At 46.9% G+C, this 72,089-nt stretch overlaps 3 long non-coding RNA genes across 4 annotated transcripts; all 3 read right to left on the bottom strand.

The window, feature by feature from the left end:
• Positions 1-18,011: 18,011 nt before the first annotated feature.
• LOC142244526 (uncharacterized) lies at positions 18,012-20,725 on the bottom strand. The gene is made up of 4 exons (XR_012724571.1): positions 20,659-20,725; positions 19,752-19,793; positions 19,421-19,481; positions 18,012-18,241 (listed from the first exon to the last, which is right to left on the bottom strand). It is a non-coding gene; the product is annotated as an uncharacterized LOC142244526 (long non-coding RNA).
• Positions 20,726-25,880: 5,155 nt separating this feature from the next.
• Positions 25,881-40,144, bottom strand: LOC142244525 (uncharacterized). Its single transcript, XR_012724570.1, has 5 exons — positions 40,103-40,144; positions 39,307-39,351; positions 39,121-39,159; positions 28,180-28,236; positions 25,881-25,905 (listed from the first exon to the last, which is right to left on the bottom strand). It is a non-coding gene; the product is annotated as an uncharacterized LOC142244525 (long non-coding RNA).
• An 8,072-nt stretch (positions 40,145-48,216) lies between these two features.
• Positions 48,217-52,564, bottom strand: LOC142244524 (uncharacterized). 2 transcript variants are annotated; one of them, XR_012724568.1, is made up of 4 exons: positions 52,412-52,564; positions 51,077-51,503; positions 49,647-49,776; positions 48,217-48,632 (listed from the first exon to the last, which is right to left on the bottom strand). It is a non-coding gene; the product is annotated as an uncharacterized LOC142244524 (long non-coding RNA). The 2 variants fall into 2 exon arrangements; XR_012724569.1 differs by having other exon boundaries at positions 51,441-51,503.
• Positions 52,565-72,089: the final 19,525 nt, after the last annotated feature.

Raw genomic sequence — 72,089 nt, 5'->3', positions numbered from 1 at the left:
GGAGCAGCAGAGTTGTTAGTTCTCCCCTCCGTGGGTAGGGGTTGGTTGTCCCGGGGCCCAGTGATGGGGTAAAGGATGAGGGATGGCAGGCCAGGTGCGGGGCCTGGTGAGGTGCAGGGTCGCGGGGGCAGCGCTGTGCCGCACGGCACGGTGGTACTCACTCAGCCTGAGACGTTGACACAGTTCTCGGTAAAACACACGGCTGGAAAGACGGTTCCCACGGACGGCTGCTGTTGCTGTTCCCCGGTAGTTGGCGGTGACGGTCTCTGTCCCTGCACCTAGTGTAATGTTGGTAGCGATGGGTTCCCACCGGTAACCCGCTCCCCGACTTGGATATGGGCCGGAGGAGCCCCTCTTTGCCCGCAGGCGCTGGTTCTGAGAAACTGGTGCCTTGGCGGTGGCGGTGTCTCTCTCCTACGGTTGGACTATTGCCTTCAATCGGGACTTGGTTGTTTGGAGACCCGGAGGTCCCCTTCACTGACGGATTTGGCAAATTATCGGCGACTCCTAGCCTTGCCGGGATCCGAAAGGCCCCTGCCAATGGTGCTGGCTTCTCCTTGTATACCGGTCCGGTACCGCCGGGCCACCACCCGTCCACGGTCCTTTCGGCAACCTCCGATCAGCCTCTCCTGCAGATGGTCACCACCGTCTGCTAACCTTGCTGTCTCAGTCCGGGGCACACACCCGGACCAACTTCAGGCTTTCCAAACTGTCACTTTCTCCTTCACTTCAACTCCTCTCTCTTGCTCCTCTACCACTTCAAACTCTCTCCCTCAACTTCCACCACTAATCTGCCTGGTTTTCCCGCCTCCAGGACTGTGAACTCCTCGGTGGGCGGAGCCAACCGCCTGGCCCACCCCCTGGTGTGGACATCAGCCCCTGGAGGAAGGCAACAAGGATTTCTGGTGTAGCTTTGGTGTACCTATCCGGGGTGTAGGGTGTGGTGATGTCATTACCTGTGACCCCTGGCTTGCCCAGGGCGTCACATTCCCCCTTAGCAAATTGCAGACCGTCCGCGGGCTTCCCGTCCAACACCGGTTTTATTTTTCTGAAAAAGATAAAAACACAATACAAGTATAATAACATCATCCCACAACGGGAGGCACTTTTCTTAAACGTTACGGTAACGGTTGCGGCTGCCGCTCTCTCCCACCCAAGTAACCTGGCCCTGATGCTGCCTCTAAGAAACAGGCAGCACCCCTTGACCCCAGTCCTGAACTAAGTCACCCGAGCGGGATCTGTCCTTCCCCTCCAGAGGGTAGCCACCGGTTCCTGTGGTGGCTGGGCCCCAGCCTGCTCCTCTGCGGGCCCTCCCTCCAACCTGCCTTTCCGGAGGCGGTAACGGTAAGCTGCAACAAAACATTTTTATTTACAAGCCACTAACGTTTGTGGTTGCCCTGCAAGTTCACGGGCTTGTCCGTAAGGAGTCCCTTACGCAACTTTAAGCGGTCCCCACGGGGACAACGGTGCCGGCAACGGCCGGTTCAAATCACAGTAGCAGGTTAATCAGATGAGGCTTCGGTAATCATTTTCATCACTTTTCAAACTTTCAAAACTTTTTAAACACACAGGTGGTCCCAACGGGGACAGTGCAACGGTGCTCCGCTGCCATCACTCAGAGTCCTCGGCATCACCTGAGGGAGGGGGTGCGGTGCTCACACTGGCTTCCTGGCTGCCCCTCAACTTTGCATCCAGCGCAAACCACCCCCTCTCCCCGCAGTGCCGGGTGTATTGTACCAGGTCCCCTGGCATCAGGTTGCGGCCTGGGTGCTCTTCTGGCAGGTGAGCATTCACATCCCGCCGGGCTATGAACACTTCGGCCTCCAGGCCCAGTTCATAAATGAATCCATAGCCCCGGCGGACATCAAACCGCCTCACCTGCCCCTCATACAGCGGGCCCCGGACACGAAAAGTTGCCTGTCTCAGGCTCTCTTTCTCCCGTATCGTACGGGCCACCATCTCCGCCTTCCTTCTTTCTCTCTCCTCGATTTCCAGGCCCAGCGGTACCGGCTCCCTGTCCCAGTACGGCGCTGCTGTGAGCTCCGGTGCACGGGTCGGGCCCCGCGAGACCTCTCGGACGCTGCCCACTACTGTTGATCTGGGCGGCAGGTCCCGCGGTGACTTGGCCTTGGACGCCACCTTGCAGCGGCAACCCGGCGCAACCTCAGCCGAGGTGTGGGGGATGGGCACAGGGGCTTTCCTCTGCTGGGCCTTCGGCACGGAGCGGGCTATCGGCTCCGGCTCGGTGATTTTCCCGGGAGACGCCTCCGGTTCAGACTTCGGGGCTTTCCACGGCAGCACCTCCGGTCGGCTACTGGCTCCGGCTACAGGTCAGCCCGTCGGGGCGGGCATGCTGGGTATCGCTACCGGTTGCGGTGGTAGCGGGCCTAGTGGCGGGGTCACGGCTTCCGGGACGGGTAGCGAGGGAGGTAGCAGGGTGAGAGGGTTTAGACCGGGTCCCGCAGCCGCGATGACCGGCCCTTCAAGGGCATCGGGGCGTGGGTCACTCACCCTCCCTTCCGCAGCTTCCTCCTCGCGTCTCCGCACGGTCGCTATGACATCCGCCATGTCGGTCTCCCACTCCTCCATGAGGAGCTGCATTTTGACCTGCAGCCTCTGATAGAGCTGCGCGGTCCGGATTTCCACCCACGCTGCGGTTCCAGGCGCGGGGGCTACGGTGCTTCGGGACGGCATCCACATGTTGCTGGCGGCTTCTCCCAGGAACAAGATGGCTGCAGAGTCCTGGCGTCCCTGCCTTTATAGCCGCGGCTACATGCGACCAGTCGCCATTTCGTCCCCCTTAGCCTCTTTCCGGCCCCTCCTCTATCGGGGCGGGGTTTTGGCCTTCGCGCCTCCACTACTCGAAGGAGACGCTCGAGCGGGATTTCTTCGCGCCAAAGATGGCGGCTTCTGAAATTTTCCGGCCGGACACCTCCGGCGGTAACAAGGCGCACCTCTACCAGACGGCAGAGTGGTAAGATCCTGTTCGTGACGCCAAGTTGTCGCGGGCGGAGGAGGGGACGCTGCGCTCTCCCGTGAGTGAAAAGGGGATCGGTATTGGGGATTTATTGTCCGTGACGCCACCCACGGTTGTGGTGATTGTGTGGACACCACCGCTGCTCTGTATGGGGATCCCGGGAGCGGTGACAGGGAGCAGCAGAGTTGTTAGTTCTCCCCTCCGTGGGTCGGGGTTGGTTGTCCCGGGGCCCAGTGATGGGGTGAAGGATGAGGGATGGCAGGCCAGGTGCGGGGCCTGGTGAGGTGCAGGGTCGCGGGGGCAGCGCTGTGCCGCATGGCACGGTGGTACTCACTCAGCCTGAGACGTTGACACAGTTCTCGGTAAAACACACGGCTGGAAAGACGGTTCCCACGGACGGCTGCTGTTGCTTTTCCCCGGTAGTTGGCGGTAACGGTCTCTGTCCCTGCACCTAGTGTAATGTTGGTAGCGATGGGTTCCCACCGGTAACCCGCTCCCCGACTTGGATATGGGACGGAGGAGCCCCTCTTTGCCTGCAGGCGCTGGCCCTGAGAAACTGGTGCCTTGGCGGTGGCGGTGTCTCTCTCCTACGGTTGGACTATTGCCTTCAATAGGGACTTGGTTGTTTGGAGACCCGGAGGTCCCCTTCACTGACGGATTTGGCAAATTAACGGCGACTCCTAGCCTTGCCGGGATCCGAAAGGCCCCTGCCAATGGTGCTGGCTTCTCCTTGTATACCGGTCCGGTACCGCCGGGCCACCACCCGTCCACAGTCCTTTCGGCAACCTCCGATGAGCCTCTCCTGCAGATGGTCACCACCGTCTGCTAACCTTGCTGTCTCAGTCCGGGGCACACACCCGGACCAACTTCAGGCTTTTCAAACTGTCACTTTCTCCTTCACTTCAACTCCTCTCTCTTGCTCCTCTACCACTTCAAACTCTCTCCCTCAACTTCCACCACTAATCTGCCTGGTTTTCCCGCCTCCAGGACTGTGAACTCCTCGATGGGCGGAGCCTACCGCCTGCCCACCCCCTGGTGTGGACATCAGCCCCTGGAGGAAGGCAACAAGGATTTCTGGTGTAGCTTTGGTGTACCTATCCGGGGTATAGGGTGTGGTGATGTCATTACCTGTGACCCCTGGCTTGCCCAGGGCGTCACACATGGAGGGGGATCTCTATGAGACAGGGGCAGCAGCCATAGGGGGCGCTCTATATTGGAAAGGGGGTGCATGGAGGGGGATCTCTATGGGGCAGGGGGCAGCAGCAATAGGGGGCGCTCTATATAGGAAAGGGGGTGCATGGAGGGGGATTTCTAGGGGGCAGGGCAGCAGCCATAGGGGGCGCTATATATAGGAAAGGGGGTGCATGGAGGGGGATCTCTATGGGGCAGGGGGCAGCAGCCATAGGGGACGCTCTATATAGGAAAGGGGGTGCATGGAGGGGGATCTTTATGGGGCAGGGGGCAGCATCAATAGGGGGCGCTCTATATAGGAAAGGGGGTGCATGGAGGGGGATTTCTAGGGGGCAGGGCAGCAGCCATAGGGGGCGCTATATATATGAAAGGGGGTGCATGGAGGGGGATCTCTATGGGGCAGGGGGCAGCAGCCATAGGGGGCGCTCTATATAGGAAAGGGGGTGCATGAAGGGGGATCTCTATGGAGCAGGGGGCAGCAGCAATAGGGGGCGCTCTATATAGGAAAGGGGGTGCATGGATGGGGATCTCTAGGGGGCAGGGCAGCAGCCATAGGGGCGCTCTATATAGGAAAGGGGGTGCATGGAGGGGGATCTCTAGGGGGCAGGGGCAGCAGCCATAGGGGGCGCTCTATATAGGAAAGGGGGTGCATGGAGGGGGATCTCTAGGGGGCAGGGGCAGCAGCCATAGGGGGCGCTCTATATAGGAAAGGGGGTGCATGGAGAGGGATCTCTATGGGGCAGGGGCAGCAGCCATAGGGGGCGCTCTATATAGGAAAGGGGGTGCATGGAGGGGGATCTCTAGGGGGCAGGGGCAGCAGCCATAGGGGGCGCTCTATATAGGAAAGGGGGTGCATGGAGAGGGATCTCTATGGGGCAGGGGCAGCAGCCATAGGGGGCGCTCTATATAAGAAAGGGGGTGCATGGAGGGGGATCTCTATGGGGCAGGGGCAGCAGCCATAGGGGGCACGCTGTATAGGAAAGGGGGTGAATGGAGGGGGATCTCCATGGAACAGGGTCAGCAGCCATAGGGGGCGCGCTGTGTAGGAAAGGGGGTGCATGGAGGGGGATCTCTATGGAATAGGGTAAGCAGCCATAGGGGGCGTGCTGTATAGGAAAGGGGGTGCATGGAGGGGGATCTCTATGGGGCAGCAGCCATGGGGCGCGCTGTATAGGAAAGGGGGTGCATGGAGGGGGATCTCTATGGTGCAAGGGGCAGCAGCCATAGGGGGCGCACTGTATAGGAAAGGGGGTGCATGGAGGGGGATCTCTATGAGGCAGGGGGCAGCAGCCATAGGGGCGCGCTGTATTGGAAAGGGGGTGCATGGAGGGAGATCTCTATGGGGCAGGGGCAGTAGCCATAGGGGACACGCTGTATAGGAAAGGGGGTGCATGGAGTGCGATCTCTATGGGGCAGGGGGCAGTAGCAGAGGGAGCGCTCTGTATGATAAAGGGGGTGCATGTAGTTGACTTTGTGTGGGCTCACTACACGGGGTGTGATCTGTATAGGGCAGGGGGCAGCCTGCGGGGTGGAATCACTGTGGAAAAGGGGGCAGCATGGGGTGGGCTCAGTATGGAAAAGGGGGCAGCGTGGGGTAGGCTCAGTATGGAAAGGGGGGCAGCGTGGGGTGAGCTCAGTATGGAGAAAGGGCAACATGGCTCAGTATGTAGAAGTCTAATGTGTGGGAGACAGTTCGAATAGGGGGCAGCATGTTATTTATTTTGGGGGCTTATTTAGGGAACAGCATGGTTGATTATTTTTATAAGGACATGTTATTTTTAAGGGCACTGTGTCGTGATGTGCTGCAGAAGAGCAGAGAAGATGGAGGTCTGCAGAGACGAGCTGTGGATGTGAAGTCATCATGGCACCAGGACCTGTGAGGTACCGAGGTTTGAGGCTGGATAAAGGCAGGTGATGGCTAAACACATTGCTAAATGCAGGTTTTAAGTGATCGCTGATCTATATCCAGCAGATGGTCAGTGGTTTTATAGCTGCTGAGCCTGTGACCGCACTTTCATGTGCACAGTACGATCTTTACCATGATCGTCCTGTGCACATAGAATAGCATTGTTCTTGGCAGCATGTGTTCACAGGACAATGTGCGGCCAAGGAAGATATTTAAAGGCGTCTGTCACCCCCCCAAATGCCAATTAAACTGTACAAACATTTTTTAGGGAACACAGCCCATATAAAAATCATGCCAGGTAGAAACAGTGTAAGGGGTACTTCACACACAGCGAGATCGCTACTGAGATCGCTGCTGAGTCACGTTTTTTGTGACCTCATTAGCGATCTCGCTGTGTGTGACACTGAGCAGCGATCTGGCCCCTGCTGTGAGATCGCTGCTCGTTACACACAGCCCTGGTTCGTTTTTTTATTGTTGCTCTCCTGCTGATAAGCACACATCGCTGTGTGTGACAGCGAGAGAGCAACAATCCTGAATGTGCAGGGAGCATGAGCCGGCGTCTGACAGCCTGCGGTAAGCTGTAACTAAGGTAAACATCGGGTAACCAAGGTGGTTACCCGATATTTACCTTCGTTACCAGCCTCCGCAGCTCTCACGCTGCCAGTGCCGGATCCTGCTCCCTGCACACGCTAAGTTAAGCGGTGTGAGCTGGTAACTAAGGTAAACATCGGGTAACCATACCCGATGTTTACCTTAGGTACCAGTGTCCGCAGCTTCCAGACGCCGGCTCCGTGCAAGCGCAGCGTCGCTTGCACGTCGCTGCTGGCTGGGGGCTGGTCACTGGTCGCTGGTGAGATCTGCCTGTTTGACAGCTCACCAGCAACCATGTAGCGATGCAGCAGCGATCCTGACCAGGTCAGATCGCTGGTCGGATCGCTGCTGCATCGCTAAAGTGTGAAGGTACCCTAACCGAACAAAAAAATCTTCTAATTTATTTATTTATTTTGCAGTGAGGGGGCATTGTGCACTTTTGGAGTGGCCTATGCCATAAACAAAAGTGAATCTTTTATCAAATGTTAAGTTGAGCTGTATACACCTGGTGTGATTTCTGTATGGGTTGTATACACCTGGTATGATTTCTGTATGGGCTGTATACACCTGGTATGATTTCTGTATGGGCTGTATACACCTGGTATGATTTCTGTATGGGCTGTATACACCTGGTATGATTTCTGTATGGGTTGTATACACCTGGTGTGATTTCTGTATGAGCTATATACACATGGTATGATTTCTGTATGGGCTGTATACACCTGGTGTCATCTCTGTATGGGCTGTATACACCCGGTATGATTTCTATATGGGCTGTATACACCCGGTATGATTTCTGCATAGGCTGTATACATCTGGTATGATTTCTGTATTCAGCTGTATACACCTGGTGGGATTTCTGTATGGGCTGTATACACCTGGTATGATTTCTGTATACACCTGGTGTTATTTCTGTATGGTCTGTATACATCTGGTGTGATTTCTGTATGGGCTGTATACACCTGGTGTGATTTCTGTATGGGCTGTATACACCTGGTATGATTTCTGTATGGGCTGTATACACCTGGTATGATTTCTGTATGGGCTGTATACACCTGGTGTGATTTCTGTATGGGCTGTATACACCTGGTATGATTTCTGTATGGGCTGTATACACCTGGTATGATTTCTGTATGGGCTGTATACACCTGGTGTGATTTCTGTATGGGCTGTATACACCTGGTGTGATTTCTGTATGGGCTGTATACACCTGGTATGATTTCTGCATGGGCTGTATACACCTGGTATGATTTCTGTATGGGCTGTATACACCTGGTATGATTTCTGTATAGGCTGTATACACCTGGTATGATTTCTGTATGGGCTGTATACACCTGGTGTGATTTCTCTATGGGCTGTATACACCTGGTATGATTTCTGTATGGGCTGTATACATCTGGTATGATTTTTCTATGGGCGACGTTCCCTATTATGAATATTTGTGCCGGGTGATCGGCATTTTGTGGGTGACAGATATTTTGCTCCTGCATCAGGTGATTGACAGTTTGTTGAGGTAGACCGATAATCCGCAGCAGTGTAAACACACCTTAAAGAGCGACTTAATGTTTCAGAAATTATTTTATATGTTTTAGGCTACTTTCACACATCAGTTTTCTGCATTTAGGCACAATCCTTTTTTTTCCTGATCCAACGGATCCGGCAAAAAATGTAAAAACCGTATCCAGCGGATCTGTTTTTTAACGGATCCGTTATGCCGGATGCGTAAAAACACGGATCCGTTGGATCCGTTTTGCATCCATTTTTGCATCAGTTTTGTCCGTTTTTTTTGCTGGATCCGTTTTTTCTAAACATTGGAGCATGCTCAGTTTACAAAACGGATCTGGCGTCCATAGGCTTCCATTGTAAAACACGTCGTATCGCGCCGGATCCGGTGCGATGCGGTTTTTTTTTTGCCGGACAAAAAAACTTTACAAGATACGTTGCCTCCGGCCGCCGCTTTAATTAATTTTGCCGCATCCGGAAAAAAGCGGATGCAACGCAAAGCCATCAGGCACAATCCGGTAACAATGCAAATCTATGGGGATAAAACGGATGCGGTACCGGATCCGTTTTACCCGTTTTTTTCCGGATTGTGCCTGATGGAAAAAACATGTGTGAAAGTAGCCTTAGGGTAATTCATTTTGAACAGATCTGAGGGGAACCCGCTCCCGAGTCCCCCACAATTGGTCCAAAGACCTATTAGGAAAGTGCAGGAGAGCAGACAGAGCAGCGCGGCTTCAGTAGAAAGTCAGAGTCCTGTCTCCTGAGCCATGCACTACACCTATGGGGGTCTCAGGACACATTACTGCACCAGTCTAAGAATTAATGGACCTTTTTGATGACCCTTCTTTTGAGAATCCTAGAGCATGGTGCATGCTGGGATACTCGAAAGAAGCGTTATCATGGGGCGGAGGCTGCAGTCACTGCCACAGCCTCTGCCCCTCCCTGGAATGAAGCGTCATCAAGGGACAGGATAGGAAATTGTTAATGCAAGTATATTAAAAAAAATATATATATTTTTGCACTAAATAGATAGGGATTTAGAATGAAAATTACTTTTCCTTCAGATCAAACCTTTAAGTTACTATTTAAATGTTTACTAGTGCAGCTACTAGCAACTAATCAGTACTGTGGTACCTAGTTTGATGATAGTTGGTAACAACAATTTCAATCATCTCCTTACCATTGTTAAGGTATACAAGTTTATATGATAGGGGCTGACCTGACATTGAAAGTGATCGCTGTATAACGGTGATGTGTCATGTATTGACGGTTGTTCTCAGGCTGTATTTCTGTACTGACAATTGGTCTGGTGATGCAGTGATGTACTGACAGTTGTTCTGGGGCTGTATTTCTGTGCTGATGATTGTTCTGGTGATGTAGCCATGTACTGACTGTGGTTCTGGTGATGTATTTATGTACTGATGGTTGTTCTTGTGAAGTTATGTACGAACGTAGGAGCGCAGCATGTAGTGTTTTTTGAGCGTCAGAATCCTTTTTTTTTTTTTTCTACTGCGCATGCTCAGCTCTTGTGTTTAATAATTGAAATCAATGTTTCTTTCTCTCTCTCGGCAGCCGAACAATCAGCTGATTGCCTGGCGGCTGGATTTTGAGATCGATCAGCTGGCTTTTGAGAACGATCATCTGATCGCTTGGCTACTGTGAACAATCAGGTGATCGCCCAGCGGCTGGCCGCCGGGTGATCAGCTGATCGTTCACAATAGCCAGCCGCTGGTAAAACAGTAAAAAAAAACAAAAACAACGGATTGTTGTTTTGCAGCATCAGTCACATCAGTTGTGCCACTATCTGCAACGCATCCGTTGCATAAGTCACACAACTGATTGTGACGGATGCAAAACAACGCAAGTGTGAAAGCAGCCTGACCAGTAGGGGGCGTTACAACTTAAAGTGCCTAGGGCAGCATGAATGCCAAATACGGCCCTGGGGACAAGTACAATAACCATAAACAATACAAGGCACAGACTGGTACAGGAGGAGAGAGGTCCCTGCCCGCGAGGGCTCACAGTCTTCAAGGGATAGGTGAGGATACAGTAGGTGAGCGTAGGGTAGTCATGTGATGACTCTTGTAGCTCTCATGAGTCACTTCCTCTTACACCCGGCAGTGTGCCATGTGTAAGAAGAGAGCTGCATTTCAGCAGATCTCAGCTGTGCAGCACTGATCTACAGAAGTGAACAAGCTGGGAGGACTAGTAAAATGAAAAAAAAGTTAAAAAAAGTTTTAAAAAATTAAAATAAAAAAAAACTAAAAGTTTACATCACCCCCCCCATTTGCCCCATTGAAAATTAAAGGGTTAAAAAATAAAAAAATATACATATATTTAACATTGCCGCCTTCAGAAATGCCCGATCTATCAAGATATAAAATCAATTATTCTGATTGGTAAACGGCGTAGCGGCAAAAAATTCCAAACGCTAAAATTACATTTTTTGGTCGCCGCTAATTTTTTGCAAAATGCAATAACAGGTGATCAAAAGATAGCATCTACGCAAAAATGGTACCATTAAAAACGTCATCTCGACATGCAAAAAAAAAAGAACGCTATACAGGTTTCGGAAAATGGCGCAAAAAATGACGCCACTTTTTTTGGAGAAACTTGTGAATTTTTTTTAACCCCTTAGATAGAAGTAAACCTATACATGTTTGCTGTCTTCAAACTCAAACCACCTGAGGTATCACACCCACACATCAGTTTTACCATATAGTGAACACGGTGAATAAAATATCCCAAAAACAATTGTGCGATCATATTTTTTTTGCAATTTTACTCACTTGGATTTTTTTTGTCGTTTTCCAGTACACTAGATGGTAAAACTCATGGTTTTGTTTAAAAGTACAACTCATCCTGCAAAAAATAAGCCCTTACATGGCAAAATTGACTGAAAAATAAAAACGTTACGGCTCTTGGAAGAAGGAGAGCAAAAAAAAAAAAAACAAAACGGAAGGGGTGAAGGGCTTAAAGAGCATTTGGCATATTATTCTATAATGGAATTTTATGCAGGTCTTTAATTTTATTTTTTTTTGTCATTAAATTAATAATAAAATGCTACAAGAAAGGGAATAATTGTCCTGGCAGGAGAGGTCCAATCTTGCCTTCTTTAGTTAAGTTTATCTATATATATAATTGCCTTATTCTGTCTGTCTGTCTGTCTGTCTGTCTGTCATGCTCTGAAATTGTGTCCTTACGGTGACACAAAGCTGATTGGCCGCTGGGCTCGCCATGGCCCCGCCCCCCCACACGGATTGGCCGCTTGCCCAGGCTGCGCCCCCACACGGATTGGCCAGCCGCTCGCCCAGGCTCCGCCCCCCCACAGATTGGCCTCTCGCCCCGGCACCCTGCAGGCATTGGCAATTCGCCCACGCCACGCCCCGCCCCCCTCACGCAATGCACGCTAGCTCTGGCCCCGCCCCCTCCCTCGCGCATTTCCCGAACTGACACGGCTGTCACGGAGGTGAGTACTGTACTCCCTCCCCCCCCCCCCCGGCCCCCGCTCGCACGGGAGTGGTGTGGATACGTTGGTAACCATGCTCGCATGGTTACAAGCGCTGTCACGGAGGTGAGTACTGTACTCCCTCCCCCACCCCCCCCCACCCCCGGCCCCCGCTCGCACGGGAGTGGTGTGGATACGTTGGTAACCATGCTCGCATGGTTACAAGCGCTGTCACGGAGGTGAGTACTGTACTCCCTCCGTCCCCCCCCCCTCCCCACCCGGCCCCCGCTCGCACGGGAGTGGTGTGGATACGTTGGTAACCATGCTCGCATGGTTACAAGCGCATCAAGGTCCTGCTGCCTGCTGCGGGGAAGATCCACACGCACACACACAAACATACACACACATCAGATCACACTCACTCTCACACACACCTCACACACACCTCACATCGCATCCACATACTCACAACATCCTGGGATATCGCTTGCTTCTCAGCCTCGATACTGTGCTGTTGTGACCTTCCAGGACCTGACGGAGGATCATATGGCCAGAGGCATGTGATATCTCCGGATGTTGTGAGTATAAGCGCGTAAGTGCGATATCGTCAGTGTCTGTGTGTGTGAGTGGATGCGATCGGGTGTGTGTGAGTGGATGCGATCGGGTGTGTGTGAGTGGATGCGATCGGGTGTGTGTGAGTGGATGCGATCGTGTGTGTGTGAGTGGATGCGATCGGGTGTGTGTGAGTGGATGCGATCGTGTGTGTGTGAGTGGATGCGATCGGGTGTGTGTGAGTGGATGCGATCGGGTGTGTGAGTGTCGGCAGAGGAGCACGGCGTGCTGGAGGAGGCTGGGAGCAGAGAGGCTGATCATGGGGAAGAGGGGAAGGCTGATGCTGAAGGAGGCTGGGATGGGGAGGCTGGGAGGAAGGAGGCTGGGAGGAGAGAGGCTGATCCTGGGGAAGGCTGGGAAGGGGAGGCTGATGCTGAGGGAGGCTGGAAGGAGAGAGGCTGATGCTGGGGGAGGCTGGAAGGAGAGAGGCTGAGGCTGGGAGGAGAGAGGCTGATGCTGGGGAAGGCTGATGCTGAGGGAGGCTGGGAGGGGAAAGCTGATGCTGGGGAAGGCTGGGAGGACGGAGGCTGGGAGGAGAGAGGCTGATCCTGGGGAAGGCTGGGAGAGGGAGGCTGATGCTGGGGGAGGCTGGAAGGAGAGAGGCTGATGCTGGGGGAGGCTGGAAGAAGAGAGGCTGATGCTGGGATGAGAGAGGCTGATGCTGGGAGGAGAGAGGCTGATGCTGGGGGAGGCTGGGAGGGGGAGGCTGATGCTGGGGGAGGCTGGGACGAGGGAGGCTGATGCTTGGGGAGGCTGATGCTGGAGGAGGCTGGAAGGAGAGAGGCTGATGCTGGTGGAGGCTGATGCTTGGGGAGGCTGATGCTGGGGGAGACTGGGAGAGGAAGGCTGATGCTGGGGGAGGCTGGGAAGGGGAGGCTGATGCTGGGGGAGGCTGGGAGGAGAGAGGCTCATCCTGGGGAAGGCTGGGAGGGGGAGGCTGATGCTGGGGGAGGCTGGGAGGAGAGAGGCTGATGCTGGAGGAGGCTGGGAGGAGAGAGGCTGAGGCTGGGAGGAGAGAGGCTGATGCTGGGAGGCGGAGGCTGATGCTGGGGGAGGCTGGGAGGCGGAGGCTGATGCTAGGGGAGGCTGGGAGGGGGAGGCTGATGCTGGGGGAGGCTGGGAGGCTGGGAGGGGGGAGGCTGAGAGAAGAGAGGCTGATGCTGGGGTAGGCTGGGAGGAGAGAGGCTGATGCTGGGAGGAGAGAGGCTGATGCTGGGAGGTTAGAGAGGCTGATGCTGGGAGGAGAGAGGCTGATGCTGGGAGGAGAGAGGCTGATGCTGGGAGGAGAGAGGCTGATGCTGGTGCTGCATGGGGGATGGAGCATGATGGGAAGTGCGCAGCATGGGGGATGGAGCACGATGGGGGGTGCGCAGCATGGGGGATGGAGCACGATGGGGGGTGCACACCTCCCCCCAAAACACACACACACACTGCCACAAATGCACTGCACAACACACCACACACACACTGGGAACCACAAACACTGCCCTACACAGACACCCACAGACAACGCCGCACACAAACAACACCCAACACACAAACACCACGGCACACACAAATATACGCACATACCGCACAACACACACATTGCACAAAACATACCTCCCCCCAAAACACACACACACCCCACACCCACAGAAACCGCGCAACACACACACACAACGATACAGACACACAGCGCTCTACAAATAACGACACACAACGCAACACACAAACAACACCGCTCTCACCCCCCGCCACACCCAGACAACACCCAGAACATGTACCGCCCCTTCACAAACACTTGGTAACTACACACAACAACATCTATATATATATATATATATATATATATATATATATATATATATAATAAAAATCATACATTAACTACACAATACGTAAATTCTAGAATACCCGATGCGTAGAATGAAAGGAAAGAGGTAAGTCCAGTTCACCACATGCTACCTTGATTGGGCCTGGAGCACGGAAATCGTCTCTGCCAAAGACGCCAATAAATGGGAGATAACAGGAAAAGATAAAGATGCATAATCATAAAAAATAATTTATTGATACAGAATAAATATTTTGATATTTTCTACAATAGGCTTATATTGTAAAACACCGAGGCGTTTCTGGACCGTCAAAGATAATTCGTGATCTTTTGCCACTGAGTGAATTCTTCTATGCAGTGACGGATGTTCATGATGTGCGATTAAGAGGGTAGGACCATGTAGGCGGGTGGTTGACAGTAACACATCCTTGGTAAGTTGCTTTCTAGTTTCCTGGGTACCAGGCTGTCGGATCAGTATCACTTATTGATTTATAGTGATTTGTGCCCCTTGATAATGTTTCAATACAGAATGGTTCTTTCACAAAATATAAAGAGTCTCGGGTTGATTGGTGATTTTCTTCACTTTCTTTCCTCGTTGGAGCTGCAACAGCCACCGGTGGGGATCCTTGGATTTCTTATCTTGTAAGGGCAGAATGGTAGATTGTCTTCCAAGCAGAATAAGCTTTACATCAGACAGGAGTTTTATGTTTGTCAATTATTTCCTTTTCTTATTTTTTTTTCCAGGTGTCAGTATATGGATTTTTGGCCATTCGTCTGTGCACTGGGCACTGAACCGAGCCTGCAAAAGATAGTACGGTGATAACCTTTCCTGGTCTCTGGATCCTTTAAGCGTCTACTGGAAGAGCTTTAGAAGACTTTGGTGAAAGAGTGCTCTTGACTCCATTCTTGAAATATGTATTCTCATTCCTGATCCAGATGATTTTATTTTTCATAGGGTTGGAAACGATGAGGGTAAGGCACCATTATATGAGTCTTCTGAATTAAGAAGCACCTTTTTCCTGGTTCAGTTGGGAAAGCCAAGATCAAATTCTAGCTTTATAGTCCATGATAACTGTGATAACATTAAAAGCAACCCCCAATTAAAGATTTTCTTTATCAGTTACAATTAAAATCCACAAAAAGTGATGTCCCAATATACATAAATTATCTAGTGGGTCATAGTGGACATTCACCTAAAGCGTAAACAAATGTATGGGGCTGATAGAAAAAAGGGGTAGGGGGGAGATTCTTTCACTAGTGCACCCTAAGGGTCCCTTGGCTTCAAGATTGACCCAATCACATTTATTCCCTAAAAGAGGGACATTCCCATGCCTCAATTGCCTATAGTGCAACAATGTCCTTAAAGGAAACAAGGTTTACCATCCCCAAACAGGGCAGAGTTATCCCATCAATGGGTTCTTTACTTGTGACTCCTCTTTTGTAGTGTATGTAATCAAATGCCCCTGCAGATTGCTGTATATAGGCAAGACCACGAAACAAGTAAGGGACAGGATCTCACAGCACAAGTCCACTATTCATTGTGAGAAAATATCTCTCCCACTATCATTCCACTTCCATCAGATGGGACACAGACTTTCACAGCTTAAATTCCAAGTGCTAGAACAGATATCCCAGCACAGACGGGGTGGTAACAGGGTTACCCTTCTCAAGAAAAGGGAATCCTTTTTGGATCTTCACCCTTCAAACTTTGGAACCTAAAGGCCAAAACAGAGATTTTGACATTTCTAGTTATACTTAATATTTAGTTCCATGTTCTCTGTCTGGTTTATTTTTAGATTACTCATAATTTTCTCTCTTATTTTTAGTACCGCACGTAATAGGCTGTGGGATCACGTCAATCAAGTATTGGTAGAAGACATTTTGTTTTTTCCTTCCTTTTTCGCCTGTTATTTTTGTCTATATTGTATTTTTCTTTTTCTTTTCTTTTTTTCTTCTTGTTTTTACTTTATTTATTGTTTTTATCTTTATTTTTCTTTATTCTATTTCTTTTTTATTTTATTTTTCTTCTTTTTTGTTTTATTTACATTTTATTTTTGTTTTTATATTTTCTTTATTTTTTCTTTATTTTTTTAATTTTTTTTATTCTATTCTTCTTTTGATTCATTTTTTCTTCTCCCTTTATCTACTTGCAGTACATAGTGATACTTTCTTGTATTTTCTCTAACATTTCCTCTACCCTTCATCCTTTCCTCCTGCTTCCACTTCTTTGCCTTTACATCTAATTATTTCTGCCTCTCTCCTAGACATGCACATTGATGCCGCTCATGCACTCTTCCATTTGCCATCCACTGCCATCCGAATACCTCACATCCACATCATCACGTCATCACCAGATGTGACGTTGGAACACTATGGCCCCTGCCCTGCAAGACTCACTGACTTCCTCATTGAATGGCAGAAACGGGACGGTACTGTTCTAAGTGCAACACACTGGACTGGCTCTGATCCCCAGGCACCGCAACCCAGTCACAACCCAAACATTCAATTTTCTGTGGCGCGCCCAGGCATGGAGAATGAAGCCTTCTCCCATGACTATCGCCTTGGGCCATGTTACAGGATCTCAACCTCTTCTGTAGGAAATTAAAATGGCACGAATTTTATAAGAGCCATGATAGAGAACAGTATCAGTAACTAAGTGTCTCCTTGGAGGACATTGAAGATATCCATACCCTCACCAACCTAATTACAGAGGGTGTAATGACATGAGGCCTTGACCATTTCACTAATCTCAAGGCCAAGTGTACTAAAATGCCACCACATGGGGATTTAAACTCTGTGGATATCGTTCTCAAAATCAAACAGGGTAAAAACAAATAGATTAACAAAAATGGAGATCCCTCACTGTGTAACCTCCCCAGGGAAGAAGTCTATATTTTGGAGCATCTTGAGAATAACCAGGAGATTATCATTAAACCCTCTGATAAGGATGGTAATATAGTATTACTGGATCGTGAAACTTCCACATCTATGTGTTACTAAATCCTGAGGAAACATACAAGATTTTATGTAATGACCCTGCCCGTGCCTACCCTGACTCATTGACATCTCGGCTCATCGATGCTACAGATAGTCCGCTCATCTCAAGTAAAAATAAAAAGATTAAAAAAATGGAGATATTTTACTGTAATCTCCCAGGGAAGTGGTCTATAATTTGGATGATCTTGAGAATAACCAGGAGATTATCATAAAACCCTCTGATAAAGAGGGTAATATAGTATTACTGGATGCTCAAACTTCCATATATATGTGTTACTAAATCCTGAGGAAACATACAAGATTTTATGTAATGACCCCACCCGTGCCCACCCTGACTCATTGACATCTCGGCACATCGATGCTACAGATAGTCAGCTCATCTCAAGTAAAAATAAAAAGATTAACAAAAATGGAGATATTTCACTGTAATCTCCCAGGGAAGAGGTCTATAATTTGGATGATCTTGAGAATAAACAGGAGATTATCATAAAACTCTCTGATAAGGATGGTAAAATTGTAATACTGGATCCTCAAACTTCCATATATATGTGTTACTAAATCCTGAGGAAACATACAAGATTTTATGTAATGACCCTACACGTGCCCACCCTGACTCATTGACATCTCTGCTCATCGATGCTACAGATAGTCAGCTCATCTCAAGTAAAAATAAAAAGATTAAAAAAATGGAGATATTTCACTGTAATCTCCCAGGGAAGAGGTCTATAATTTGGATGATCTTGAGAATAACCAGGAGATCATCATGAAACTCTCTGATAAGGATGATAAAATTGTAATACTGGATCCTCAAACTTCCATGTATATGTGTTACTAAATCCTGAGGAAACATACAAGATTTTATGTAATGACCCTACCCGTGCCCACCCTGACTCATTGACATCTCTGGTCAACGATGCTACAGATCATCTCATCATCTCAAAAGAAGAATTTCTTTTAATGGTCCCCAACACCCCGATATTACCATCCTTCTACGCACTTCCCACAATCCACAAAGGAATATAGCCTCTAAAGGGATTCCCAATTGTCTAGGGGATCAATTATCTTATTGGGGCTCCTTTTAATGTTTTACAGTTATCCCGGCTTTCCCAACTGAACCATTGTCTTCCTTTTATCGTTAGACAATTATTAATCCTCTGGTATACTTATTGTAGTTAGACTCCATGATAACTACAGCTGAAAGATCTGCGAAGAACACACATGAAAACCAATTAATAGTCACAGTGCATATAATAATGACTCATTAAACAATACAAAAAATAAAAGATATGTATTACAGTAGTGTTTGTAATCGATTGTGTCAGTAATCCTAAGCCTGAGAAATAATTATGGCTCAGTGAAAAAAAAAATAAGTACAAAACGCACAAAAAGGCAAAGTGCAAAATGTAATACAGTAAGAAAAAAATAAATGTAGTAGATCATAAAAGTTACATACAAAATTCATAAAATACTGCAGAGGGGTCCACTCTATAAGGGAACTTTACAAAGTGCACACAAATAATATCACCAGAAATATGAGGAAAGTGCAAATCAAAAGAGCTGAGTCTGTATAGTCAAGACACTGGACATAGAGTAAGATGGAAACACCAGGGAGTAATAGTCAGTTAAAGACCTGTAAACAATGTGTGTGTGTGTGCGTGTGTGTGTGTGTGTGTGTGTATACACTTAGGCAGAATTTTTTTTAGGGCAATCTGGCTTCTGTGGGGAGCCCATGTCCAGAACGCCTCCGTTATAATGCTTTCTCTGCTGCCTTTGGTAGTGCCAGAGCAGAGCGAGGTGATTAGGTGTTGTGTTTTTTTTTTTATTAGTTTGTGTATGGGATGTGTGCTTGTATATAGGGAGCTAAGCAGGGTCTTATACTGTACATAGGGACCTATGTACGAGCTATGTGAGGGCTTACACTATGTATAGGAGGCTATGTGTGGACTCAAGCTGTATATAGGGGGATATGTGAGATCTCATACTGTGTATAAAGAGATATGTGGGGCTTTTGATATATAGGGGACTATGTGAGGGCTCATACTGTGTATAGGAGGCTATGTGGGGACTCAAGCTGTATATAGGGGGCTATGTGAGGGCTCATACTGAGTTTAAGGGGATATGTGGGGCTTATGCTGTATATAGGGGATTATGGGAGGGCTCATACTGTGTAATGGAGCAATGGGCGGACTCATACTGTATATAGGGGCTATGTAAGGGATCATACTGATATAGGGGCTATGTGAGGGCTCATACTGTGTATAGGAGCTATGTGGGGACTCATGCTGTATACAGGAGGGGCTTATACTACATATTGATAAGATGATACTGAAAAGAACTTGTAAATCTTAAAATCTTTCAATAAATATTTTGAAAACTACTTACGTTTTTTCTTTTTTATTCTGTCACTGTTTTGCTGATGCAGCACGAAAATAATCTGAAGAGCCTAAAAGGAAGACAAACAATTGGTAAAAAGTGTTTAGATGGAAAAGGAAGGACGGGAGAGATAGTGAGTTTAGAAGTCGGGAACTGAAAAGGGAAATGCTTTTCTCTCACTATGGGGCGAATAGATAGACAGTGAAATATTGGTCTCTTCCATTAAAGATATACAATATAGTATAGAGAAATAATGGGAAGCCACAAATATATCTAATTATATTATGAGCCTCAGTCTAACACAATGTTATTTACAACAATGGGGGAAACGTTTCCTTACTTTTGTGGACGGCTCTCTGTCTCTTTGCTGTCCTTTTTGCTGCTGGAGAAATAGAAGAAATTATAACAAGTAAATAGTAAGTAAAATAATAATGAGGAACAAATCCTAGTCCTATAGCGACACAGACAATGAGCAGAATGTCTGACGTGTCTCATATACATCTCCACATGATATAGATCAGACCTGGGTAAAGTGCGGCCGGCACCATTCTCTCCACCGCCGACGTCCCAGTGTCACCGCTCACTTCATCCCCAGGGTGCAGATAGTGCTGAATACATTGGAGGACAAAGCCAACGGCTCCTTCTTCCACCAATCACCAAGTGCAATTGAGACAGCAAAGGCGATGATATCACATCACTGTGCCGACTGTGCAGAGAGTCAGTGCACCAGAGACCAAAGCAGAGCGCAGCAGCGGGGAAACGGGAGCAAGGGGAGTATATGTTTTCCTTATATATACTCATATATATATATATATATATATAACATGTGTAATTGTAGATTGAAGAGCTATGTGGGTGCTCATACTGTATATAGGAGGGCTATGTTGGGGCTATATTGGGGCTCATACTCTATCTAGTAGAGGTATTTGGGGGCTCATACTGTATATAGCAGTCTATGTGGGGGTTCATAATGTATATAGGACACTGTGTGGGGGCTCATACTCTATAGATGAGCTATGTAGGGGCTCATACTGTATTTAGGAGTACAATGCGAGGTCTCATACAGTATATATTATGAAAATTATGGTAATAACTCATTGTATAAATAGCACTTTCACATTCGCTGCATGAGGACAGATCTTCGGCCTTGTAACTACTGGGAAAAAGCATTGCACAATTTTGCATCTGGAAGAAAGCAGTTAGGACATAAGGACACATCCTCTGGGAAAAGGGGTTCAAATACTTACCTGTCTCTGATGTTGCTCCTGTTCTTTCTCCTCAAGCATTTAGGTATCCACCATTTACATTTGTGTCTTAAAAAAAAACCAGACAAATTGACATTTAGACACTTCACATTACCATTCTGATAAGTATATGACAATATATACAGTGATTTGAAACACACATACTTAAAATATCAGAAAATATCATCTATATGGTGTGTCCCCTAAATAGATGCAATGAGTTAAAGGGAAATTATCAGTTGAATCAACCCTCCTAAGTCATCTATATGGGCAAGTACATCATAGGAAGCTGAAAAAAATTATACCTTGATATCTGCGATCCAATATCTTATTCCAGAGAAGTCCACATTTCTCTTAATATGTCAATAAGCTGTTAATATCTATGGGCTGGACACAGATCTCTATCCAGAGCTTATTTTCAATAAAAGGAGGAGCTACCAGTGTGAGACATGTATCTTAGGAAAGCAGACTTTCAGTCATTACATGTCTCACACCAGTAACACCGCATTTTATTTAAATTAAGCTCTGCAGGTAGAGTCTCTGGGAGATCTATGTCCAACCCAAAGATCTTAAGAGCTTATTTACATATTAAGCAAACGTGGCTTTCTCTGGAATAAGATTGAAATGTAAAGTGCTGTGGACTATGATGGCGCTATAGAAAGAAAAATTATTATTATTGTTAGAATAAGACATCAGATCGCAGATATTACGGTATCATTTTATTCAGCTTCTTATGACCTACATGACCGTATAGGTTTAGACGAACATTCGCGCGCGGAATTCATGAAATCACATCCACTTTGCTTGGACATTTAGGCCGTGATCACATGTAACATAAATGCTGCGTTTTTTCCTGCTTGCTTTTTTGCACAAAAATTCTGCTTTGTTTAGCCGTCCAAGAATAAGTGGATGTGATTCAATTAAAACCTCACCCAGGGTCCGTCTAAAGACGCCGCTGAACTGTGCGGTTTTGGTGTTTTTTTCTCTAGAGGCTTCAATGTGGAACCTAAAAGGCATGGAAAAAACTGCAGTTACTTTTTTACTGCAGAATCAAAGCTTTTCTGTACTATAAAAACAGTTAAAAACGCGGCTTCACATCTGCACCTAAAACGCATCAAATAAGGAGGAAAAGCATAAAAAATGCAGCAATAAATGCAAAGACCGTTCTAGTGACTTACCTGATGGACTCCGTGCTCGGCCAGGCTTCCTTTACTTCTCTTGGCCTATATGAAAATGTAGCTTTTGTTAGAGCCAGTGACACTTACAGAAAGCCCCATGTATATAGAGCGTCTCGTTAATAAATGCTATGACAATTAGTGTAACTAAAGGGGGCTTACACAGATAAAAAATGCAGTGCATTACACATCCACATCTGTATACACCCTATACTGTATATCTCACTATCTCTTTACTTACAGTCTGATGATGTTGTCCTTGATGTTATCTTCCCTGATGTTATCTTCCTTGATGTTCTCTTCCCTGATGTTATCCTCCTTGATGTTATCTTCCTTGATGTTATCTTCCTTGATGTTATCTTCCTTGATGTTATCTTCCCTGATGTTATCCTCCTTGATTTTATCCTCTTTGATGTTATCCTCCTTGATTTTATCCTCCCTGATGTTATCCTCCTTGATTTTATCCTCCCTGATGTTATCCTCCTTGATTTTATCCTCCCTGATGTTATCCTCCTTGATGTTATCCTCCTTGATTTTATCCTCCCTGATGTTATCCTCCTTGATGTTATCCTCCTTGATTTTATCCTTCCTGATGTTATCCTCCTTGATTTTATCCTCCCTGATGTAATCCTCCTTGATTTTATCCTCCCTGATATTTTCCTCCTTGATGTTTTCCTTGCTAATGTCTTTGATGGTGATCTTCTCTTGTGTTTCTTCTATATCTTCTGTCTCCTCAGCACTAAAAAACATAATCCATTATAAGAGAGGGTTAGCGCGTGTACACACATTGCAATTATGATGCGTTTATTGTAATGGTCTTTGCTGTGATTTTGGAAAAACATAACGAGAAATATGCCTTAATTGAGTACTGTGAACCCACCCTAGTGGAGATAAATCCACCATTCATGAGCAGGAGAAATTTTTCTGAGGAATTTAGAATTCTATAGGACAGCGCACAGTTCTGCACAGCTCCAGCAGGTGGCGCTGCTGAGCCCAAGTACGCGGCCTCTTGTATTGTGAATAGTGGACAGATCAGCGCCGCTCCGCGTTTTTTTATTTTACCTGCTTTTTTCAGGCTCCATCTAGAAGCTTATAGAGAAAATAAGCACCAAAACCGCACAGTTCAGCGGCGTCTTTTGATGAACATTCAGGGGAGAATTCATGAAATCACATCCATTTTGCTTGGACATTTAGGCCGTGTTCACATGTAGCATAAATGCTGCAAACCTCACCCAGTGTCCGTCTAAAGACGCCGCTGAACTGTGCGGTTTTGGTGCTTTTTTCTCTAGAGGCTTCAATATGGAGCCTAAAATGCATGGAAAAAATTGCAGTTACTTTTTATTGCAGAATCAAAGCTTTTGTGTACTATAAAACACTTAAAAAAGCGGCTTCACATCTGCACAAAAAAAACATCAAATAATGGGGAAAAAGCATAAAAAATGCATCAGTAAATGAAGTGACAGTCCTAGTGACTTACCTGATGGACTCCGTGCTCGGCCAGGCTTCCTTTACTTCTCTCGTTGGCCTATATGAAAATGTAGCTTTTGTTAGAGCCAGTGACACTTACAGAAAGCCCCATGTATATAGAGCGTCTCGTTAATAAATGCTATGACAATTAGTGTAACTCAGGGGAGCAGCTATAAACATCCCGCCCACCTCCTTCCTTCCGCATTGGCGGCTGGAGCCGCGAGACGCAGGTAAGATCTGTTCAATGTTCCCGGGGTGTCACACACTGCGATATGTGCTGCCTCGGGAACATTGCACAACCACACATTCAATTCATGAGGAATGAACGACGTGTATGCGATGAACGTATTTTCGTTCAATCGCAATCGCACGTACCTGTCACACACTACAATGTACCTTACGATGCCGGATGTGCGTCACTTACGACGTGACCCCGCCGACACATCGTAAGATATATTGTAGTATGTAAAGCCGGCTTTAAGGCCGCTTTACACGCTACGACATCACTAAAGCGATGTCGTTGGGGGTCACAGAATTTGTGACGCACATCCGGCCGCGTTAGCGATGCCGTTGCGTGTGACACCTATGAACGATTTTGAATCGTCGCAAAAACGTGCAAAATCGCTAATCGGTGACATGCCCCCCTATTCCCAATTATCGTTGCTGCTGCAGGTACGATGTTGTTCGTCGTTCCTGCGGCAGCACACATCGCTACGTGTGACACCGCAGAAACGAGGAACTTCACCTTACCTGCGGCCGCCGGCAATGAGGAAGGAAGGAGGTGGGCAGGATGTTACGTCCCGCTCATCTCCGCCCCTCCGCTTCTATTGGCCGGCCGCTTAGTGATGTCGCGGTGACGGCGAACGCACCTCCCCCTTGAGGGATGGATTGTTCGGCAGACACAGCGACGTCGCTGAACAGGTATGTGCGTGTGACGCTGCCGTAGCGATAATGTTCGCTAAGGCAGCGATCACCACATATCGGCCGTACAACGGGGGCGGGTGCTATCGCGCTCGATATCGCTAGCAATTGCTAGCGATGTCGCAGCGTGTAAAGTACCTCTTACAGTGAAAAATTACTGAGGACTTCAACCATTGAAGGTCGTGGATTACTTACGGCAGTCTCTCTCTTCTTTCTCTTGCGATCTTCACAGACTTTCCAAAGCGCCTGTGTGACGCCCTGGACCCCAGGGGTCACAGAATAACATCACATACACACACACCCCCTTCCCTGGTCAGGAACACCCGTCAAACAAAACCCTTGTTGCCTCCCTCCAGGGTCTGATGTCCACACCAGGTGGGGCGGAGCCAGGCGGCTGGTCCCACCCACTGAGGAGTTCACAGTCCTGGAGGCGGGAAAGAGCAGTTAGTTGAGTTTTTGTAGAGTTGAAGTGGAGAAGTGGGGTGAGAGAGACTGTGTGTGTCTGTGTCGAAGCCCAGGCACCATCAGCAAGGTCGGCAGACGGTGGTGGCCGTCTGCAGTAGTTGGTGGAGGTCTACGGAACCGTAGGACCAGGGTCGGGCGTTGGCCCACCGGTACCGAACCGGGGAGTGGATCAAAGCCAAGCACCAAGGCAGGGTACTCGGACCCCGACTAGGCTTGGAAGCCGCCATAACAGTCAAATTACCTGATTGCGGTCTGGACCTCAGAGATTCATTCCCAACCAAGTCCTGTCAGAAGGCAACAGCCCAACCCGTCCGGATAAGTGCCACCGCCAACGGCCAGAGATCCAAGGGCCAGCGCCTGCGGGCAAAACGGGCTCTCCCGACACGTACAAGCCGGGGAGCAGACCACCCGTGGGAATCCATAGGGGTCAAACACTTACACACAGGTGCAGGGAAAGACAGCCACCATCAACCCGTCGGGGGAGTGAAGACACCGCAGCCGACTGCGGGCCCCATCCATCCAGCCGTTTGGTTTACCAGAGACTCATCCTTGACTACCTGAGTGAGTACACTAGTGCCACCTGGCATAGCGCTGCACAGAAACGCTGCCCCGCGTCCACGCTGCCTCCCCGCATCAGCACCTGCACCTATCCCCTGTACCACGCTCCCTCCTACCGGGCCCCGGGACAACAGCCCCTACCCACGGAGGGGCCAACACCTCAGCTGCTCTCTGCCATCGCTCCCGGGAAACCCCGTCACCAGCAGCAGTGGTGCCCATCCTCACCACAACCCCGTGGGTGGCGTCACAACCGACATCCCACCACCAAACCTCCCCTTTTCACTCATGGGCAAGGAGGCGCTGCTCGAGTCCCTGGGTCCGGCCCCGTGCTCGAGCCACCGAGAAGCAGAAGCACCGGATCCGAGCGCCAGAGATCCCCCAGGTGAGCGGCGTTCCCAAAACCCCTCCGCCTGCGACACCTGAAATAACAAATGCCGCTCTGGTTAGTAGAATTGATGCTTAGAAAGTCTCCGGAGAAAGTTACCTGACTGAACACAACTGCTATAGATGTGTCTCTGGGTAACTTTTTCCTGGAGTCTCCGGATGTTGAATGTCGGCGAGTACGTGATATTCTCACCATCTCTCTACTTACATTCTGGTCTCCTTCCTGGCCGGTCTCATGTGGATTGGCTCCTCACCGTCCTCTTCTCCTTCATCTTCTTCACTAATAGACACATAACATAGACTCTATATAACGACTCTCAGAAACTACCATTCTTATAATTACTCATTTTATATGATACACTTTTCTGAAAAGTTCTGCATTTCTATCCGTCATCCCTGTTATCCTGCAGATACCAACCAATAGCATAATGGAGGCTGCCTTTCAGGGCCGGACTGGCCATCAGGTAATTCTGTCAAATACCAGATGGGCCAGTCCTGCCGTGTGCAGCATCAATTGCAACTCTATTAGCAGTACCGACATCTTCAGGATGCCCAAAAGTATGACGGTCCTCCCACATTGTCCTCAACAGAGGAGTGTGGGAACATCATTCTGTATGGGGGGCATCATACTCTATGGGAACCATGGAAAATTGGCAAATAACTGTGTAGGTGCTGCAATACTATAAGGAGGCACAGTAGGGGGGTTATAAGAAGACGCACTAGGGAAATATTATCATTATAAGAAGAACACAGGGGGAATTATTATTATTATCATTATTATTATTATTATTAATAATATTAAAACAATGCACAGGAGTGTTTGTATTATTAGAAGTAGGTCTGTGATCATTATTATAAGGGGTCATGGGGAGAATTATTAAAGGCGGCACAAAGCAATTAGTATTATAAGGAGGCACAGGGTTCCACCCTACCCCCGTCTTATAGTCACCTTCCAACGCTTTAATACTTTACCGACGCCACACCAGTCCACGGAGCCATCTTGTGCCCATAGCTTCTCACTAGCTGGAAGTCAGAAGCTACATCACAGGCATCTATGAGAGCCAGAACGAGGCCAGAAAGAGGCTCCCATAGAGATGCATTGAAGAGTGCCCTCCAGGTCACCGGCAGGTCACTTTTTAGAGTAGAACGACTGAAGCACCAGTGGAAAAGGATGAAGGCGACGAAAGGTGAGGATAAGACAGGGCCCAGGGGACTTACATTGAAAGCACGCTCCACAAGATGGAGGAGGCACCGTACCGAGACCAGCGACACCCATTGGACAAGACTGCCCCCTAGGTGAGTATTATAAAGCTGTTTTTTACATTATACAGAGAGGCCTAGGCTCTTATATACAGTATTCTTGAGTGCTGTATAAAAGAGCTCACTGATGGGGGTCATAACCCATAAGAGAAAAACCTGGTGACAGGTTCCCTTTAATAATGCATCTTATCTGAAAAAATGGGGTTCAGAAATTAGATACTCTGAATGGTGTATCTAGGGACTACCATTCAAGGTATCTAATTTCTGAACCCCGTTTTTCAGATAAGTAACTATTTATTATTAAGGGCATAACTTGTTGAGGTTATACTTGTCTGGGTGTAATTACTGGTCCTGTATTATTGTTATTTCTAATAATTGTTGGGGCACTTCACATTGGGGTGCAGGGTGAATTAGGGAATTGTAGGGATTCCCGACAGTGAATGGGGGTGCCACAAACCTAGGGTACCCTCCATTTCTAGGTAGGGATATGTATAGGTCTTCTAGGGTCAGTGTATTCCCTTTCTATTGGGTATGTAATTAATGTTGTGATTTTCAGCAGTCTTCGTCACCTGCCCTCACTACTAGGGTTTGTTGGTCATCTGACTTTCACAGACAATTATTAAAAGTTAATTTTTATTGGGGTTCTTTCTATTCGTGGTTTTCTTTTACAATTGTGCCCCTTTATTATCAGCTGTGGCTTTGTTTTTTCTTGTCTGTTATATTGCAATATTAATATTATGAAATCTTGTATAGCGGTATTATTAGAAATATAGGTGGTAGTAATCCTTGATTTCCCACAGGCAGAGTAATTGAAGCATTAAAGACCCCAATCTGTGGAAGAGGACAGAGACGGCATGGGCCTGTGTGCTTTTAAATGCCAGGGCTGAATTATAGCTCCAGTCGCTGCCATGTACGGTGGACTGTGTGTGGAAGATATACAGTATATGGTTTCATAAAACTCCCAGGCATGCTCCATAAAAAGTGCTCTAAGAAAAAGCGTCCATATTACTCACAGCAACCAATCAGATTAACTCTCTCATTTTAAAGGAATCTGGAATGCTGCAATCTGTATTCTGATTGGCTGTGATGGCCACAATGAGACTGTCTTCAGAGAAGTGTTTATACATGAGTGGCCCTGTGTCTGCTGATGGCGGCTCAGTGACATTGTGGTGTGTGACATCCTCATGAATCTCCTACTCTTATTACATCATTTTCCCTTATAGATACATTGATTTTGGAAATAGGTTATATTGGGGACCCTCTTACAATATTTCTGTTTATTACACCAACTTACGGTATTGTCTCCAGAGAAGGACGGCGGGACCTTTTCCATTTCCGATATCTATTACGCCTATAATAGAACACACAGCTCTTGTTAGAATCACTAACACCTTGGCTCATATGAAGACTCTACAATATTCTCTATATAAGCTGTCTGTCAGATAACAGCATGGACATAACCTCCAGAATCTATACAGCGCTACACTCACATAGATTGTACTGCACAGGATGAATGTCCTTTATACTAGAACTCCAAGACAACAGTTGGTCGTGCAGAAATCAGGGTAAATTTACAGCATTACTGTATTTCACTCATGACCTCATTGTTATCTTATGATGTAAAGGGATGAGCAACAGTATGACGAATTCAACGTGGTCTCAATTCTCTATTAATTAAATGTTATCCTTCATATGGATAAATGCCTATAAGTGAAGGCGGCAATGCCATGATGCCATCACTATGTAGTCCACCCCTTATTGTTACAGAGGGGTGGGATTCAGCCAGTACTTACTGGTTGTTAAAATGACTGCCAGTTGCCCGAAACAGCAAAAAGCAGTGCACCGATCCAGTGCTGAAGACCGGGGACCCACCAGTGTCAGCTGAATGTGCATTCTTGGACACACATTCAGTTGAAATGGATTGCAGTGCAAAACAAGCACCAGCTTCCAGCAATGCAATAGTTAAAACGGCCACTGGCTTATCAGAGGCCGGCAGATGACGTTGGCATGCACATCGCCAACACATGGCGTTAACCACATTGCACATACAGCAAAAACGGGCACTGTGAATGAGAAGAGACGTAACAAGAATTTTTATTTTTTATGTTGCAAAATTGGGGACCAGGATTGAAGACAAAAATAACAGGACTGAGGACATACAGGAGGAGAATGGGGGACATACGGGCCCCTAAAGAAGCATATATGGGGACCAGGATGGGACACATAAGGCTCCAGGATAAGGGACATATGGTCTAGGAATGGGGGACATTTGGATCCAGGATGGAGGACATAAGAGCCAAAGATGGGGCACATAAAGGCCCAAGGTAAGGGACATATGGGTGTAAGATTGGGGAAATACAGGCCCAGGATGGAGGACTTGGGGAACAAGGATGGAGGACATAAGAGGCAAGAAGATGGGCCCAGGATGGAGGACTTGGGGGCCAAAATTGGGAACATAGGGTATAAGGATGGAGGACATTGGGGACCATGATAGGGAATATAAAGGGACAGGATAAGGGACATAGGGGACAAGGATGGAGAATATATGGGCCCAGGATAGGAGACATGGGGGCGTAGGATGGGGAAATATGGGCCCAAAATGGGGGACATAAGGACTCAGGATGATGGACATACAGGCCCAGGATGGAGGACATAGGGGACTAGAAAGGGGGAAATAAGAGTCTAGGATGGGAAACATAAGGGCTCAGGATGAGGGACATAGGGGTCCATGATGGAAAACATAGGGGACCAGGAAAGGAGGCATAAGGGCCCAGGGTGAGGGACATATGAGACCACGGTAGAGAACATAGGGGTCCAGGAAGGGGGACATACAGGCCCAGAATAACTGACATACAGGGCCAGGATTGCGGACATAACAGACCAAAATGGAGGATATAAGGGACAAGGACGTGGGCCATAAGGGACCAGAATGGAGGACATAAGGTACCACGAGGGGGGACATGGGGGTTTTGGATGGGGGGATATACAAACCCAGAATGGGGGACATATGGGCCCAGGATAGAGGACATAATGTCCCATGATGAGGAACACCATAGTCCAGGATGGGGGACATGTGGGACTAGGATGGAGTACATAGGGGACCAATATAGAGGACATAGGGGCTCAGGAAGGGGGAAATAAGGGCTTTGGATGGGGAACATAAGTGCCCAAAATGAGGGACATGAGGTACCAGGATGGAGGATATAGGAAATCAGGAAGGGGGACATAAGGGACTCGGATGGGGGTCATAAGGGCCCAGGATGAAGCACATAGGGGTCAGGATGAAGGACATATGTGTTCAGGATGGGGATTTAGAGGACTAGAATGAAGGACATAATGGACCAGGAAAGGGACATAATGGCATAGGATGGAGAATATAAAGATCCTGGATGAGAGACATCCGGGCCCAGGATGGGGAACATAATGGAGGACTGAGGACATGGGAGCCTGGAATAGGGGATATACAAGCCCAAGATGAGGGACATAAGGGTCCAGGATTGCGGACACATAGGCCCAGGATGGGGGACATAGTGGCCCAGGATGGGGGATACAAGGGTCCAGGATGGGGGATACAAGGGTCCAGGATTGCGGACATATAGGCCCAGGATGGGGGACATATAGGCCCAGGATGGGGGATACAAGGGTCCAGGATAGGTCACATGTGGGACTAGGATGTAGAACATCGGGGACCAGGAAGGGGAACATAAGGACCCAGTATGGACAACATGGAAACTGAGAAGAGCGACATAACGGTACAGAAGGGGGGACATACAGGCCCAGGATGGGGGACATCCAGTGGCGGAGCCCGTGAGCTGGAGGCAGGAGGAGGGGCGCAGGTGACAGCCCAGGCTCCTTCCCTTTCACCTCCAGCTCACCGGGCCCCAGGGGGCGGGGCCGCCATCAGGGCAATGAGGGGGCCCGAGTCGCTCATAGAGAGCTGCCCTCTCTCCTACTCTGCACTGATGTATGTGATCGGTGCAGGACAGGAAATGTACTATGGAGGCTGCGGGGAAGGACCTGTCATCTCCCTGATCATGTGCCTGATCACATGACCAGGGAACATCTAGGTCCTGCTGTTCAGCGGCAGCAGCCTCCGTGCAAGTCCCCGGGGTTTCTCTCCTGCTCTTCACTGATCAGAAACTGCAAGATGAGGTAATGTATAGTGTGTGTAACTGTGCATGTAGCCTGTGTGTCTGGTGCCTCTGTCTGTCTCTTTCCCTGTCTCTCTCATTCCCTGTCTCTCTCATTCCCTGTCTCTCTCATTCCCTGTCTCTCTCGTTCCCTGTCTCTCTCATTCCCTATCTGTCTGTCTCTGTCTTTCTCATTCCCTGTCTGTCTCTCTCTCATTCCCTGTCTCTCTCATTCCCTATCTGTCTGTCTCTCTCTCTCTCTCATTCCCTGTCTGTCTCTCTCTCTCTCTCATTCCCTATCTGTCTGTCGCTCTCTCTCTCTTTCTCTCATTCTCTATCTGTCTGTCTCTCTCATTCCCTGTCTGTCTCTCTCATTTCCTATCTGTCTGTCTCTGTCTCTCTCTCTCATTCCCTATCTGTCTCTCATTCCCTGTCTCTCTCTCATTCCCTGTCTGTCTCTCTCTCATTCCCTATCTGTCTGTCGCTCTCATTCCCTATCTGTCTGTCTCTGTCTCTCATTCCCTGTCTCTCTCTCTCATTCTCTATCTGTCTCTCTCTCTCTCTCATTCCCTGTCTCTCTCTCTCATTCCCTATCTGTCTCTCTCTCATTCCCTATCTGTCTGTCTCTCTCTCTCATTCCCTATCTGTTTGTCGCTGTCTCTCATTCCCTATCTGTCTGTCTCTCTCTCTCATTCCCTGTCTGTCTCTCTCTCATTCCCTGTCTGTCTCTCTCTCATTCCCTGTCTGTCTCTCTCTCTCATTCCCTATCTGTCTGTCTGTCTCTCTCTCATTCCCTGTCTGTCTCTCATTCCCTGTCTCTCTCTCATTCCCTGTCTGTCTCTCTCTCATTCCCTATCTGTCTGTCGCTCTCATTCCCTATCTGTCTGTCTCTGTCTCTCATTCCCTGTCTCTCTCTCTCATTCTCTATCTGTCTCTCTCTCTCATTCCCTGTCTCTCTCTCTCATTCCCTATCTGTCTGTGTCTCTCTCTCTCATTCCCTGTCTCTCTCTCTCATTCCCTATCTGTCTCTCTCTCATTCCCTATCTGTCTGTCTCTCTCTCTCATTCCCTATCTGTTTGTCGCTGTCTCTCATTCCCTATCTGTCTGTCTCTCTCTCTCATTCCCTGTCTGTCTCTCTCTCATTCCCTGTCTGTCTCTCTCTCATTCCCTGTCTGTCTCTCTCTCATTCCCTATCTGTCTGTCTGTCTCTCTCATTCCCTATCTGTCTGTCTCTCTCTCTCATTCCCTATCTGTCTGTCGCTCTCTCTCTCTCATTCTCGATCTGTCTGTCTCTCTCTCTCATTCCCTATTTCTCTGTCTCTCTCTCATTCCCTATCTGTCTGTCTCTCATTCCCTATCTGTCTGTCTCTCTCTCTCTCTCATTCCCTATCTGTCTGTCTCTGTCTCTCATTCCCTATCTATGTGTCGCTGTCTCTCATTCCCTATCTGTCTCTCTCTCATTCCCTTTCTGTCTCTCTCTTATTCCCTGTCTGTCTCTCTCATTCCCTGTCTGTCTCTCTCTCATTCCCTGTCTGTCTCTCTCTCATTCCCTGTCTGTCTCTCTCATTCCCTGTCTGTCTCTCTCATTCCCTGTCTGTCTCTCTCATTCCCTATCTGTCTGTCTCTGTCTCTCATTCCCTGTCTGTCTCTCTCTCTCATTCCCTATCTGTCTGTCGCTCTCTCTCTCTCATTCTCAATCTGTCTGTCTCTCTCTCATTCCCTGTCTGTCTCTCTCTCTCATTCCCTGTCTGTCTCTCTCTCTCATTCCCTATCTGTCTCTCTCTCTCTCATTCCCTATCTCTCTGTCTCTCTCTCTCTCTCATTCCCTATCTGTCTGTCTCTCTCTCATTCCCTATCTGTCTGTCTCTATCTCTCTCTCATTCCCTATCTGTCTGTCTCTGTCTCTCATTCCCTATCTGTTTGTCGCTGTATCTCATTCCCTATCTGTCTTTCTCTCTCTCTCATTCCCTGTCTATCTCTCTCTCATTCCCTGTCTGTCTCTCTCATTCCCTGTCTGTCTCTCTCATTCCCTATCTGTCTCTCTCTCTCTCATTCCCTATCTGTCTGTCGCTCTCTCTCATTCCCTGTCTGTCTGTCTCTCTCTCTCATTCCCTGTCTGTCTCTCTCTCTCATTCCCTGTCTGTCTCTCTCTCTCATTCCCTGTCTGTCTCTCTCTCTCATTCCCTATCTGTCTGTCTCTGTCTGTCTCTGTCTCTCTCTCTCTCATTCCCTATCTGTCTGTCTCTCTCTCGCTCTCTCATTCCCTGTCTGTCTCTATCCATCTCTCCACCGGTATCATATTACCTCACACAGATGCTTCTTACACTAGCAATGTCCTTTGTTGCCTATAATAACCAATCACAGCTCCTATTAATGACCTCACCTACTAACTTCATTGACTTTAATGTAAGGAATTTTTTTGGAGAGTAACTGTAAGGCTTAAGACACACGGCATGAAATTCGGAGCGAGTGGGATGCGATAAAACATAGTATTCCACTCAGACAAATATTAGCCTATGTGCCAGCGCATATGAGCAATTATTTTCTCGGCCCCAATCGGACCGAGAAAACAATTGCAGCATGCTGCGATTGTTATGCGAGACTCTTTCTCTCGCACCCATTCAAGTGTATGGGGCGAGAGAAGAATCGCACTGCACTCGCGTTACACCGGTGTACCACGAGGGCAGTGCGAGAATGGCAATAGCCGGCAACGGAGGAGAGAAGGAGATAAATCCCTCCCTCCGCTCTGCAGCACTGGCCCGCCCCTCCTGAGTGCCGGCCCGTCCCCTGCAGCTGAGGTCCGATCGCATGATCGTAGCTCAGTCGCAGTGACACTCGCATGACAGTCGGCTCCTGCTGTACTGCCAGCGTGAGCCGAGTGTCATGCGGGGATCACAGTAGTGCTCTTTGTGGCCCCAGCCTAAAGCGCGGGGTTACATTTTCCCCTCAAAAAATAGTCTATGACGTTCCCTGAGTCACATGAGGTGTCTGTGCAAAATATCGTGATTGTAAATGAGAAGGTGCGGGTTCCTATAGCTGACACACATACAGTGTGTGTGTGTATATATATATATATATATACAGTTAGGTCCAGAAATATTTGGACAGTGACACAATTTTCGCGAGTTGGGCTCTGCATGCCACCACATTGGATTAGAAATGAAACCTCTACAACAGAATTCAAGTGCAGATTGTAACGTTTAATTTGAAGGTTTGAACAAAAATATCTGATAGAAATTGTAGGAATTGTCCACATTTCTTTACAAACACTCCACATTTTAGGAGGTCAAAAGTAATTGGACAAATAAACCAAACCCAAACAAAATATTTTTATTTTCAATATTTTGTTGCGAATCCTTTGGAGGCAATCACTGCCTTAAGTCTGGAACCCATGGACATCACCAAACGCTGGGTTTCCTCCTTCTTAATGCTTTGCCAGGCCTTTACAGCCGCAGCCTTCAGGTCTTGCTTGTTTGTGGGTCTTTCCGTCTTAAGTCTGGATTTGAGCAAGTGAAATGCATGCTCAATTGGGTTAAGATCTGGTGATTGACTTGGCCATTGCAGAATGTTCCACTTTTTTGCACTCATGAACTCCTGGGTAGCTTTGGCTGTATGCTTGGGGTCATTGTCCATCTGTACTATGAAGCGCCGTCCGATCAACTTTGCGGCATTTGGCTGAATCTGGGCTGAAAGTATATCCCGGTACACTTCAGAATTCATCCGGCTACTCTTGTCTGCTGTTATGTCATCAATAAACACAAGTGACCCAGTGCCATTGAAAGCCATGCATGCCCATGCCATCACGTTGCCTCCACCATGTTTTACAGAGGATGTGGTGTGCCTTGGATCATGTGCCGTTCCCTTTCTTCTCTGGCCTGTCTATTTTTGGAATTGATGAATGGTTTGCATCTAGATGTGAACCCTTTGTATTTACTTTCATGGAGTCTTCTCTTTACTGTTGAGTTAGAGACAGATACACCTACTTCACTGAAAGTGTTCTGGACTTCAGTTGATGTTGTGAACGGGTTCTTCTTCACCAAAGAAAGTATGCGGCGATCATCTACCACTGTTGTCATCCGTGGACGCCCAGGCCTTTTTGAGTTCCCAAGCTCACCAGTCAATTCCTTTTTTTCTCAGAATGTACCCGACTGTTGATTTTGCTACTCCAAGCATGTCTGCTATCTCTCTGATGGATTTTTTTCTTTTTTTTCAGCCTCAGGATGTTCTGCTTCACCTCAATTGAGAGTTCCTTAGACCGCATGTTGTCTGGTCACAGCAACAGCTTCCAAATGCAAAACCACACACCTGTAATCAACCCCAGACCTTTTAACTACTTCATTGATTACAGGTTAACGAGGGAGACGCCTTCAGAGTTAATTGCAGCCCTTAGAGTCCCTTGTCCAATTATTTTTGGTCCCTTGAAAAAGAGGAGGCTATGCATTACAGAGCTATGATTCCTAAACCCTTTCTCCGATTTGGATGTGAAAACTCTCATATTGCAGCTGGGAGTGTGCACTTTCAGCCCATATTATATATATAATTGTATTTCTGAACATGTTTTTGTAAACAGCTAAAATAACAAAACTTGTGTCACTGTCCAAATATTTCTGGACCTAACTGTATATATATATATATAATATTATAATATAATCTATCCACACACACATACACAGCTTTATATATTAGATATACACATATGGCTGACGATTCTGTCTGGGGTTTGTCATTTTAATGACCCAAAAAATGGTGCATGCAGCTTTTTTTGTGCAGTCAAAATGACAACTAGCGGTTAATGTTTGATTGGTGAGGACTGTGCAGAATTGGTGATTTTCCAAGAGTGATGGTGGAACTGTGGAAGGTTGGAGGTCAGTATGCTAAGGAGGATCTCAGCTCCCCCGGTAAAGGCATCACCTGGGTCCTCTCTCTGGAGGATGGTGCAGGGAGGGCAGCTCCATGTTCAAAGAGGCAAAGTCCGGCAATAGAACAAAAGTTGTTTCCAGCATCACGTCCAAGAAAAAAGGTTAAAAACCAATTTTATTCCATAACTTGTGCAAATACAACAGGATATGTCTAACACTAAGAACCTCTGTTAGGTGTGAAACGCGTCAAACATTGTTTTATACTTCGTGGAAGTCCATCCAACCTAGTGTTGGTTTTAACCTTATGGAATAAAATTGGTTTTTAACCTTTTCTTGGACGTGATGCTGGAAACAACGTTTTTCTATTGCCGAAGGTTCGAGGGGTAGAGGCGGAGCTGTGGTGGAGTCTGAAGGGGTCCGAAAATGTTGTCAGTATCGGGCACGGAATTTCCTGGTGGCAACCCCGGCTGGAGGGGCCCGGGGCGGGTGCCCGCAGTGTGTGCGTTTTCACTTTCATGCATCATGCCCCCGGGGCCGTCACCAAGGAGCTGATTACCGCTGCCGGTAGCCAGCACTGTTTGTATAGCTGCAGACTGGCCAACGCAGAGATTCAAACTCGCCCACACTGCACACTGTGCGCGGCCTGTGCTGAAGAGGAGGGAGTGGCCAGGCAGCAGCTTCTTCTAGTGAGAGATGCCAGGAGGAGAACAGCCAATCAGGAGAGGTGGAAGAAGCGGGAAAATGAAATGATGAAAATGAAAAGAGTGCAGCAGTGAAGGAGTAGAGACCACAAAAAAGAGAGAAAAGGAAACAGAGAGCAGAAAAACAGTGAGAAGCGGACAACAGAAGGAATAGAAAGAAAAAGCAGAGGACAGGAGGAGCAGCCAGAAAGACTCACAGGAAGTGCAGCAGGGAGGCCTGAGCCACTATCATCATCTCTCAAAGCACAGGAGCAGGTGAGTATTATAATGTACAAACGTCTGCCTGTAATACTACAGAAAAACTGCCCTGTGCTGTGCCATCACTCTGTGTGTGTGTGTTGCCCCTGTGCCAATACTGTGTGTGTTGCCCCTGTGCTGTGCCATCACTGTGTGTGTGTTTCCCCTTTGCTGTGCCATCAGTGTGTGTGTGTGTGTGTGTGTGTGTGTGTGTGTGTGTATTATCCCTGTACTTTGTAGAGTTTTAATATAGATCCTAAGGCTATAAAGAGTCAGAATCCTTACCATTAAATGGGGGAGACAGATGTGAAAATTTATATTGTGTGTAGTGAGGGGCACGAAGAAGGACATCCCAACTTTAGGCCAAGTTCACATATTGCAGATTTTTTAGGGATTTGTGGTGTGATCCCACTGGTCTTAGTGCCGTGGCCTTTGCTCAGTAACAGGATGGTGGTTATATTCAGACTCTATGTGGTGATATTTGGTCATGGTGTGGTGGCATTATTTTGCAATGTAATAATACATTGCAAACCTTTATATGGTGGGTGTTGTTCAGTAACACTATGTAGTAGTATGTGTTATTTCTGACTATAAGCCGCCCCCAATAATGCATGCCGGCCCCCAATAACATGTATCATGATTATTATGATAATGTTTTTTTGTTTGTTTGTTTTTTATCGGTGGGGGGGCCCCATTCAGACTTTTGCTATGGGGCCCCATGATTTCTATGTACGCCCCTGGGGACATCTATTAGATACACCAATTCTGCTGCTTTGCCCAGCTCTCCAGATTGCACTGGTGGAGTGGCAATACGGGCTAGCGTATGACCGCACGCTGCGCTTTTGTCGTAACCATAAAAATGCACCTTGCGGAAAAAAACCTGCATCTTGTGGCAAAAAAACGCATGCGGTTTTGGTACGTTTTTGATGCATTTTTTGACCATGCATTTTTTATGTATTTTTTGTCACCAAAGGGTGAAAAACGCAGGGAAAAACACAAAAAGAATTGACATGCTGCATTTTTCTGGTCACCACAAAAATGCAATTAAGAAATAATGTCTGGAACACCATTCTAAGTCTGAACTGGGTGCAAAAACCCTAAAAAAAACTTCACTATATAGAGAGAAGGGCTGCACACCAGTGACAGTGCAAGGGGAATAAATGTAAAGCAGAAACTGCTGTGTGACTACTGGCATGAAAAATACAATAGCTATATGTGAGAATGTAAGAGAATACCGTGACGAGGTGTTGGGGCTCTGTTGTATTGATCATTTCAATAGCTACATTTCTCTTTATTCTTAAGTTCATGGCAGTTATGCAGATTCCATTGTCATATTTTCATTTTCACATATAGCTATTGTATTTTTCATGCCAGTATTCATACAGCAGTTTCTGCTTTACATTTATTCCCCTTGCACTGTCGCTGGTGTGCAGCCCTTCTCTCTATACCACAAAAATGCAGGCAAAAAAAAGCAACGTGCGCACAGCAAATCTGGAATCTCATAGACTTTGCTGGGAAAGGAAAAGCATGCAGTTTGTGGTGACTAAAAGATCACTACAAGCTGCACCAAAAACGCATCAAAAACTGCAGAGTGCGCATGGGGCTTGATACCTTTGGGGTGTGAATTGTGAGCTGTCATCAAGTTCTAGTGTTAGTAGTGGAGAGGCGTCTATCAGACACCCCCATTACCAACCCGGCAAGAGTAGAGTTAAAAATAAACACAGAACAGACACAGGGAAAAAAGATTATTTTAATAAACACTCCCCCACACTCTCTTTTTCACCAATTTATTAATAAAATAAATCCTGGAAGTTCCGACGTAATCCAAAGAGTAATGTCCCACAACGCCCATCGATTGCTATGGAGCGTCGTTCTGAGAACTTTCTCAGAGGCCCTATAGATTACTGATGGTCAGAGGCAGCCCAGAATTTCTTTAGTACTAATTTTGAAAATTTATAGAAAAACTTCTTTAATACCATTCACCATACTAAGTAGTGACTGACAGTTTGATGGGAACATCGTGCACTTGGCAGGAGGCAATGAGACTATACATGAGGATATCAGTGGAGTAAGAAGGGGAAAGCGCTGATACTTTTAGCTGCTAGTGCTTGAATTTTGTTGGTTGAGGAAAGTGTGTGAAAATGGGTGTGGCTAACAAGAGGGGTGTGGCATCCAAATGGGCGTGTTTCTCATATGGGTGTGGCTTCATAACAAAAACAGGGAACCTGTTGTTAATAATATTAATCGTCCCCCGGGTGCACATACTATCCAATATCAATGAGGTAAGAAGAACAAGAAAGATCAATACCGGTATTTTGGCTTCCTCTTTCTCACTTTCTCTATCCAGCTATTAAAGAAAAGGCAAAGAAAAAAACAATTAATAATATTACACATAAAAATGGAAGATAAATTCTACTATTGAGCCTTAATGTAACCCATGCAGACATCTCCTGGGAGAATATAGGAGAATCAGTCCCAATTATATGATACATACATGTCATCAGGATAGTCCTCCTCCTCCTCTGATATATTATTCATCCTAATAAGAAGTAAAGAAGACAATGAGAACTGATTGTATCTGCTTCATAGCTGATAAGAGAAGATCATCAATGGTGACTGGATGGTTCTATGATCAGTAGGGGTCGGTTATAGAATAGAGACCCCAATTGTAATGTGTATTAGGAGCTTTGTGTTACATAAAACTGCACATCTTTTATTTCCCAGGTTCTGGTGTATTGTAAGATGAAATCTCCTTTATGGCTGAATATCCCAAAATTTAAATGAGGCTCCAGCCACACATCTGCCTCTGGGAGAGGAGCATCATCTAAGCGCTGTCTGCACCCATATCCCACAGCATCCAACATCACGGATCCAGGACGTCCTCAGAGGTGGCGGCGATACAAGAAACTAGTAAGTAACTGCAGCGCTGCCCCCTCATGACCTCTTGTTCCAGGAGGAGAGCGACTGCAGCCCCAGCCTCCTGTGACGTCACGTTTCAGACTCTTCTTAAACGAAAAGTCACAAGAAGTGCCATAAAACTTAAACATCTTTAGGGATTAGATAGAGAATAGTGTAGAAAATTGTGTAATAAAGATAATTACAAAACTGGTTAGGGGGTAAGGATAGATAGTAAGAAAATACATTTGAGATGAAGGACCCCTCCTTCAAATGTTTCCCCTATGGGAAGGAGCATTGCATGAGATGATGGGTGATATAGAAGGTGACTCTCTGCCAGAAAGTGGCCCCGGTCTATCAGAGAAATTGTACATTTGGGATACACATGCACTTACCTTTTGTCACTAATAACTCTCTCTCTCACTCACAATAAAAACCTAAAATTATCAAAAAAAGAATGAAAGAAGAATTTGAATTTTAAGGTCAGGAAATCAAATTCCTATTTTGATATTTATGAAAAGTTAAAGGGAGAAAGAGTTAGTTATAGAGGAGAAAGGAACAGAACATAAAGGATTTAAGAAGAGGCGAATAAAAGGCTCAGTTATACTGAAATTGATGATAAAGATTCATGGCGATTATTTCCATATTCCTAATTATACTTAATTTATATATAACATTGTTCTCATCTATGGATGGATACATTGTAAAAGAGTTGGAAGGATTGAAAGATAGATAGATAGATAGATAGATAGATAGATAGATAGATAGATAGATAGATAGATAGAGGGATATATAGATAGATAGTGGGATAGATAGATAGATAATAGATAGATAGATAGATAGATAGATAGATAGAGGGATAGGTAGAGGGATAGATAAATAGATAGATAGATAGATAGAGGGACAGATAGATAGATAGATGATAGATAGATAGATAGATAGAGGGATAGGTAGAGGGATAGATAGATAGAGGGACAGATAGATAGATGATAGATAGATAGATAGATAGATACTGTAGATCGTTTCCCTCTAGAGTGAAAATTACATTTGCGGCATTAGCCCAGTAGAGGCTTGTTGGTGCCCCCATAGTACATGTCCCACCAGCCCTGTAACTGCCCTTTAGAATAGATGGATAGAAAGATAATAGATAAAAAATCACAGACACATATAGGGAAATGAGAAGCAACAGACACAAGAGATATAATAGGACATAAATCAGGAGCTAATATAAGCCATACTCGTCTCCACTAACTTCAAACCCTCAAAGGAGTTCCGTGCGGCGGTTGCTGATATAATGTCACCGTGATGTCACAACATTCCGTCACCTCATAACCAGCAGTGGCCGCAGCAACCGACAACCAATCCAGTATACATAACATGGTCTATCAAACCATCATGGACACAATTGTTTGTGACCTTAAATATAGAACATTTTTTTACCTTTTCAGTCATAGTTACATAGAATAAAAAAGAGATCGCTCCATCAAGATCAACCTTCCTCCACCAGTTATATATTTTCTTTCTCTAGATTACTCACAATGCCTTTTGTTGTAATAAAAGCATCCAGCCCTTTTTGAATACTGATATAATATCTGACATTACTATGACTTGCGTTTGGGCATTCCATAGTGTGACTGCTCTAACCATAAAGAACCCTTTCCTATTTAGCTTCTGAAATCACCTTTCCTCCACACATAAGGAATGCAAGGTCCTTGATAAGAATAAGTCATGTGTCAGTCCTATGTATTGACCATACATATAAATCACATCTCCTCTGATACGTCTTTTCTAAGCTAAACAAGCCCATCTTTTCCAATATCTCACCTCATCCCGTGTAATAATCTAGATGCTGTCTTTGAATGGACCCTAGTTCCACAGGAGCCTTTTTAAAATGTGGCTCCCAAAACTGTGTCCCATATTCTAGATATGGCCTTACATGGGATTTTTTTAGAGGGGTGATAATGCATTGTGATCTCTCTTTTTATGCACTCTAAAATCTTGTTTGCTTTTGCAGCTGCTGCCTGACATTGAGTGCTGCTGCTCAGCTTACGAATAACCAAAATAACCTAGTCCTTCTCCTGCTCTGTAATCCCTATTATTTTTCCATTTGATGTATATGCAGCAATATAGTGTAGGGCGAGTGACAGGTCCATACGTCCAGGTCCACAAGATTCCTAGGCTGCATCTGGTGGTGGTTTGTGGCGATTTCAGCCATTATCACCTGACTGTGAATGGTGAGATTAGGGAATCCGGGAAGGATTCGAGGAGTGCAGACATATAGAGAACGCCTTCTGTCACATTATACACTACTCCAGGCCCTGGGCCCTAAAGAGACTTTGCTGTTATCGGACGGACACACGGCAGGTCAGCGTGAGTGTCTTCCCTGGCCAATAGTGTACTGACTCCATTGCTACGCGTCCTCTAGGAGGATGTTTAGCATAGACCTGTGCAAAGAGGTCGGCACAAGAACAGATGGGAGACGAGGTGTACAGTCTGTGCACTCGAATCGTTACTGGACAACTCTCTATGCGTGGGAGAGCCACGAGCCAACAGGGACCAAATGACTCTTACATGCGGGATTGTGATAATAATAATAATAATAATAATAAAGTTTTATTTCTATAGCGCCAACATATTCCGCAGCGCTTTACAATTCAGAGGGGACATGTACAGACAATTTGAGACAATACAAAAAAAAAAATTAAGATACCAGGAGGAGTGAGGGTCCTGCTCGTAAGCTTACAGTCTATGAGGAAATAGGGGAGACACAAAAGGTGAATGGGGGAGAAAAGTTTGTTATATATGGTCCGGATGTTATATATGATGCCTCGGGATGGTGAGCAAGGACCAGTAACATCAGAGAAACTAATGACTATGGAAGAGGTTAAGGTAGAAGTGTGCCTTAAAGTGAAGTGTACGTAAGAATACGGGCTTAAGTGTTGTGCCCGCCGTATCACTTCTGCTGAAAGAACTTTTCCTAATGTTCAGTAGAAGACCATTGATGAAATGATTTGAGTCTTTGCCTCTGTCTCCCCTGCAGACAGGTCCTGGTTTGACAGGCAGCCTAACCAAAGCCATGACTTGCACCTTAAAAGATCTCCAAAAAATGGCAGTGATGCTCGGTATTCATGAAATATTATTATTTCTATATACCAATGTATAATGACATAAGTCCTGCACAACAACAATTTAGAAAAACATTTAGAAAAAATGCGCATGAAGACGAGGGGTGAGTTAAAATTAACTTTATTGAAATATGTTAAAACATGAAAGTGCATTTAAAAAGCAGTGGACAGCGGCGATATAAAGCAGAGGGACCAATAGATGGCTCCTAAGCACAACCAGGCCAACAGGATAATGACCCCAAACACACCTCCAGCCTGTGTAAGGGCTGTTTGACTAAGAGGGAGAGTGATGGGGTGCTACGCCAAATGACCTGGCCACCACAGTCACCAGACCTGAACCCAATCGACATGGTTTGGGGTGAGCTGGACCGCAGAGTGAACGCAAAAGGGCCAACAAGTGCTAAGCATCTCTGGGAACTCCTTCAAGACTGTTGGAAAACCATTTCCGGTGACTACCTCTTGAAGCTCATCAAGAGAATGCCAAGAGTGTGCAAAGCAGTAATGAAAGCAAAAGGTGGCTACTTTGAAGAACCTAGAATATAAGACATATTTTCACTTGTTTCACACTTTTTTAAGTATTTTATTCCACATGTTTTAATTCATAGTTTTGATGCCTTCAATGTGAATCTACAATTTTCAGAGTCATAAAAATAAAGATAACTCTTTGAATGAGAAGGTGTGTCCAAACTTTTGGTCTGTACTATATATATATATATATATATATATATATATATATATATATATACTGTGTACATAACCAGGATAGTTCAAAAATTTTACTCACAAAGGGGCAACACGCTTGCTGGTTCCAGCTTGTAATTGCAATCAGACAGATTTGTTAATGACAAGAGAAATATATTACATTACTGCTTGAGACGGATTTTGTCTAAGTTTCGATACTGTGATTGCTCTGTGCACATTCAGCTTTCCTGCATCACTTTCCTTGCAAATTAACAGAACCATGCACAATATTGGTAATGGAAACCATCTGGGTTAGTGACTCCCTGTGCACATGGTCTGGTATCGGCTCGGTTACTCCATCTTCCCTCTGTATTGGGTGTAGGATAGTAGTATGTAGAGCTGTTCTTCTCTCTTCCAATAATGGCCCATTACTCTCTGATTTGTGTCTGATGGTGAAAAAAGGGAGAAAAATGAGCATTGTCAGGTGTACACTGGCCTCAGTAACAATACATACATCAGGCAGAGGGAATTGTCTTATCATTTGTCATCTCATACTTTGTGAGCACAGAATGACACAGCAGTGTATATGAGCGGCGGTCAGCTGTGCCTACAGATAATGCTGGGAATAACTCACATTCATAGGGTCCTAAAGCAAAGTGAGGAATGAGCCCCACGTCCCATCGTGATAGTAAACTGGACGAAAACAGAAGTACTCTAATCACTGAGAGTCACCTCACATGAGCGTATCATGGCCGCATGCAGGAGACATAAATATAAAGTAAATGACAGGAGCCCGTCCTGTCCTCTAAAATTGGGAACTTCTTTCCATGGAAAGTCTTAGGCTATGTGCGCACTTTCCGTTTTCACCTGCGTTTCAGGTGCGTTTAGGGTCAGTTTTGAACTGCAGCGTTTTTGTGCCCAAATGCATGCGTTTTGGTTTTCCATTAAAGACAATGAGAATTCATGATTTCTTGTCCGCACTTTGCGTTTCTAAACGCATCTCAAAATTTGCATAAGTTTGGTCAAAAACCATGCATTCAGAAAAGGACCCTGTCAATTGTTTTTGCCATTTGTGGTGCGTTTTGTTAACATTGAAGTCAATGAGAAGTAGCAAAAAGCAAGAAATATCAAAATTCCTGCGTTTTACCTGCTTTTTCATTGCAGAAAACATGCGTTTTGGACTACCAAAACGCCTGCTTTTTGAACATCAAAATAATGATTTGATATGTCCCTTTACACACACACATAATCCGACAATTAAATTTAAGAATATCATGCATTTATTGCTATTTTACCGATAAAATGTATATTAACGCTATAATTTTATTAAATATATCTTTTTCAATTATTTCTCCCATTAATATAGATTTGTCCCTTTTTTTTTCTCTTTTTTCATTCCGTTTGACTATTTAATCTTTATTTAGCAGTGTCTTGATGTTCAAAACGCATCTGTGAAAACGCATGGAAAAAGCGCCAAAAAAGCATCTAAAACACGGTAAATACGCATGCGTTTTCTGCGCTAAATTTCTGAAAAAGGCAACTTTGGCTCAATCAATTAAGGCTAAAATGTGCGTTTACAACTGCATGTAGGACGACGGAAAGTGCGCACACAGCCTTAATCTTGTGAAATTACGGAATGATATAATTGACATTTCCACTTCTGTGGCTTTACTTATGTTCATGTTATGATATTACCTTTACAATAAAGGGCTATGTAAATTGATTTTGGGTTTACATATAATCTGTCCTTTCAGATAACGACTTTAATTGGAAGGTGGAATTGGTCTATAATGAATGTAAATCTGGGAATGTATAAATGCTCATATTATGTAAAGATCAGATACTTTCTCTCCATAGACGCTCCTTCAGGCATCGTGTCCTGTCATGGCTGAACTTGTGGACATAAAATCTGAGATGAAACAGCTTTGGGCACAAAGTGGAGAATCTTGAGCGTCACACATGGACACGATGAACCAGGCTGAGATCATAGACACGAAATAGAATAAGAAGAAGAGCAGCTGAACAAGGCTCTGACTTTAACCCCTTCCCAACCCTTGATGTTCCCTGTTCATCATGGAAGTCGATGCCTTCCTAACCTATGATGTACCTGTGACTCTAAACTCCTCCAAGTAAAAGTTATAGATATGGTAACAATGGGGGAGAAGGGAGGTATCTACATAGAAAATTGGTACAGGTAGAGCGTAAATGTATTTATCGGCTGAACACGGTCACACCGGTACGTCTCAACGAAAATGTTTGTTTTACTGCATTTTTGTGATCTTATAGTTTTTTAAAAGTATTAATTCATTTAAGTTTTTGGCAGTTTTTAATTGTTTTTATGTTTGTTCTGTTTATCAGTTACATATTTAATAAACAGTACTTAACGGTTGTGACATCTTTGATGTTGGAGAAGGTCCTCTGCAGTCCTGAGAAAGTAGCTGCGGTCGGCTTCAGGATACCCGAAATACAAAACAAAAAAGAAGTTACAAGAAAGAATAAGGACTTTAATTTCATCCACTAACTTTTGAGTATCCCAGAGTGCGGCTATGGGCTCATGTCCACTTGCGTACGGCTTCCGATGAGTGAGCATCAGAAGCGATATGCTAATGACCCTCTGCTGCGAGCTCAGCAATCGCATCCCAGGAGCGGAGAAGAGGGAGGGAGCACTTTTTCCCCATCTCCTCTGTTGTCTGTCTATGCGTACATTGCACTGCAGTCACATAACATGCAAGTGCAGTGCAATGTGGGGGGTGCGTGAGCTGAGACTCGGTGCAAAACGCAGCATGCTGTGATTGCACTGTGAGCACGATTCGAGACGAGAAAAAAATAGCAAAAGGACACTGCCTCATAGATTAACACTGGTGCAATCCAATTTTTTTATTGGATCGAACTCGCACATGAAAATTGCAAGTGGACATGAGCCCTATACAGTAAGTGATTATTTTCTATGTAGTGGAGCAGTGGACTTATTTTTTGCTAAGACATATACAGTATATGTTATTAAGTCCAAGAGTTAGGCACTCGTTGCAATGGATTAACAAGGTTCCCTTTCACCCCCCCCCATTATATAAAGCTACAGTATATCACTTTTAAAACATATCACATTTATTTTATATTTTTCATTTGTATATTACTTCATACTGGTATGTTCATATGTTATGAAGTAACAAGTCCCCTCATGTTATTCATCTTATTGTTATATATATATATATATATATATATATATATATATATAAATATGCACAAAAATATTTTTGGGGCATTGTATATATATCATTTATCACCTATTCATGGCACACATTCACATATTATATGAACGTTAATTCACACTAGCACGCTTACTCACAATATGTCCATCCCGGCACGCCGTCGGTAATCAGTACATTTTACAGCTGATCCACTGAGCCACAAAGTATATAAAATAGCCGCCTAAGATCTGATACACAAGTTCCCTGATGAAGGAGACGAAACGCGTGTTGGTGGCTGGAGACATGTCCACAGTCTGAAAGATATCAATACACCGGTATTTAATTGGATCTAATGAACGAAGTTTCTGTGGTTTAAACAATTTATATTAGTGGATATGTAGCTTACTGAAGCTTTGTTGGCATCTGTTTCTTCTATAGAAGCAGGTCCATGTAATATAGCACACTGATTGTTATACGAAGGAACTACACTTAGCATTAACACAGCATTTTATATCTATATTTATTTGTCTGTTCTATATATGCACTTTATATCTTACAGGGTTAGTATAAATTTTCTTTATTTATATAAGTATTTACATACTCAGGAACGTCATATGTTATTAGCAAGGCACTTTATTTGTATCTATTAGATATCATATTGACACCCTATACCAGTGATGGCGAACCTATGGCACGCGTGCCACCAGGGGCACGCTGAGCCCATTCTGCTGGCACATGTGCTGTCGCCCGATCCTGCAGTTTTGATCTGCTAGTGCAGTCGCGCCGGCAGATCAAAACTGTGTTGGAGCGGAGGAGACATTTCTCCTCCACTCTGACACTCCTCCTCCCCCAAAAGATTATATGAATAATCAGGTCCATGTTAAGACATTTATACCATAAGGAGTCACCACCAAACCAACATGTTCCTACAAAAGACCTCCATATTTTTATATATACTGTCAATAAGCATAAAGAACCAGATATATCGGTTTCCTAATAAATATGCTTTATTTCATACAATTTTTTTAATTTTTCATATAATATCATAAGGATGCAAAAAGTGAACAAAGCAAGATACAACGATGTGCACATGTTAAAACTGCAAACTGCAGGGGGGTGTGTCTGAATAAACAGCGTCTGAGGGAAACAGTCATATAACATTAATAATCACAAATCTCCATGGATGGAATATGAATACTCATGTCAATATGTGAGCATGTCAATCACATGTGGGATCGATAGTAAACATGGCAAATAGACAATCAACAAGTATAATATACAATTACAAATGACACATACATAAATGCACATATCAATTCCCAATGACTGCAGCAAACCCACATTTGACAAATAGAGTACGTGTTAGCAGACCGCACAATACCAGTGTCTGTCTCACATGGAGGATTACAGAACCACCTCGGACCATGTACAAGTATAATAACCTACCCAAGTGTCACCACAGACACCGTGCAGACACACCACCCTGCACCTCGACGCGTTTCGCTATCGCTTCGTCGGGAGGTGCAGGTGTTATATGTAAGGCTGCCTTTTAACCCGGACAAGTAAAACTTACCGTCCCATGGCGGCGCGCTCCGGTGATCAGATATCCAGCCTCCACTGCGACCGGCGTCCAGGAACACAGTGCGCGCATGCGCGCACACTCTGCACCTGATAGGACGCCAGGCACAGGGGAGGAGAGGAGATCAGACCACCGTGCGCGCACAGGACAGAAGCCAGAACCGCCATTTTTAAAGAGGTATGCAAAGAGGCAAACATGCAATTGCAATTATAAGATAAAATAAGCAATTGTATTTCATTATATTCTTTTCACAAGCATGAGATACTCTGAGAATTCCCAAATCAGGCCGGTTCCTCTTCTCTATGGTAGATTGTTGTACTTTTCCATATGTCCAAGAAAAAAACAGCCATATCTAAAAAATATATTAAAATAAAATATTAAAACATGTGGTGAACAACAGGCAGCCAGAGATCCAACACCTCTTACCAGGACAGAACCGTGAGCCCAATCAGTTATTAAATTAAATTAAAAATGGCTTATAACTAATAACATCATTAAGACCTTTGGGTTTAACAGTGTCTAAGATTGTTATCCATCGGGCTTCCTTTTGATGTAATAGATTTTTCATATCTCCTCCTCTTGCCCCAAAGTGGAACTTCTCTATACCCCTAAATTTAAGTAATCGCCAATTGCAATTGTGCTTATCTTTAAAATGAATATTTTTTAAAAGACAGATTTCTTCGGGTTTGTGTATCTTGACAGCATTTTTTATATCCCGGATATGCTCCAGAATACGTACCCGGAACTCCCGAGTAGTCAAACCGACATAAATAAGTCCACAGGGACAGATGGCCCAGTAGATGATCCAGGAGGTTCGACAGTTAATAAAGTGTACAATTTTGTACATGTTTTCCTGAGACGAGTCACAGAACTCCTCCACACGATCAATTTGTGGGCAAGCTCCACAGTCACCACATGACCGTGAACCCCACCTCGGACCTTTATTAACGCCAAAAAGATTCCTCTCTACTTTAGGGGTATAGTGACTCCTCACAATCTGATCTTTTAGGGTTTTAGCCCTTTTTGGTGTTATTGCCGAACAGGGGGTTAAAGTACTGGCTAGATCATTGTCAGTTAAAAGTACCGACCAATATCTATTAACAATCTCGGACATCTCCCTCCATTGTGCATGATAAGGGGTGATGAATTGGGCCACTCCCCCATCATCATTTTTCTTACCCTGTCTTAATAATACATCACGTGGGTTCTCCTTGGCCCTATCATAGCCGGCCTGAATGGTTTGTTCATGATAATGGCGAGCCCTAAACCGCCTCTTAAGGTCTATAGATTGCCGTTCGAACAAGGGATCGCTGGAACACACACGACGGGCCCGCAAAAATTGACCCGTGGGGATAGATTTAATTACCTGTTTAGGATGTGATGACTTCGCGCTCAGGATTGAATTGACCGCCGGATCTTTTCTAAATATATCAGTACATAAGAGTCCGTCCGACCCTTTGAAAACCCGCACATCCAAGTAGTCAATCTTCTCACTGCTATAAACATAAGTGAGATGAATGTTATTGTTGTTGTCGTTGAGTCGCTGCATAAAGATGTCCAGCTGATTGATCTCCCCCTGCCAAATCAAAAAAATATCATCGATGAAACGCAGCCACATATGAACTGCGCCCATCTCAAAATCAGGAAAAATAATGGACCGCTCCCAATAACCAAGAAAGAGGTTTGCGTATGAGGGCGCACAAGACGCCCCCATCGCAACTCCTCTCTCCTGGAGATAGAAGCGGCACTTAAATAAAAAGAAGTTATGAAAAAGAATAAATCTTAATAAGAGCAGGAGAAGATCAATGAGCTGGACATCCAATTTCGTAGTTCTTAAAAAGAAATCAACAGCCTCAATACCATCATTATGGGCTATGGATGTATACAACGACTCAACGTCCGCAGTTACCATGACTACATCGGTTTCAAAGGTGATGCCTTCCAAACGGTTCAAGAATTCTGTTGAATCCTGAATATATGAAGGAAGGGTACTGACTAATGGCTTTAACTAGTAGTCCAGGAACATGCAGGCGGGTTCACACAGACTGTTGTTCCCAGAAACTATTGGTCTTCCTGGAGGGCACTCTATACTCTTATGCACTTTTGGCAAAAAGTAGATGGTGGGAATAACTGGATGTTCAATTACTAGGCCCTCTAAGACGTTTTTTGGTATGATGTTCCTCGTAAAAGCCAAATAAAGCAAGTCATATAATTCACCCTGATATTTTCTAAGGGGACTGCCCTCCAATTTTGTGTAACAAGCAGTGTCATTCAGTTGCCTGAATGCCTGTGCTTCATATTTGGCTTTTGACCAAAGGACAACATTTCCCCCCTTGTCAGCCTGCTTCACCACTAGACCATCCATGTTTTTAATCTCTCTTAATGCTGCACGTTGTCTGTGGTTGAGATTATCATGTGTACGTCTGCGAGGCAGGTGTCGAAATTCCTGTGTGACTAATTTGGTGAATAAATCAATTGCAGGACAGGCTGACAAGGGAGGAAATGCGGTAGACTTTTTCTTAATAAATGAAGGAAAGATGGCCATACCAGGATCCTCCTGTTCAGCCAGTAGCGATTCTAAGGTCTTCACTGGCTCAATCTCATCTGCAGATAAGTCCGAGTATGCACTCATCTCTTTTTTGGAAAATATTTTTTATATAGCAGTTTCCGACTAAATAAATTTAGATCCTTAATGGCAGTAAAGACATCAAAATCCGCCACTGGCGAAAAGGAGAGTCCCAGTTGTAAAACCTCCATTTGGTCAGTAGTCAGTTCTACATCGGTAAGATTAATTACCTTAAGGGCATCCACCTGAGTGGATGATTTCTTTGCCATTACGTCCAGGCGTTGTTTTTTCTTTTTTGCAAAATTCCTAGTCTCAATCCTGTTGGCACGAAAATTATAACCCCCACGGGCTCCACTGGATGAATAGGAGTGAGATGACCCTTCGCCAGATGAGATTGATTCAATGGTTGAGTGGGATTTGGACCGATTTGTTAATCCTCACACCGGTACGTCTCAACGAAAATGTTTGTTTTACTGCATTTTTGTGATCTTATAGTTTTTTAAAAGTATTAATTCATTTAAGTTTTTGCCAGTTTTTAATTGTTTTTATGTTTGTTCTGTTTATCAGTTACATATTTAATAAACAGTACTTAACGGTTGTGACATCTTTGATGTTGGAGAAGGTCCTCTGCGGTCCTGAGAAAGTAGCTGCGGTCGGCTTCAGGATACCCGAAATAGAAAACAAAAAAGAAGTTACAAGAAAGAAGAAGGACTTTAATTTCATCCACTAACTTTTCAGTATCCCAGAGTGCGGCTATGGGCTCATGTCCACTTGCGTACGGCTTCCGATGAGTGAGCATCAGAAGCGATATGCTAATGACCCTCTGCTGCGAGCTCAGCAATCGCATCCCAGGAGCGGAGAAGATGGAGGGAGCACTTTCTCCCCATCTCCTCTGTTGTCTGTCTATGCGTACATTGCACTGCAGTCACATAACATGCAAGTGCAGTGCAATGTTGTGGGGGGTGCGTGAGCTGAGATTCGGTGCAAAACGCAGCATGCTGTGATTGCACTGTGAGCACGATTCGAGACGAGAAAAAAATAGCAAAAGGACACTGCCTCATAGATTAACACTGGTGCAATCCGATTTTTTTATTGGATCGAACTCGCACATGAAAATTGCAAGTGGACATGAGCCCTATACAGTAAGTGATTATTTTCTATGTAGTGGAGCAGTGGACTTATTTTTTGCTAAGACATATACAGTATATGTTATTAAGTCCAAGAGTTAGGCACTCGTTGCAATGGATTAACAAGGTTCCCTTTCACCCCCCCATTATATAAATTCACAGTATATCACTTTGAAAACATATCACATTTATTTTATATTTTTCATTTGTATATTACTTCATACTGGTATGTTCATATGTTATGAAGTAACAAGTACCCTCATGTTATTCATCTTATTGTTATATACAGTATATATATATATATATATATATATATATATATATATATATGCGCACAAAAATATTTTTGGGGTATTATATATATATCATTTATCACCTATTCATGGCACACATTCACACATTATATGCACGTTAATTCACACTAGCACGCTTACTCACAATATGTCCATCCCAGCACGCCGTCGGTAATCAGTACATTTTACAGCTGATCCACTGAGCCACAAAGTATATAAAATAGCCGCCTAAGATCTGATACACAAGTTCCCTGATGAAGGAGACGAAACGCGCGTTGGTAGCTGGAGACACGTCCACAGTCTGAAAGATATCAATACACAGGTATTTAATTGGACCTAATGAACGAAGTTTCTGTGGTTTAAACAATTTATATTAGTGGATATGTAGCTTACTGAAGCTTTGTTGGCATCTGTTTCTTCTATAGAAGCAGGTCCATGTAATATAGCACACTGATTGTTATACGAAGGAACTACACTTAGCATTAACACAGCATTTTATATGTATATTTATTTGTCTGTTCTATATATGCACTTTATATCTTACAGGTTTAGTATAAATTTTCTTTATTTATATAAGTATTTACATACTCAGGAACGTCATATGTTATTAGCAAGGCACTTTATTTGTATCCATTAGATATCATATTGACACCCTATACCAGTGATGGCGAACCTATGGCACGCGTGCCACCAGGGGCACGCTGAGCCCATTCTGCTGGCACGTGTGCTGTCGCCCGATCCTGCAGTTTTGATCTGCTAGTGCAGTCGCGCCGGCAGATCAAAACTGTGTTGGAGCGGAGGAGACATTTCTCCTCCGCTTTGACACTCCTCCTCCCCCAGGCTGCAGGTGTGTTGCCTAGGAGACGGAGGAGCGTCAGAGAGCGGCGCCGGCATCGTCTGCTGGCCGCGTGGGAACTGAGGACCCAGTAGCGCGCAGCGGGGGAGTGTGTGCAGGTAAGTTGTGTGTTGCTTTTTTTTTTTTTATAACTCGTGTGTGGCTGTGCCAAGGTGGGGATGGGGGGGCAGCGCCATCATGGGTTGGGGATCGCACATGGCAGCGTGGGGTGAGGGTGGGGGAACGCACATGGCAGCGCCAGCATGGGGTGGGGGAGGGTGAACGCACATGCCAGCATGGGGTGGGGAAGGGGGAACGCACATGCCAGCATGGGGGGGGGGGGAACACGCATGCCAGCATGGGGGGGGGACATGCATGCCAGCATGGGGGGGATGACATGCATGCCGAGATGGGGGGGGATGACATGCATGCCAGGATGGGGGGGGGATGACATGCATGCCAGGATGGGGGGGGATGACATGCATGCCAGGATGGGGGGGGGTGACATGCATGCCAGGATGGGGGGGGAGGTGACATGCATGCCAGCATGGGGGGGATGACATGCATGCCAGGATGGGGGGGATGACATGCATGCCAGGATGGGGGGGATGACATGCATGCCAGGATGGGGGGGAAACATGCTTGCCAGCATGGTGGGGGGCATGCATGCCAGGATGGGGAACAATGCATGCCAGGGTGGGGAACAATGCATGCCAGGATGGAGAACAATGCATGCCAGGATGGGGAACAATGCATGCCAGGATGGGGAACAATGCATGCCAGGATGGGGAAACATGCATGGCAGGATGTGGAACAATGCATGCCAGGATGGGGAAACATGCATGGCAGGATGTGGAACAATGCATGCCAGGATGGAGGAAAATATGCATGCCAGGATGGGGAAACATGCATGCCAGGATGGGGAAAATATGCATGCCAGGATGGGGAAAATATGCATGCCAAGATAGGGAAACATGCATGCCAGGATGGGGAAACATTCCACGATAGGGTACATTTACCAGGAAGGGGTACCTTTACCTGGATGGAGGACATTTACCAGGAATGGGGTACATGCCGGGATGGGAGAACATTTACAAGGATGGGCAATATGTCAGGATGGGGTACATTTACCAGGATGGGGTACATTTACCAGGATGGGGCCGTGATGGGGACAAATATACCAGAATGTAGGAAATATATATCAGGATGGGGGACATGTTTACTAGGAAGTGGCCGAGGAAGGGGACAGAACTACACAATGAAGGGGAGGGAGCAACTCGTACGTCTTTATGGGATTTCAAGATGTTCAGACTTTGAAATGTAGATGTGGATTACAGGGTGAAATCTGATTGCATTCCAGACTAAAATCTCTGTCTAATATGCTGCAATTTTTTCCAGAAAGATCAATCCAACTGCTGTGTCTGGAAAGGGCAGGGGCTCAGCTTCAATGTGTGGTAAGCACGAATGAGCGTGATGCCCCCTGCTTAAGGGAAGAGAAGACTGCAAAGGTAAGGTTACAATCAATTATTTACATAATAGGATTGGTTGGCACTTCGGAAAAAAAATTGGGTTTAGGGCTACAGTTTGGGCACTCGGCCTGTAAAAGGTTCCCTATACCTATCACTGCCCTATACCTATCAGTGCAATATTAATTCTGCACTTTACCTAGTATAGTGCAATATATACTGTTCTGTGATATAGTTATTTATTTATTCATACGGTCGGTATTATTGTTTCCCATGGTGGTTTGCATCTTTGCTTTTTATTTAATGTTTTAATGTATTCAATAAAATGTAATTCTTTTATTTTACGTGTCAGTATGTATTCCGATAGAATAATACATGGGTATAGTGATACAGATCATTGGAATCATATTTATTGTTTAAGTAGTCCACAAAATCAGAAATTTGTATAAAAAATGTTTTGCTCGTGTCTCTATCTTGTGTATAAATTGAGCTGAGGTTGTTTTCTGAGGGGGTTTTTTCCAGATCAAAAAGGCAACAATTATCGACCAGTCATAATTCTGGCATTTCAATTTTTTTTCTCTTTACAGCTTTTATCGGTCAGGTTAATAATCTCATATTTAGATAGATAAGACTTTTACTGACACAAGATCAATGGGTTTGTTTTTTTTATTATTTTTTTTTATTGCCTTACTTTTAATGGTAGGGAAAAAGAGGATAATTCAAATGTCTAAATATATTTTTTTTTTTACTTTATTTTTTAGTCTCCATAGTGGATTTACATCAGTGAATGGTTAATGCTTTTACTATATTACTATATTGCTATTATAGTAAAAATCAGGGTCTCCTATGATGACCAATCACAGACTTGCCTTCACTAGAGTGCTATCAGGGCAAAAACGCCACCAGCCGGCCCGCCGGCCCATGACTGCCATGGCATCTCATTGGCACCCCATTAATACATTGTGGGGCCCCTATGGGCCAGAATAACAGCATGCACCAAGACTGAATGTCTTAAAGGGACTCTGTCTGCAGGTTTTTTTCAACAATGTGTCAATAATTAACCTATGTGGTGGTGTTTACTTATAGTGAAGGTTTTATCAGCTGGGATTAGCATTGCTAGACTACTTCAGTCCTACCATGTCTGCTCTGATTAGCACCTCTCTGTCTATAGACTTTGTACATAGAGAGCCTGGTGTGGGTGGGTTAACTTTCTGAGCTCTTCTGCATTGCTAAATCGAAACACTCTGTGTCAGAACTGCTGCACCCAGTAAACAAAGTGATACATAATTGGATTCAGAGTCTCTTAGCTTACATCATGCTATTCTCAGATGAAGTAGCAAAAACCTGCGGACAGATTCCCTTTAAATGTCACTGTCAGAGATTGATAGCAGTATTTGACACATTAATACAGTGATATACCATTAGTAGAGGCAGATAACAGGGCTGGTGGGGAAAATTGACTGGGAATTCACTGTGAAAGGATAATACCGTGTGAAGGACTTTTTTATAGGCATCACACTTGATTGGGACTAAAAAAGAGGTATCATATTGGGTTAAAATACTGAGGGGCTACAGTTGAGGCACCATTTCCGTGTACACTCCCGTGTACACTCCCTTCTTATGTTTATTGTTTAGTATTATCTCCTGCTGTGTTGGACCCTCCACGCTTTTTTCTCCTCCTGGATGTGGGATCTGCTTTCATTTTTGGAGAATTATACCCGTATCTTCCTCAAAGTTGTTGCACACTTACATAATAATAATTGCCTTGGGTCCCTGTACTATTGTTGTTCCTGATCACCTATCTGTAGAATAGGTTTTCAATATTTGTTCAGAGGGATCTGATTTTGTATCCCTGCCCATCAGCTATGTGACCGCAGAATTATATGGAGAGCAGCATCCTCTTCATTATCTGCGAGACCCAGATCTGTAGGGAAAATAGCGGCTTCACCAGGTCCTGCAACTAAAAGCAATATATAGGCCTGAGCTGTAATACTGGATGCTGCCGTGACTACGTTACACGGTCGTGTTACACAATCTCCAAGTGCACAAAGATATTACACATTCAACACGCGAAAAGTGGGCCTGTGTACCCTCAAATGCCAGGGCTGAATTATAGTCCCAATCCGGCCCTGGCACTATATTTAATGTCCTGCCCAAATTTGATGGAAATAAAATGCTGCTGTCTGACTGGGTTTCGCGGCTGCACACTGTACTTAAGGTTTATGGGATCTGCCCTTGGCTGGCAGCCTTCGGCCAGAAAGCACACAGAACACGTTAAAGAAGCTAGTAGCGTTCCTGGAAGAGATCTATTGAGACACTGCAAGCACGGGCCATCTCTGAGCTAAATTCTTCTCCAGACTGCAGCTGAAGAGAGAGTACATTGCACAATATGCCACAGCACTACAGGAGGTGACGGCAGAAATACAGAAGAAGGAAGGCGATCAGGCTGTCGGGTTAGAGTCAGTGGTAAGATACTTAGTGAGCAGTTCATCCTGGGGGTCTACAATACCTCACTACGAAGAGCGATTGGGTACTAGAGGTGGGGGGAGAGAGAAAGGCGCAGATAGGGTCTTACCCGATATAACTCTGATTAATGTAAAGTAGGAAAACACTCACCTATTTCGGTTGTGCCAGTCACAACCCCTTGAATCGCATTTGAGTGTCAGCGTGGTATTAAGCAGCGGCCCCGTACACGGCAATATAATAATACAGAAAAAAGGGGAAAACGGGTTTTAGCCGCGCTAAAAAACCACTGATGTTGAGTTGATTAAAATTTCTTTTTATTTCAGCATTTCCAACGCGTTTCCGAGACAAAGTCCGTCTCCTTCCTCAGGGAAAAAAGAAAAAAGGAAGGAGGAAGGAGACGGACTTTGTCTCGGAAACGCGTTGGAAATGCTGAAATAAAAAGAAATTTTAATCAACTCAACATCAGTGGTTTTTTAGCGCGGCTAAAACCCGTTTTTCCCTTTTTTCTGTATTATTATAATACGAAGAGCGATGTCAGAGCGTGCCCGGGTGAAACCAACCCTCTCATTCCGGAAAATCCTGGCTGAGGCGGTGACCCGAAGAAAAAAAGAAATCTACACCTCAGGGGTGGTACGCTATCACGCTGCAAGTCTTAGTGGAATTAACCTCAGAAAAGCATGGAGTCAGAATCCATAATAATCAAGAATAGTAATTTTATTATGCAGAAATAAGAATGTCGCGGGCGGGGGGTGCGCTGCTCGACCTCGCTTGCGGCTCGGGTCCGGCTGCTGCTGCTGCTCGGTGGCTCGAGTGGTGGGCCGGATCCCGGGGACTCGAGCGGCGCTCCTCGCCCGTGAGTGAAAGGGGGTAACTGTTCATTGGGGTTTGGGATGTCGGTTTGTGACGCCACCCACGGTGTGTGGTGAGGTTGGGGCACCACCGCTGCTCTGTACGGGGATCCCGGGAGCGATGACAGGGAGCAGCTGGGATGTTTCTCTCCCCTCTGTGGGTAGGGGGATTTGGTGGTCCCGCGGCCCGGGAATAGCGACTGGAAGGTGGATTGCGGGGCTTGGCCAGGTGCAGGGTCGCGGGGGCAGTGCAGTGCCAGATGACACAGTGGTACTCACTCAGCCAGTAACGTACACGGAGTCTTTGGTAAAACAAACGGCTGGATGGACGAGTCCCACAGACGGCTGCGGTGGTCAATCCCGGTAGGTTGGCGGTAACTGTCTCTCCCTGCACCTGTGTTGTGTTTTCGGCCCTGATGGCTTCCCACCGGTAGCCCGCTCCCCAGCGGTGTGTTTGCCAGAGGAGCCTCTGTTTGCCCGCAGGCGCTGGCCCTGGGAACTCTAGCTGTGGCGGTAGCTGTATTTCCCTTCATGTTTGGAGCGGTTGCCTTCAGACAGGTCTTTGCTGCTGGGAAACCCCGGAGGTTCCCGTCGCTGACGGATTTGACCGGTTTAATGGCGACTCCAAGCCTGGTCAGGGTCCGTAGGCCCTGCCGAATGGTGCTGGCTTTTCTTCGCTCCCCGGTCCGGTACCGGCAGGCCACCGCCCGACCCCGGTCCTTACGGTTGTGCGTCAATCGGCCTCGCCTGCAGACGGTCACCACCGTCTGCCAACCTTGCTGTATGTACCCGGGCCACGTACCCGGACACGGTCAGACTGCTCCTTTACCACTTCACTACTTCACACTTTCCCTCACGGAACTACTCTGCCCTTCCTTTTCCTGCCTCCAGGACTGTGAACTCCTCAGTGGGTGGGGCCAGTCACCTGGCTCCACCCCACCTGGTGTGGACATCAGCCCCTGGAGGGAGGCAACAAGGATTTGTGTGTGCAGCTGATGTGCCTAACCGGGGTGTGGGGTGTGTGGTTGTAGTACCTGTGACGTCCTGGCTTGTCCAGGGCGCCACATTCCCCCTTGGTTAAACGCAGACCGTCCGTGGGCTGCTCGTCCATCACCGGTTTTATTTTCACAACTGAAAAAGATGTAAAAACATTTAAACATTTGAACATAAGCATTTGCATAAAACTTCCCATAACGGGAGGCACGGTTCTTAAACGTTACCAACATTTTTTTATTAACGGTTACGTCTTCCACTCTTCCCCTGCCCAAACAACCTGGCCCTGATGCTGCCCCTAAGAAATGGGCAGCACCCCTTGCCCCAGTCCAGAACCAAATTGCCCGAGCGGGTACGGTCTCTTTCAGGGGACCCACGTCCATGGGGAACCCCTGACCCCCGGAGGATCGCCACCGGTTACGGTAGTGGCGGACCTGGGCCATCCATTTCCTCCAGGCCCATCCTCCCAAATCAGCCTCTCCGGAGGCGGTCACGGTATAAGCCAACAAATATATTTACATGCCACTAGTTTGTGGTTGCCCTGCAAGTTCTCGGGCATGTCCGTAAGTAGTTCCTTACGCAACGATTGCAGAAAGTCCCTACGGGGACTAGTTGCTGGCAACGGACAGTTAAGTCACGGAGGTAAATCAGATGAACAACGGTTGATTACTTTTCTTATCATTCGGTTACATACTTATACATTCAACAAATCACAACGGTGCTGGTGGTCCCAACGGGGACAACTTGCGACGGGGGACTGCTGACATTACTTCAGATCCACTCCACCTGGCGGGGGAGGGGGCTGGGCTGGTGCTTGAGGCTCCTGGCCTCCTCTCAGCCTAGCGTCCAGGGCAAACCAGCCCCTCTCCCCGCAGTGTCGGGTATATGTGACAAGGTCACCGGGGAGTAGATTGCGGCCCGGGTGGTCCTTCGGCAGGTGGTCATTTATGTCCCTCCGGGCTATAAAAATCTCAGCCTCCAGGCCCGGTTCAAGGATGAAGCCGTATCCCCTACGGACGTCAAACCTCCTCACCTGCCCTTCGTACCTCGGGCCCCGCACTCGGAAAGTGGCCTTGCGGAGGTTCTCTTTCTCTCTTATTGTGCGGGCGACCAGCTCCGCCTTCCTCTTCTCCCTTTCAGCGATTTCTTGGCCCAGCGGGGTCGGCTCCCTGTCCCAGTAAGGGGCTGCTGCGGGCCCCTGCGCGCGGGCCGGACCCCGCGAGACCTCCTTTACACTGCCCATTACTGGCATTCTGGGCGGCAGGTCCCGCGGTGTCATGGCCTGGGGTGCTGCCTCACAGCGGCGACCCGGCGCAGCCTCAGCCGAGGCGTGGGGGATGGGCACAGGGATCTCCTCCCGCTTGATCTCCGTCTCCTCTTGCACGGAACAAGCTGCCGGAATCGGTTCGGACCCGTGCACGGTCGCTACCGGTGCCTCTCCGCTGGCGGGCTCGGCTTTTGGTTTCTTCCAGGGAAGCGGTTCCGGACGGTCACGGGCCTCGGCTGCAGGTCAGTCCGCTTGGGCGGATTGGCACGGTACCGCTACCAGTTGCGGTGGTAGCGGGCCTAGTGGCGGGCAGCAGCCAACACAGGTAGCGGGGGAGGTAGCAGGGTGAGCGGGTGTAGACCGGGCCCCTCAGCTGCAATGACCGACCCGCTCGGGGTATAGGGGCGTGGGCCACTCACCCGCTCTTCCAGGACTCCCTCCACCTCGCGTCTCCGTATGGCCGCCACCACATCTGCCATGTTGGCCTCCCACTCCTCTAAGAGGAGCTGCACTCGGATCTGCAGCCGGTTACGTAGCTGAGCGGTCCGGACCTCCACCCACGCCGCGGTGCCGGGCGCGGGGGCTACGGTGCTGCTGGTCGGACGGTGCATCGCTGCGGCGGCCTCTTCCAGGAACCAAAAGATGGCCGCAGGGTCCTGGCGTCCCTGCTTTTATAGCCGCGGCCTACATGCGGCCAGACACCATCCGTCCCCCCTTGGTCTCTTTCCGACACCTCCTCTTCAGGGGCGGAGCTTCGGCTTTCGCGCCTCTACTGCTCGGGAAGACGCTCGAGCAGGGAAATTTTCGCGCCCAAGATGGCGGCTTCTGAAAATTTTCGGCCGGACACCTCCGGCGGGACACAAGGCGCACCTCTACTAGACGGCAGAGCGGTAAGATCCTGTTCGTGACACCAAGTTGTCGCGGGCGGGGGGGTGCGCTGCTCGACCGCGCTTGCGGCTCGGGTCTGGCTGCTGCTGCTCGGTGGCTCGAGCGGTGGGCTGAATCCCGGGGACTCGAGCGGCGCTCCTCGCCCGTGAGTGAAAGGGGGTAACTGTTCGTTGGGGTTTGGGATGTCGGTTTGTGACGCCACCCACGGTGTGTGGTGAGGTTGGGGCACCACCGCTGCTCTGTACGGGGATCCCGGGAGCGGTGACAGGGAGCAGCTGGGATGTTTCTCTCCCCTCCGTGGGTAGGGGGATTTGGTGGTCCCGGGGCCCGGGGATAGTGACTGGAAGGTGGATTGCGGGGCTTGGCCAGGTGCAGGGTCGCGGGGGCAGCGCAGTGCCAGACGGCACGGTGGTACTCACTCAGCCAGTAACGTACACGAAGTGTTTGGTAAAACAAACGGCTGGATGGACGAGTCCCACAGACAGCTGCGGAGGTCACTCCCGGTAGGTTGGTGGTAACTGTCTCTCCCTGCACCTCTGTTGTGTTTTCGGCCCCGATGGCTTCCCACCGGTAGCCCCCTCCCCAGCGCAGCGGTGTGTTTGCCAGAGGAGCCTCTGTTTGCCCGCAGGCGCTGGCCCTGGGAACTCTAGCTGTGGCGGTAGCTGTATTTCCCTTCACGGTTGAGCGGTTGCCTTCAGACGGGTCTTTGCTGCTGGGAAACCCCGGAGGTTCCCGTAGCTGACGGATTTGACCGGTTTAATGGCGACTCCAAGCCTGCTCGGGGTCAGTAGGCCCTGCCGAATGGTGCTGGCTTTTCTTCGCTCCCCGGTCCGGTACCGGCGGGCCACCGCCCGACCCCGGTCCTTACGGTTGTGCGTCAATCGGCCTCGCCTGCCGACGGTCACCACCGTCTGCCAACCTTGCTGTATGTGCCCGGGCCACGTACCCGGACACGGTCGACTGCTCCTTTATCACTTCACTACTTCACACTTTCCCTCATGGAACTACTCTGCCCTTCCTTTTTCTGCCTCCAGGACTGTGAACTCCTAAGTGGGTGGGGCCAACCGCCTGGCTCCACCCCACCTGGTGTGGACATCAGCCCCTGGAGGGAGGCAAGAAGGATTTGTGTGTGCGGCTGATGTGCCTAACCGGGGTGTGGGGTGTGTGGTTGTAGTACCTGTGACGTCCTGGCTTGTCCAGGGCGCCACAAGAACATGTGTGACACCCTGGCAAAACCAGGTAGTCACTAGAGTTGAGCGCGGGTATCTGCCCGTCCGGACGCCATTATCTCTTCTGCGTCTGGGTGTCAGTCACCGCTGACGTAGCTCCTGTCTCCAATACTGCTGTGTACGCTCTACACACAGCGCTATACAGAATAGGGATAGAAGTTTCTATTAGCCCTTGTAAGGGCTAATTACAGCAGGCTCAGAGCCATAGGTGACAGTCAGGTCCGTGGAAACAGATTTTAACAGCTACAGAAGATAACAGCGTCTGTGTTGCTAAGCTCAGGGACTTCCTCACTGCATTTCCCCATTAGGAGGGACAAAAAGTGAGGCTTCCTTTCCTATACACTGACCCACAACCCTGCCACTGTACCCTCCTGCCATTTGCACACTCAAGCTCATTGTTACTAAGCCATTATACTAGCAAACACTGAGTAAACGTAGTGGCATCCTAAAAGTGGCTGTTGGACTTCCATTATTGTCCCACTGGTGCAAAGCTATTTGCAGCACCTCTGCATTGCACACTCAAACTCATAGTTACTAAGCCATTATACTAGCAAACACTGAGTAAACTTAGTGGCATCCTAAAAGTGGCTGTTGGACTTCCATTATTGTCCCACTGGTGCAAAGCTATTTGCAGCACCTCTGCATTGCACACTCAAACTCATAGTTACTAAGCCATTGTACTAGCAAACACTGAGTAAACTTAGTGGCATCCTAAAAGTGGCTGTTGGACTTCCATTAGTGTCCCACTAGTGCAAATCTATTTGCAGCACCTCTGCATTGCACACTCAAACTCATTGTTACTAAGCCATTATACTAGCAAACACTGAATAAACTTAGCGGCATCCTAAAAGTGGCTATTGGACTTCCATTAGTGTCCCACTAGTGCAAATCTATTTGCAGCACCTCTGCATTGCACACTCAAACTCTTTGTTACTAAGCCATTCTAATAGCAAACTTTGCTGCCAGTTTAAGGGCCGTAGTTGCATTGTCAGGGATAGTTATTGTTGTTTATTCTGCTGTTATTATTAACAGCAGAAAAAACAACAATAACTATGCCTGACAGATAGACCACCTCTGCAATCTACACCACCTCTCAATTTTTTACTACCACATTTTAAGTGCACAATCTTGTCGCAATCAAAATAAGTGGCAAAAGGACAGATGCTGGAGGAAAGGGGAAGAGGCGTGTTGGAAAAGGAAAAAAAGGGTTTGTCCGTGGGGAAGGTGGCAAAGCTCCATTAACGGACACGAACAACTGGAACAAAGGTAGATGATGGCCAAAAAAAGAAAATGCTTGAATGGATTTCAAGTGGTCCAACAAGTGCCCTCTCCGCCACCTCAACTACCGCATCCAAAAAACACCAGTCCTCTGAGTTGTCATCCCAATCACACTTGCTTTCTCCCAGCTCTGAAGTCTCCATCCGCCCTGCACAGTATGGTGGAACTCAGATGGCTGAGTCTGCAGAGCTGTTCAGTCACACTATAGCCTGGGAATCAGGCTACAGTGAGTACAGACCAGGAAATGGTCTGCAGTGATGCCCCGAACCTTTGTGACCCTGATTCAGGCCGTGAAGACCAAGTTTCTGAGCATAATGTTGACCCTTATTCACAAACTGTAACACCTGTTGTTATAGACAATGAGGAACATACTGATGACGATGAGACGCAGATACCAGATTGGGATGACAACTTAAATATTCGGTCAGGGCAAGAAGAGGCTCGGTCTGAGGGTGAGGGGAGTGCAAACACAACAATTGATGAGGAAGTTCTAGATCCCACCTACTGTCAACTCACAGTCAGGCACTCGAGGAGCTCAACAGAGGCGGTGGAGGAGGATGCAACTGATGATGAAGTTACCTTGCGCCTTCCTGGACAGAGACGGAGTACTGGTAGCACGTCTACAACTGAATCCTCAGCCACCACTGTGCCTCTGAGCACTAGTCGGGGTGGATCAGCAGGTCGCATGCCCTCTAAGCCTTGCCTAGCCTGGTCCTTTTTTGACATAGCAAAAGATCGCCCAAATTATGGGATCTGTAAAATTTGTCATGATTCTGTTAGTAGAGGGCAAAACCTCAGCAGTTTGACAACTTCTTCCATGAATCGTCACATGAATAAATATCATATGTCCCAGTGGGAAGCTCACTGTGCTGCAATGCGGCCTAGCGGAGCGAACCATCCACCGCCTGCCCCTTCCAGTGCATCCGCGTGCTCTTCATCTTCTAGGACTGTGGGGACAGCTGTCACACCTGGTTTTCCACGCACAACTTCCACCACTGTAACCGCAACAGGCAGTTTGCTGGGTAGGTCGTCAGTTGGATTGGAACGGGAAACAAGTGCGTGTGTACAGCTCTCTCAGACATCGATAGCACCAACGTTGGATGAAGGCAACATCATGTCTACGCCTGCACTTTCCTCACAAAGCTGCATTTTTCCAGGGACACCCTACTCAACACCGTCTACACACAGCAGCCAGATCTCTGTCCCTCAGATGTGGACAAATAAAAGGCCATTTCCTGTGACCCATGACAAAGCTAAGAGCTTGACTTTATCCCTCTGTAAGCTCTTGGCTACCGAAATGCTGCCTTTCCGCCTGGTGGACACACAGGATTTTAGAGACCTTATGTCTCTCACTGTGCCCCAGTACCAGATGCCCAGTCGCCACTACTTCTCTAAGAAAGGTGTGCCTGCGTTACACCAGCATGTCACACACAACATCACCGCTTCCTTGAGAAACTCTGTGTGTGAACGGGTGCATTTCACCACCGATACTTGGACCAGTAAGCATGAACAGGGACATTACATGTCGCTGACAGGGTACTGGGTAACTATGGTGATAGATGGTGAAGGGTCTGCTGCACAAGTCTTGCCGTCCCCACGACTTGTGTGTCAATCCTCTGTCCAAGTTCCGCCACTGCTTCTGCCTCCTCCACCTCGTCTGGGTCCTCCACCTCCGCCCCAAGCCTGCCTGGTCAGGCCACCAGCGTTCTAACTGCGCAGAAGGAATCACGCACCCCTCATTACTATGCTGGCAGCAGAGTGCAACGGCATCAGGCGGTCTTTAGCTTGAAATGTCTTGGAAATAAGAGTCACACAGCGGCTGAGTTGTGGGCAGCTCTGGAGACTGAGTTTGGTAAATGGTTGTCTCCACTCAACCTGCAGCCTGGTAAGGCCGTGTGCGACAATGCTGCAAACCTCGGTCCCACTTCACCTGGGCAAGGTGACACACGTGCCTTGTATGGCTCACGTGTTGAACCTTGTTGTCCATCAATTTTTAACACACTATCCCGGCCTAGATGGCCTTCTGAACAGGGCACGAAAACTGTCCGCTCACTTCCGCCGTTCAACCACCGCTGCTGAGCGACTTGCATCGCTCCAGAAGTCTTTCGGCCTGCCGGTTCATCGCCTGAAATGCGATGTGCCGACATGCTGGAATTCGACTGTCCACATGTTACAGCGACTGTGGCAGCACCATCGAGCCCTGGTGCAATACGTCATGACGTATAGCCTGGGCCAACGAGATGCAGAGGTGGGGCAGATCACTCTGATGGAGTGGTCTCAGATCAAGGACCTATGCACCCTTCTGCACAGTTTCGACATGGCGACGAATATGTTTAGCGCTGACAATGCCATTATCAGCATGACAATTCCAGTCATTTACATGCTGGAGCACACGCTAAACACTATTCGGAGTCAGGGGGTGGGACAACAGGAAGGGGAGGAACTACAGGAGGATTCATATGCGCAAGAGACAACAACATCACCAAGGTCCAGACGGTCATCATCACCAACGCGGCAGGCATCGGACCATGAGGGACAGGGATCAACAAGGGCACATGGTAGCAGGCGAAATGTTGAGGGAGGTGCAGGAGAACATGAAGAAATGGAGGACGAACTGTCCATGGACATGGAAGACTCAGCGGATGAGGGAGACCTTGGTCAAATTTCTGTTGAAAGAGGTTGGGGGGAGATGTCAGAGGAAGAAAGAACGGTTAGCACCTCTATGCCACAAACACAGCGTGGACTTGGTCCGCATGGCTGCGCAAGACACATGAGCGCCTTCTTGCTGCACTACCTCCAACATGACCCTCATATTGTCAAAATTAGAAGTGATGATGACTACTGGCTTGCCACACTATTAGGTACAAGTCCAAATTTTGTGAAATAATTCCAGCCATAGAAAGGGACGCACGTATGCAGGAGTATCAGCAGAAGCTGTTACTCGATCTTAGCTCGGCTTTTCCACCAAACAACCGTGCAGGTGCAGGGAGTGAATCTCCCAGTTGTAACTTGACAAACATGGGACGGTCTCGTCATCTTCAACAATCTACCCGTACCAGTAGCACCGTATCTGGTGCTGGTAACAGCAATTTTATTGAATATTTTCATAATTTTTTTAGACCATCCTTTGCAAGGCCACCAGAGACAACAAGTCTGACACATAGTCAACGGCTGGAGAGGATGATACAGGAGTATCTCCAAATGAACATCGATGCCATGACTTTGCAAATGGAGCCTTGCTCATTTTGGGCTTCAAATCTTGAAAAATGGCCAGAGCTCTCCACTTACGCCTTGGAGATTTTGTTGTGTCCAGCTGCCAGCGTTGTCTCTGAACGTGTCTTCAGTGCTGCTGGGTGTGTGCTGACAGATAAGCACACGCATCTGTCCAGTGACAATGTGGACAGACTAACGTTCATCAAAATGAACAAGTCATGGAACCACAAGGAATTTACTACCCCTGTGTCATCCTGGGGAGAGTAAATGCTTGTGGATTTTTAATGTTCTTGATGCAAATCTAGCTGTGAAGTGTACAACTATGGCACAAGTGCTGCCACTGAATGGGTGGGTGTCTGTGTGGCCCAATTTTTGGAAAAAAGGGAGACTCCGCTTGGAGTAACCCTTGCTTGCTGTGTTTTTTAAAAGGAGCCAAGATGAACAAGTCATGGTTCAGCAAAGACTTTGCTACCTACCCCGGGGTCATCCTGGGAACGGTTAAGTATGGCGTATTTTTGAATGTGCTTGATGCAAATCTAGCTGTGAAGTGTACAACTGGGGCACAAGTGCTGCCACTGAAGGGGTGGGTGTGTGTGTGGCCCAGTTTTTGGAAAAAAGGGAGACTCCGCTTGGAGTAACCTTGCGGTGTTTTACATGATTTTTGAAGGGCATGCTATGCCTATATCTGTGTCTCATCCTCTTTTCCTTGTAATGCTGTTTTGTTTTCGCATGAGAATTTGTTCTTGTCACTTTCCCATGTGTTTGTGTTGTGTTGTGAGTTGTTTGTCCCCTTTTGGACACCTTTGAGGGTGTTTTCTAGGTGTTTTTATGTGTTTGTAATTGCCTCCCATTGTTTCCTATGCAGTTCGAGCGGTTCGCCGAATCGGTTCGCCGAACCGAACTCGAACGAGACCTCCGTTCGGCGAGACAAACCACGGCCGGTTCGCTCATCTCTAGTAGTCACACAGTTTAGGCCCCCGCTCAACACCGCTCCCACACAGGGTTAAAGCAGCCGACAAAACCCTAGTCACCCCCTCAGGGAAGGACAGACACACCAGTGGGTGCGACCAGGCAGAAAGGAAACGCCCACCTAGGGGTCTGGAGAGCCCGGGGCGGGAAAACAGGAAATCAGTTGTGGAGTTCAAGTGGAGAGGAGTTAGGAGGAGAAGCTGACAGGTGTCAGGGTCGGAGCCCTGACACATTGGCTAGGTGGCAGACGGTGGTCACCGCCAGCAGGAGAAGGGAAGACGGCTCGGCAGATCCGAGGTGGATCGGGGCAGGGTTGTAGCCCGCCAGTACCGACACCGGAGAACTGACCCGGAAACCATGCACACCAGGGGGTACTCAGACCCTGAAGCCAGGACCGGCACCGACGGCCTAGCTAATTAACCGATTGAGGGCAGGATTCCAGGTTCTGTCCCAACCTAAGTTCCGAAAAATAGACAACTACCCACAGAGAGGGATAGGGCATCTGCCAGGGCCCTGTACATCCCACGAGTCAGCGTCTGACGGGCACGGCTCCCAACCAGAGGACCGGGAGCGGACTCCTGCATTCAGGGGCGGACAGGGCTGTCTGGGGCCCACCAGGAGAATTGACTCCAGGGGCCCACCCTACAGCTAAATATAAACACCCATTAGCGTTATCCCCATTATTGTGTTGCTTTGACTGGATACACAGGCGGCTCCTGCACATCTATATTGTGCACCATAACTGGGATGTACAATTATAGTCGTTTGCAGTAATGGGGTCTTTAGTGAAAACAAGTTGTCACCGATCCACAGGGTAGGTTGGTGATAACTTATTGATCGGTGGAACCAGACCAGTGGAAACCGCAGCGATCGGAAGATTGGGGAACTTTTTGCAGCAGCAGGTGGGGTGTGTGACCGCAGCTCCATTCATCCTCTGTGGGGTGGGGTGTGTGACCGCAGTTCCATTCATCCTCTGTGGGGTGGGGTGTGTGACAGCAGCTCCATTCATCCTCTGTGGGGTGGGATGTGTGACCGCAGCTGCATTCATCTTCTGGGGAGCAGCCAGATAATAATAAGTGCAGCGCTCGCAGCTACTGAGGGAATGAATGGATCACGGGTCGAGTCGGACACGAACTCCAGTGTAATGGGGGATAAAAGTTGTACGATCGGTGCAGGTCCCAGCAATCGATCCACACAGATGAATAAGTTATCACTTATCTTTAGGCCACGTTCACACACTTTGATTTTACCGCTCCTGGTTTTGGCTTCAAATACTGAGGTAAAAAACTCACTAAATACTCAGTGTGTGAACGTGGCCTCAGTAAAGGTGATTACTTGTTTTCACTGGAGAATCTCTGTAAGTGCATATTTACTGCAGTGTAATAGTCACAGGACAGGGCAGGACAGGGAGTGGAGGGGTTAAATGTTTAAGTATTTAATTTCTACTGGAAATAATCTCCCCCTTTACAGAGAGAAAAAGTGACCTCCATACACAACACAATCCACTATACCAAAACCAATAATACCATATACAAGGGGGAAATACCGCCACACCGCGACCAGACAACATATTACCACCACATAGTGACCAAATACAACCACATACAAGGGATAAATACCACCACACAGTGATCAGACAACATATTACCACCAAGCAGTGACAAAATACAGCCACATACAAGGGAGAAATACCACCACACTGTGACCAGACCACATATTACCACCAAACAGTGAACAAATACAGCCACATACAAGGAAGAAATACCACCACACCGTGACCAGACCACAAAGTGACCGAATAATACCACATACAAGGGAGAAATACTGTGACACTATGACCAGATAACATACTACCAACACATAGTGATCAAAAGCAACCACATACCAGAGAGTAATACCACCCCATCATAATTAGACCACACAGTAACCGAATATTACCACATACAAGGGAGAAATACCGCAACACTATAACCACACCACATAATGACCGACTATAACTACATACAAGAAAGTAATACCGCCACACCATAATCAGACCACATAGTGACCGAATACAACCACATACAAGGGAGAAATACCGTGACTGACTTACCAGTGACGTCTCTAGCTGACTTTATTCATCTTCGCTTTTTCTCTTCATCCGGCGCTGACCGTCATCACTTCTTCCTGCCATGACGCGACTCTGCAGAAAATAAGTCACCTATAGCCGATCACTCCCAGAGCACAATCCTCACTATTTCCCCAATTTCTACACCACGTCAGACTCTTGTTCCCCCATTGGAGACAGTATCCTCAAAATTAACTTATATTACATCAGTAATAATGTCCCCTAATTTGCCCCTACAGTAATTATGCCCCACGTGCCACCATAAACCAATCATGTATGTCCCTCATTCTGGCCCCATATAGTAATTATGTCCCTCATCTTGGCCCCTTTTATTTAATAATGTCTGGGGAAACAAGTGGAATGAGAAGGGGTTGTTAATTGCTTCCTGCACAAAATATCACCCCACAATCCTGCTCTCCAAAATAGCCCCACAAAGTGCCCCTTTCCAAAATGTCCCCCCAAAAATTGCCCTTTCTATAATATCTCCCCCAACTACATCCCTGTATAAATCTTCCCCTCCTCATTATACTATGCTGCCTTCCAAAATCTTTGATGCCTCATAATGTCCCCCATTGCCCTATAATGTTCCAATTTCTTTCATAACGTCCCCCACTGACCTATAATGCCCCAATTTGCTTCATAACGGCCCCCATTACCCTATAATGTCCTTCCACTGCCCTATAATGTCCCCCACTGCCTTATGTCCTCCACTGCCTTATAATGTCCCCTGCTGCTCTATGATGTCCCCTACTGCCCTATAATATCCCCTACTGCCCTATAATGTCCCCTACTGCCCTATAATGTCCCCCACTGCCCTATAATGTCCCCCACTGCCCTATAATGTCCCCCACTGCCCTATAATGTCCCCCACTGGCCTATTATGTTCCCCACTGGCCTATTATGTTCCCCACTGGCCTATTATGTTCCCCACTGCTCTATAATGTACCCCACTGGCCTATAATGTCCCCCACTGCCCTATAATGTCCCCCACTGCTCTATAATGTCCCCCACTGGCCTATTATGTTCCCCACTGCTCTATAGTGTCCCCCACTGCCCTATTATGTCCCCCACTGCCGTATTATGTCCCCCACTGCCCTATTATGTCCCCCACTGCCCTATAGTGTCCCCCACTGCCTTATAGTGTCCCCCACTGCCCTATAATGTCCCCACTGCCCTATAATGCCCCCCACTGCCCTATAATGCCCCCCACTGCCCTATTATGTCCCCCACTGCCCTATTATGTCCCCCACTGACCCATAATATGCTCCATAAAGTCCCCCACCGCTTCTTAATGACTTGTAAAATAACACTGCTCCTCCCCCACCCGCATCCCCACATATAAAAGTACATCTTCGGCTCCTCTGGAGCGCTTACCTGTGCCTGCGCATCCTCCTCTTCATCCCTGCAGCTGCGGCCCCGGTGATGATGATGTCGGTGCAGGACTGAGGCGCGCTCCTCTGCAGCCCTGGCGATGATGGTACGTTGCGGGGCTGAGCAGAGCTGCTCTCCCTCCTGTCATCGGCCGCACTGTACAAATGTATTACGCACCTGAAAGACGCGCATACATCTGAATACCGACGCGGTCGGTGCAGGCCTGGGGACTTCCGCAGTGCACCGCTAGGACATTTGGTGAGTCACATGACACATGTGATGTCACTAAAGGTCCTGCAACTGCAAAAACTTCAGTGATCATACAGAACTTGTACAATCACTGAAGTTTACGATTGAAAGGCTCGGTGCCGGGGCCCACTCAGGCCTGTGCATGGGCGTACCCAGGATCAAAACTAGGGGGGGGCAAGCCATGGTCGTTCACATTGTAAAATATTAGAACGGAAAAGGTGAATGAAACAAAAATTTTGAGAATTAAATGTAAATATAGCTCGATTAATGACTCCGCGCCCCTCTCCACACACACAATACAATACATCCCCCCATCACCCACTACATACATACACACACACACACACTCACACACAAATACCATGCACCCCCCATTACCATCTCCCCACGCACACAATACAATGCACCCCCCCATCACCCCCTCCAAACACACACACACAATACAATGCACCCCCCATCACCCCCTACACACACACACAATGCACAATGCACCCCCTACACACACACACACACACACACACACAATACAATGCACCCCCCATCACCTCCTACACACACACACACACACACACACACACTACAATGCACCCCCATTACCCTCACACACACACACCCACACACACACACACTACAATGCACCCCCA

This window comes from Anomaloglossus baeobatrachus, chromosome 6 (assembly GCF_048569485.1).
Source record: "Anomaloglossus baeobatrachus isolate aAnoBae1 chromosome 6, aAnoBae1.hap1, whole genome shotgun sequence".
In the NCBI taxonomy this organism is placed as follows: domain Eukaryota; kingdom Metazoa; phylum Chordata; class Amphibia; order Anura; family Aromobatidae; genus Anomaloglossus; species Anomaloglossus baeobatrachus.
This window is presented reverse-complemented; position numbering and strand designations above follow the sequence as displayed.